The 57,901-nt window shown below is 45.7% G+C and overlaps 1 protein-coding gene across 1 annotated transcript; it reads left to right on the forward strand.

The window, feature by feature from the left end:
* Window positions 1-10,142: 10,142 nt before the first annotated feature.
* Window positions 10,143-57,405, forward strand: RIMS4 (regulating synaptic membrane exocytosis 4). The gene is made up of 6 exons (XM_062009200.1): window positions 10,143-10,239; window positions 40,989-41,130; window positions 54,190-54,302; window positions 54,951-55,052; window positions 55,309-55,448; window positions 57,187-57,405. The coding sequence occupies exons 1-6, from the start codon at window positions 10,143-10,145 to the stop codon at window positions 57,403-57,405; spliced, it is 813 nt and encodes a 270-aa protein (XP_061865184.1).
* The last annotated feature ends 496 nt before the right edge of the window (window positions 57,406-57,901 follow it).

The following is a 57,901-nucleotide window of genomic DNA, read 5'->3' on the forward strand; positions in this document are numbered from 1 at the left end:
TGACCCAGGGCTGGAGAAAGCCTGGGAAAACCAGACAAAATCAGTGAAACCTCACTGTCCTGAGGAGATGCTCCTCCTCTCTTCAAGGACTGACCTCCAGAACAAAGTTGTACACCAAAGGGGCACAAAGAGAACTCGAGATGTGACAAGAGCAGACATGTTGGAGGTGTTCAGACGTGTTGGAGGTGTTCAGATATGTTGGAGGTGTTCAAACATGTCCTGCCTCTGTCTCCTGCCCGAGGAAGAACTAGGACAGTGCTTCTATTGCACTATTCATGTGCTTTCATTCTGCCACAACAGCCATGGCAGGTACCTGGGGACAGGCACTGCTCATGCCCGGGCCCCATCCCAGCAAGGTGGGGATGGCAGGACTGAGTGAGGGGGGCAGACCACAGGGATGGGGCACAGCTCACAGGCTGCATGGGTTTCTGCTGCAACTCTCATTCCAGGAGAGTTTCCAGGGAATTCAGGGTTCTGTGCTTATGCCTGGTCTTCAGTTAAAGCCACTCTAACCCTCATTGGTGTTATGGAAAGGGGCTTTGCTGGGGAGTAGAGCACCTGGCAGAGGGAAGCCAGGCAGATGCCTGCAAAGCCATTAGCTGGGGACTGAGAGAAGTGTGTATGAGGGGAGCACCTCCTCCAGAGTCTATCCAGGGCTCCAGCATTGCCTTGTAAAGCAAAAATGAGTAACTGTTTCAATAAGTGACCTGTCCAGGGAAGCAATGCATCCCCTGGAGAAAGAGCTCTTCTGTGCTCAAGCTAAAACTGGCATAGGTGGTGGTGCAGGAGTGCTGAATGGGAACCAGAGTGCAAGCACTGCACCAGCCCTGGCAAACACGACATTTCCTGGGGTGGAGTGGCCTGGGGCACATGTCAGAGCTCACATGTGAGTTGAATTCAACTTTGTTCATGAGAAAATGAAAGTGGCTTCAGGCCACTGGATGCCCACTGAGAGCTGGTACAAACGCTGAGGAGCAAGTCACCAGCTCATAAAGACCTTGGGAAGACACTGCTGGCTAAACAAAATTCCTGCCTCCTTTAGTGAGGTGAATTTTAGACAGGCAGGAAAGAGAGAAACAAACTGTTTACAGTAGAACCCCCTAAATCTGAACCTCCAGGATGGGGGATTGTACTGTTTGCCCAGTCCAAGGGATCCAAAGAAGAGCTGGTACAATACATGCTGATGTGTACTGGGTGGTGAATTCCTCCCCATAGTTCTCTTCCCATATTTAGTTGAAATAAACAAAAAGCAATTCTCGGACCTTGTAAGACAAGGTAGTTATCTCTACAGCCAGCCAACAGCAGATTTATTGACCTCCAAGACACATTCAAACCATATTTTCTTTCATATGACATGTCCTGTTTCATTAAAGCCTTTCCCCAGCACTCCCAAATCACCGCTGCAACTGCCTTTTATCAAAAGCAAACTGAAGACGTTTTCCACTACTCAAGGAGCTTGAAGACAGTACCTTTGTGAAATGGAGAACATCCAGCCTTTAATGGTAAGGATTGACGTGAAGAAAGGGCAGGTTTTCAGACAATGCAGATAAACACTTAAATAGTTGAGAGTGAGGGAGTCTTTTTGGCAGCAAAAGTAAAAAAAACTATGATAAACTGTTTTCACAGCACTTCCACTGAGCCTTTGAATGAGTGGGCTTAATATTTTGAAGATTGGAAGCAATTTGGATGAACCTGAAGAATTCTCTGTGGCAAAAAAAAAGTGTGAAACCCAAGCTAAATTGCATTAGGAACGTTGACAATGATGCACTGGAGAAGATTGACAGAGGTGAATGACTCGATGAGTCTGCAGGTGTCAAAAAGGAGGTGAAATGAAATGTGAAGAGGGGAATCAAGCTACGACTGGTGAGGTAAGAAATGGAGTGTGTGAAACAGTCTCTGTGAAAACATGAAAACATTATCAGGGTTTTTATTGGTCCTACCAGAACCAACATCTCTCTATAGACCGATGAGAAGAAATGTAATAACTCTGAGACTACTAAAGCAATCAAGGTAAAAATACATTTCCAAGCTGTGCTTGCAGTGAATTTTATCATAATGCTGCTTTAATTTTAATCTTCCACAAGATACACATTCTTCCCAGTACATAACCCCTTCTGTTTCCTCTTTGAGTTTTCTATACTTAGAGAATTAAGAGAGGAGTTAGGACACTCGAAAGAGCAGTCTGTTGGTGGCACATACACAGAAGGCATTTGGAACAGTAGAGCACAGTATTTGAGGCTTTAGGATGGGTTATGTCAGAAGAGAGAAGAGAGTTGTGAAGCTAAATGTGAGCTTGCTGCTGAAGACTGCAGCAGGTTATTGCCATCTCTGGTTATGTTTGAGTTGCTGCAATGTTTTAGGGTATTAAGATAAAACTTGGGTTATTGCTTGGTTGGTTAGAGCTGGTGTTGCCTTCAGTTTGTACATACACACTTGGAGTTGCAGCTTCTAATCTTTTTGTCTTGTATAGGCTTCTACAAACAATCTGTTCGGGGTTTCTTATGTAACATTGTTCCTCTCAAGTTCAGCAAAAAATGCTGCATCGTGAAAAATGTGCATAATGTATCATAAATTTAGCCCCTTTGGTAACTGCAGACAAGTGAATCTTCCTTTCCTTTTGGAACATGGTTATGGCAGCCTGGAGGGAGGCAAAAGGCAAGGCAAAGCAAGGAAAAGGGCAAAAGCAACCTTTGTGGTAGTACCCTAACGATCCAAATGCATTTTACTAAAATGTTGCCAGCTTTTGAGATGATGAGAAAGCATTTTTCCCTTTCTCCATTGGTTTCTAGGGTCTTGCCTCACTCTGCAGGAAACAAAAGCACTTTCTGTCTGAGACCAGCCTCAGCACAGGCACAGGCACGAGATGGCAACACATTGAAGTATCCTCGAGTGATTTCTCTCTCCAAGATGCAATTTTGCTGGAGCTGCTACGTTGCATCATCTCTCCTATAAATCTGTCAATGTCTACCCGAGCCCGGAGCAAATCCATTTGCTACAACTTTTACAAGTACTAAAGCCCATCTGCAGGAAGCCACGCACCAGATTATTTCTGTCCTCTTCTTATTACACACTCAGCAGCCTCATTTATAAGAGATGTTCTCAAACCTGTTGCCTCCCAGGCTGGGAGGGAGTGTGCAAAGCAGATGGTAGTCTGAAACCCACCTTCCATCAGAGACCCCACTGCTGCCGGGGGAGCAGAAATGCTGACGTGAGGGACACTTTGTCCACATGATTATATGCTCTGCCAACTAAAGGACCCAAATCCTAACACGAAATAGAAATTATATGATCATTCACTGAGCTGCTGAGAGATATCTGCTCTGTGGTTTATGCCACAGACTGCAGCAAAATCCAAACAAAACGAGCCCCCAGTTAGCTGGAGCAGCATCAGCATACCAGCTGCTGCTGCACAGAGCTCACGTGCCCTTATTGCTGGGTTTCTCAGTCTCCTGACGAGGGGCTTTGCTCCCCAAGCTCTGTAAAGCTGGCTTGGTGCCTTGGGGCAGTGCAGAGCACGGGGTGGTCCCTGCCATGGGATGCTCCACACCATGGGATGGTCCCCAGAGATGGTTGGGGGGGTTTTCTGCACCAAGGCTGCTGAACACGAGCATGTGGGGCAGCTCATGAATACATCCTTTGCTGAAAAGCTCAGTTCATGTTTTTTAAACTGAGAAGCTAATATGGGAAAGAGATGTCTATTTTCTGTATTCCTCCCAGCAAACAGTCTGGTGGTTCAGGTAGCAGAACTCCCCAGGCTTGGCACTGAATTACAAAGGTATTTAAACATTTCCTCACATATGCCCCTGCACAGGGGAATCAAGTGGACACACAGTCCTTTCAGTGTCAGTGAGAAGAGGGAAGTAAGCCTGGATCTTTCCAAGCATGACCTGGAATGGATGCCATACTATTACTATGTAATTTGGCTGGATAGTTCTGAGCTGTCGTAATTCTCCAGCCATCATTACTTGGCCTGGTTACCATTTATACATGCCTATCTGCTAGTTTGCTTGAAGGAAAGAGGTTGACAATTTACAGCTAGAGTGGATGAGTGTATATTTTTGGAATTGGAGCAAAATTACCCACTGGTTGGAGCATTATTGTGTTACAGTAATTGCTGATTAAAACGGAGATGCATTCAACCCCACCTGCATTCCCCTCGCCTCCACCTGTGAGGATGCCAAGGCCAGCAGCGGCTAGGAATGAAAGGACTGAAGGAAGTGATTTGTCTGCACCAATCTGTGCTTTCCTTCTTCCACAATCTGCTAACCCCCACCCTCTGTCAAAGCCTCAGGATACTTTCCACAAAACATGGTGGTTCAGGTTTTCAAAAGCAGTCTCTTTGTCTTCACACTGGTGCAGGACAGACACTCCCCTGCCCAGGCTCTCTATCTCCTGCTCTCTATCTTTGTGGCCAGTCAACATGCTGCTTTATTCCACAGATGCTTATGACTATTGATTGAGTTTCCAGGTGGGCTTTTCTCTTCTGAAGCTTTTTAGAAGAGCTAGACGGGCTGTTCATTTATATGAGGTCCTACTCACTATCTCATTTTTCTGCTCCTGGCCATAAGATGTGCCTTGAGTCCTTTTTTTTTCAAACTCTCTTAGACTTGCCTATGGCTACAAAACTTCTTTTGACTGGTTAAACTGCCCAGTCCTTTCCTTCTCCTCTTGTGCCTCCTCCAGTTCAGCATTTCTGGGTCCTTCTTGCTTTTGCTTTTCCCTTTTTTTTTTTTTCCCCAGCTCCCTCAAGCTTTTCCTCACTGTGCCCAGCACTTCCCAGCCTGGAGAGCTGGGGAACAGCACAGTCTCTGGGGAGGTGGCATGTTTATGATAAATCAGGGAAGTGGATAAGCAATTACCTGCTCTTAACAGCATTTTCTACATGCAGGTGTTTCCTCTTCCCTTTTGCTTGTGGCTGAATATTGCAACAGACAACATGTGTCTGCAAATTACTGCTACTCTGCACTTCATCAGTCTGGGTCCACATTTCAGTCATCAGAAAAGAATCAGCCTGATTTAACATCTATTTACCTATCCTGGCTCTCTGAATTGAAAAAGAAAAGACCTCAACCAGATGTTTAGGAAGGCACAGGGAACCAGCAGATGGGTTTGCTGGATTGTACCCCATGGCAGTGCCCAGCCCATTCCCACACACCTGCTCCCAGGGGTTGGAAGTCACTGAATGGGCTGAAACGGTCCAGCTTTAGTAGAAGGCAACAGTAAAAAACACAGAGCATGTGCTTTGGAGTCTCCAGTTCTGCTAACCCTCAGGAAAAGGCTGCCTGGGCCACGGTGAGAAGAAGCAGGGCTAGCAAGAGGCTGATGGCTCAGCCTCTCATTGGTTTAGCACCTTTGTGGGCTTGTTTGTGATAGCTTAAGAGGGAGACAGAGATGTTACTGTAGGAAAACAGGATATTGGGAGAGAAGGGTGGAAGAACAGTGAGACTCAAAAGAAATCTTCTAGATGGGGTTTCAGGTTTCAGTAGTGCAGTGTATTTTGAACTTCAATGTGCACACAGTGCAGCGTTCTGGGCACAGCTCTCCAGGGCAGCATTTGCTGTGCCACAGCGGGACATGCACATGCTTGGGCTATTCACAAACCAGAGCACTCCTGGCTGGCCTGGATCCCAACCAGCAAAGGATGCTGTGTAAGCCTGTCTGGCTTATAATGTGATTTTGCTGAGGTTGGAATATTGCTTGTATTAGTGAAAAGCAGAAGGCAGTCTTGAGATTAAGGCAGGAAATCTGCATTCAATTCCTAGCTTCATCAGAGGTTTTCCTTACATGGTCTTGGGCAAGCCAAGTAAAACTCCCATGCTTCGTGCCCTGAGCTTGTGTAAGAAAAATTCTGCTGCCTTCTGTTCTTTGTGTTCAGTACTTACACAATGAACACTCGAGGAAGACAGAGACTTTCACTCTGTGTTTATACCATGCCTGGTTCTTCAGGGCATCAGAGTGCAATACTCCCTCAACACAAATAACAAGAAATAAGTTAAATGTGTATTGTTATACAAGTGTACAGCAGCTGAGCCCAGTGAAGCTCTAGTAGTTGAGCACATGAGTCAGGATCTCTCAGCATCATCCCAGATTGATGAAAAGCCACAAAGCTGGAGGGACAATCCCAGGCCATTCTGCCCCATTGATTGAGGGTATCCATGCTTAGCACCTCTCACCTCCTGCCCAGAGCTACCAAGAAGAGCTCAGATCAGGTTTGGGAATTCACGCAAGCCCTGGAGAGCAGGGATGGTCAGGTTTGCATATGCTTTTGGGAGCTGGAGAAGATCCTGTACTCCCAACTATAAACTGCCTGGCTCCAGCATCACCTTCACTCTGGGGAAGGAAGGGGGAGCAGAAGACAGGGAGGAACTCAACTCTCTTACCCTTGGGGATGCTGGATTTACTCTGAGTGGATTTATGCACGAGGTGTGTTCTCACTAGCAGGGTTTATTTCTCTGCTGCATTTGAGCTCCCAGCATGTGGACTGGTTTTTTGTTGTTTGAGCAAGCAGTGGGCAGACAGGGCAGAGAGAGCAAAAGATACAAACTGAGGGGTTTGGCTTTATTTCCAAACAGGCACACACACAACTGTATGGGAGTGCAAGAGGAAGAGGGCAGCACCTCCTCTCATTATATAAAAACTAACTTGCTAGGTTGACCCAGACACCTAAGACTCAAGGCAAAAAATATAAGCTACGTGACTAGTGGGAAGAGAAAGCCAGCAGGAAAAATCTATCAGAGCTTTCCATGGTTCAATCAGTCAGAGCCTGCTTCACTGGGAAAACAATCAATTAACCCCTTCCACCAGAGCAGCCACAGACATGCTCTTCTGGAGGTAGAAAACCTTTGAGTCTATTTCTTCTCGTTTGCACTCTCAGCTTATTTACAACATCTTCCTCTTCACTTATCCTCACCTCTCTATGTTTCTCCCAAGGATCATTCTGTTTGTGATGATCAGTGAAGAAGAACACTTATGGACTAACAGTTTCCAGCTTCACCACAAAGCCTTATTTCCCTTAATCAGGTGGCCAAAACAAACTGTTTCCTCCAGGCATCTGGAGGGCATTATGCCTTTAACTGTCCATCTGATTTCCAGCTGTCAATGCATTTTGTTTCACTTTAAGGCAGATGGTTTTGGTTTAGGATGTTTTGGCCCAATCAGTAATCAAAGAGCCCTGCAGTACATCAATTAGGCAGGTCCCTGCCCTGAGCATGCAAATGGGAGGCAGATGACATCAGATCTAAGGGATGATGCTGAGAGCACTCAGCCCCAGCACCTCTGCAGCAGAAAGGGTGGAGGAAAAGACTTGAGTATGGCTGGTCCTATAGATATGGTGAAGAGGGAGGTGTGAGACAGCTTGGAAAAAATATACAAAAAGAGTATAGAGAAGATGTGAGCAAGTGGTACTGAGAAGCTGGGCAGAGGCAAAGGGCTCAGATTGCACCTGAAGAGGGAAGGGAAGCTGGCAGAGGGATGGAGTGAGGAGAAAGGAGTGGGTGATGGCCTTTCTCATGGGTAGGTCTCAAAGCACTTGATGCAGAAGAGTCTCCAGTTCTGGTGCACCAGTGATGAAAACAAAGGACAGAGAAGAGTGTTAGGGATGCAGATCAGCTACCCAAAGCACCAGCCTGTGCTGCCCATGGGGCATTGGTACCTCTGCCCTCAGTATGCTTTCAAGATGTATTTAGATGACCACAGCATAAAGTCAAGATTGAATTTCTGTTCCCCATTTACTTTTTTGCCTTGCATGCTTTAAATGGATACAAAGCATCTCTCTGCACTTGGAGGTAGCTCCTGTGCCTGAGGACCTGGAAGCAGATTTGGATTCACAGATGTGTCTTGCTCCTCTGAGCAAATGTGCTGCCAGGGCTGGTAGCCAGGAGCTGTCTTAACAGCTTTAATGCACTTGGTTTTGTCCCTATAGCTGCTGCTAATGCCTTGATTGGTACTATTGAAATCTCTCCTTAAACATATGGTAATACATTCCTCACTGAAGTCCCTGCCTTTCAGAACTCAGACCTCGAGTCATCATTGTCTATAATAAGTTCATTCTGTTCTCTCTGCTTTACTGCCTTCCCAGACAGGCTTTGATGAAGGAATTCATGTAACTCACTAACTCCAGAGCAAATTTTGATGAGTTTTTGAATTAAAACCCGTATTTTCTATTGGGAAACCCTGCAAACTCAGCTCATACCTGATATTCAAATGACCTCTGCTATTCTGGATGCATTACCAGGAATGAAAACTCTGGATGTCAGGGCTGGGAGTACACTAATAGGCCTTAATTGCCCTTATGAGCTTTATCTGGGGCTCACCTTCACCCTTTCTAGCTCTGTTTAACCTCCAGTCCCACGGGCCTTTGGTTCTTGACTGGGCCATGTTGTAGGTTAGCCTGTCTCAGAGCTTTTCCTGAACTGGTGTTGGAGGTAGGACCCATTGCCTTCTCACCTTGCTCCACCTCCCACGGTGTGGGACTGTGCCTGGTTGGTGGGGTTGCTTCTGCCTTGTGCTGGGGCTGCTGCTGACTCCCCTTCCTTGGGAGCATCCCTGCTCATGCTGCTTCCTAACACTGACAGCCACAAATACACTGCAGCTCTGGTGGGATTTTCAGTAGATGGAAGACTCTTCATGGAATGGCTTGTCATCTGTTTGAGAGAAGAGTGCAGCTAATATTATGGGCTATAATTCTCATCTTATTTACTGTGCATGGAAATAAAACCAAAAGCAGTGTTGGTAAGTATGAAGCCTTTGTTACAGCTTTGAAACTCAAGTGGGGTTGAGCCAAGTGCCAAGAATGGCTGATCCCAGTCTTCTGGAGATCTTCTGAAGGAGGAAAACATCTATTCTGCCATACTCAGTGTATGTGACTAAAGGTCACATTCTTCCTTATGGAGATATTGGGCTCTAATCTGCATTTTTGGAGGGCACAAAGAGGCTTCTCACATTCAGAGGGATAGCATTTGGCTATCTCCAGGGATGGGCAGACCGTGTGCATCCTTCCTGGGGAGACCAAGTCACTGTCTGAAAACATGCTCTGTCTCATTCCATCCCATGTTTTGTTACACTGAATAACCAAAGATGAGCTGGGCTTCCTTCCCCAAAGCAGGAATGAGTGATACAGAATTGTCTACACCAGAGAAGGCACCTGCAGACAGCTGGCACTTTTTTAGGCAGTAATGCTCCACAAGGCATATCATAAAAGAAATCCAGGAGCTATAGCCTTTGGGAAGGATCTAAAATTCACTCTCTCCACAGACCACGTATCCAACAGTGTGCTGCAGAATGGGTTTAAATGCTGGGCCCAAACAGGCAGTGGCCTTCCCACTTCATTCAAGCCTCACCGAGGAAAACCTCTTGGTTTATATGCTTTCTGACTGAGAGCTTGTATACTTCCAAACAGGAGCTTTGGGGTTTGGGGTGAGATTGGGTTTTTGGTGCCTGAAGACTGGTACCTGAGGAACGCCAGCTCTTCTGCTGGTGGGTGGTGATGACAATGACTCCTGGGACAGGGGTGGAGCAAAGGGGAAGGCTTAGTGCACGGAATTACATGCTGCGGTGGCCTGGTTGGGCTGACACATCCCTTCAGAAGGGGGAAGGATAGATCCGCCACCACAGCCAGTGCGTGTGGCTGTCTGTGACTGGGGAGCCGAGAGCTCCTTCAGTTACACCCGTGGCGCGTATCTTCCCCCTCTTTCTGGAAGAAGCCCCCTAAACCTCTCAAGGTTATTTTTGGGGGCTCGCACATGGCCGGGACCACGTGAGGAGCGGGCGGCGGGGCACAGGCCCCAGCCGCTGCCCCTCGGGGACACGGCCGGGGGAGCAGCCCCTGCCGGCCCGGGCCCTCCCGCGCCCCGGCCCGGCCCTCGGGCGGCGATTGGCGGCGGCGGCGCTGCCGGGCGGGGCGCGGGAGGCGGGGCGGGGCGGCGCCCAGAGCGCCGGGCGGCAGCAGGTGGCTGCGCTCCGCTTCGGCTCCGTGCGCGTCCGCACCGCTCCGCTCCCGCCTCGGCCGCCGCCTCAGCGCGGCCCCCGTCGCAGCCAAGACGCCGCGGGCCGTGCTCCGAGTGAAGAATGGGGCGGCGAAGCTGGCCAAGCCGCCGGCGGCGGCGGGCGAGGCCCCCGGCGGCGCCCCCGGACCCGGGCTCTTCATGGAGCGGTCGCAGAGCCGCCTCAGCCTCTCGGCCTCCTTCGAGGCCCTGGCCATCTACTTCCCCTGCATGAACAGCTTCGACGAGGAGGACGCGGGTACGGAGCGGGCGGGGGCTGCAGCCAGGCCGGGGAGCGCGAGTGGGGCTGGGGGTGGCAGGGGTGTGCGTGGGGAGAGGACCCTGGAGCAGGGGGGAGCCCGGGCGGGGTGCGAGGCTGGCTCCCAGCCTGTGTGTGTGAACCCACGGATGCTGTTGGAGGGGGCGCGGCGCGGGCCGGGTGGATGGGTGGGTGGGTGTGTGGATATGCGGTGTGGCAGCGCTGGCCCTGACCCCGCCGCGGGTTTGGGGTGTAACGGAGTCTCAGCGTGGGGGTTGCGTTCGGCGGGGTTCCCGGCGCTGGGGTGCTGAAGGGTTTGTGACGGAGGCGTGTGCCTGCGGAGATTAACGGGGGATTTGTTCATGACGATGGAACGCGCTCCTTCTCATCGATGGCAAACCCGGGGTGTTCGCAAAGGGAGCGGCTTATGCTCCACTCCTCTTGTTCCGGGCTGTGTGCAGTGAAGGGCAGCACCGAGGGAGAAGGCATCCATTCTACTCGATGCCATGCGTTTATACACGATGAACTCTCAGGGGTCGTTAGCACTGTACACTATACTGCTGTCAGAAAGGGGAATAAAAGAGGATCCTTTCAAATGAGGGCAAAGTAGATCACAAAACACGTACAAAACCGTTTCAGAGTGGGTGCAGTGGCTGTTGCCTGCTTCGTAAAGACTATTGTGGCCTCAAAGAGCTGGCAACAGTCAAAATAAGAGCAAGCTTCAAGAAGAGGGCCACTAGTAGAGATAAGTAGGAAAGAAATGGATTGAATGGGAAAGGAAGGACACTGGGTGCTGGAGAAGGTGCTGAGAATAGAGGGCAGCACAGCAGCTGCATGCATAGGGAGGACATAAGAGGGAGTGGATGGAGAGTGTTGCACAAGCACTTTGTCCCTTCCTAGTGGCTCACTTGGAAAATGAGGGGTGTTTTTCCCAGCACACAGTGTGCCAGAGAGTGAACCTGTATGTGAATCTTCTACGTGGTAAATCAGGAAAGTTGGTAACCAAGGCATGTTTTAGCACTGGCTGTCATGGTTGCATCCCTCAAAATGCCGGCGTGCTCCTTTGTCTGGCAGCTCATCCCAAGAAGTGCAGATGCCAGCAGGAATATGTGGGCAAATCAGCCTGCTGGCTGCTGCACCTGTAATGTTGTTGTTCTGAAAGGGATTGACATCAGAATAAATCCATCATCTGTGTGATTAACTGAGGATTGTCATCAGCATGGTGCAGGGGTGTCAGGCAGAGGGCTGTCTCCTCCAACACGGCGATTCCTTTAGAAATTTGCCTCTTGAAATGTTGCTGGTTGAAGTGTTGCTTGTTGAAATTTGCTCCTCACATTTGGTTCAAATGCTGGGGAGCACACAGTACAATATCAGGAGCTTTGGGAAGTCTTGGCGCTGTTGCTTCAGAAATGATTGATAGCAAGATACGCTCAGGTACGAGAACCCGACACAATGCCTTGAGCGGTGTTTCATTCCCTGGTGACCAAGCCCTCTTGCTCTGAGCGGGGGTGATAGTTTAATTGAATGTTTCCTCTTTTCAGTGCTTAGAAAAAGGAGTTTGTACTAAATGGTATTTATTAGTGAATGCTTATGCATGAATGTTAATAAACTGCTCTCAATAACACACAAATACTTGTCTTGGCATTAAATACATCTACAATTAAGACCTCGTTCTCCAGCAGATTATCAGTGGATCTCACCTACTTGAGTTAGTCTCGTTAGTAAAGCTGCTTGGGGTAACATTCAGTGCAGTGGGAACATTGCTGTACTGCCTGTGAGTGTGTTCAGCCACGTATGAGCAAACAGCAAGAAAGGACGTGTGCTGCTTTGGATTCTTTTTGTGTTAGAACTCCAACCATATAATTTTCTCAAGAAAATAAATGTAACAAAAGAAAGATGATAAAAGAAGCGCTGAAACCGTGCCAGGCAAGATTCAGTATTATTCATACCCATGCACACTCGTGAAATTGAGAGAGAGATTCTGACCAGTTTGGGTTGCAGTGTGATTTCTGCCAAAAAAATAGATCTTGATAGCTCATTCAGGGAGATGAATACTGCACTTGGCGAGATGTGCTCCATGGGAGGTGGCAGAAAAACCCAGAAAAATTGATCCCACGAGCATTGACAAAGTAAACAATCCTATTTGAGACAGACACATCATCCATTTTGTCTGAAGCGGAGAACCACGTCTTTAGGAGAATAGTCATCCTACGGAAAGAGGAGCTGAGAAATGGCCAAGCTTACAGGCAACTTGATGTTTACCTCTGAAAAGGGAAAACAGCCTAATGAGAGCTCAAATCTGCAAACAAGGACAATCCTTGAGGTGTTTCATCTAAGTTATCAAGAGTACATCCTACTGAAGGAGTGTAAAAGGAAACGTGCGGGAGAGCCTGCACTGAGAGCAGGGCCATGGCTGGCCAGAGCTAATGATACCTCTGGGTTCCAGTGTTTCCCACTTTTAGTCTTGAAAAGTGGCCCTGCTTTTGAAAAATGCTTTTCCTTCTAGAATAGCTCCTTTTCTGCCATGGTCCTTTAGTTCTTTTTTTACATTAGGCGAGAAGACTCTTCTCGTCTTTCCAGCTCTTCTGCCTGCCACACCAGCAGTGTGCCTGGGCAGAGTACTTGGTGATGATGCAGGTGATACCCACTTACATCTTACTGTGCAGAAGCAGGAGGCCAGTGTAGGCAGGATAGCCATGGAACTTGGAGCAATATACAAATCACTTTTGAATGCTTCCAGAACAAGAGGATGATTGAGTTTCAGATGTGTCCTGGGGCAAGTAAGCCCACATTGCCTGTCTCTCCAAAGTGCTGAGTGTGGACTTACACTCCTGTGTTTTAACACCCTTTTCATTCCTTAGCTGTGTATACAAAGAGGGTATTCTGAGCAAATACTGAGCTCTCTTCACCAGTAAACTGCAGTGGGACTTTGAAATAACTGAAATTACTGTCTGCACTCAACAGTGTAAGGATTCTGGGTTAATAACTCTTTTGATCTTGGCATGGTAATGATGCTGTCCTTCCTGCTGGCTGAGTGCCATTATCTTTGCTCCAATGAGGTCTCCAGCAATGCCAGTGAAGTTAAGGATTTTAAAGCTGTCATTATTATCATCATAATTGTTGGTTTAACTTATGCAAATGTCTATCCTGAGATCTGCTAATTTTTCAGTAATGGAGTAGGAGACTAAAAGTCATTGTGGGCACATTTCTAGAAACGTGAGCCTTAAATCAGTGCCTGTTTTGAACAGTGTGAACACAAATCTTGTCTGTCCTGAGCATCTGCCATGCTGGAATCAGCCATTTCATATGCTAGTAGTCAGGTGTGTGGACAGGGACCAAACTGCCAAGTGGCAAGTGTTGGTGATCTAATGATAGGGTGTTGAGGATCCGTGATGACTGAGGACCTGCTGTGTAGGTGACTTGTTGAGTCCTGAGTGCAGTTTGCAATTAAAACTGGGGGATCATGGAGCAGGGTGTATGGAATCCACCTTTGCCAGTGGCCTTAGCACAGCCCTGCCTGGGATGGAGCATGTCTTGAAGGTTAAAGGGGATGTGTTTGCTGATGTGGAGGAGAACCGGCTTGCTCCGAGCATGGAGTTTGGAAGGCTGGCTAAAGCAGAACAGAAAGTGAGATTTTGGTAGAGGACAAGAGCAACTAACTGGGAATTGCACATGCAAAGCCCAGTGAGCTTTGGGCAGGAGGGAGGGGGGTGATTTTAACAGCAGGGACAGTCAGTGTAATGGTGGTAGAGCCACTGCAAGCTGGGAAGCCAGAAGCAGTCCTTGGCTCTGAAGAGGTAAGAGCTTCCAGACAAGGATCCTGTGTACTACAGAAGACAAGAATTGCACCTAAAGAAATGCAGCTAGGGAAATGCATAAGCCCCTGTGCCTCTCAGGCCTCTTAAGCCACTGCAGGATCCAGGAGCACTTCTCAGGCCTGGGGTTATGCTCCAGCTGTGCTGTGGCTTAAGTGGGGTGAGATGCAGAAATGCACCAGGTCTTTTCCTATGTCCTGGTTTCCTCAGGAAGGACACCCTCTTGCACTGGCAGAAGGCATCTGTGTCATGCCATGGCAGGGATAGAGATTTGGATGTTGGGAGACTCTAGGCATGGGTCATATAGCACATGCAGCTACCCTGAAGTCCAGATACAACTTGAGCATCTGTACAAAGGGGAACTTGTGTGTTCCTTACAGGGATCTTGTACCCATGAAAGTGTAGAGCAGAGAGGCTTTGACCAGGAAGCAGGGGAAGATACAGGATAGCTGAGGGATGTGTGAGTGTCCCATAGACCAGGACCCCAGCACAGAGACTGTCCAGTGTGGCGAAGCTCTGCCCAGGCTACATGACAGCAGAATCCAATCATGTCTCAGCCAGCTGGAACCAGGTGTCTAGCAGAGAGAAAATGGTTTCCAAAGTCAAAATGTCTCCTAGATACTAAGAGGAGGCCTTTCTTGTGTCAACTGCTCCTTCAGAAAAGAGTTGAGTTAGAAAATTCATCCCAGGGTGCACACAGTATCAAGTACTAGCAGATGCACTGTGTTACAATCAATTGCTTTGAAGAGAAGCTATGTGGGATATTGATTTAATGGATTGATATAAACATTGGGGTGGAAGAATGTTCTGTGGACATGTATTTAACTTCAGAATACTCCTTTGCCTGGTCTTTCTCTCTTGAACGTCTCAATTTTAAATATCAAAACATCACAAAGTAATTAATTAAGAGTGAACCCCAAGGGTGTTTTCATGTTGCCAGGGATATTTTTCAGTTGGTGCACTGTGTTTGATTGGGGTACATATGATTTTAAAAGAAAATGGTGATTCAAGTCTTTTAGCTAGTTCATTTTTATATATTGTTTTTAATGTATATATATCCAGTGTGTTAAGTCCTTTTATGATTTAGTCTGCTTTGGCTTCACCCAAAGTTACCTTTGAAGTTTTGTAAGCCTCTACTCGGTTTCATTAGTTGTTTGTTAGGTAGGTAACTGTGTTCACATGGCAAACATATAGGAGACAAGGGCAATTCTTCACAAATCTGCAATGTTAACTATTATTGATCTTTTACAAATGAAGTGATAGTTATCCCTGTAACCCTGCAAAGACACATGGTCTAGGGCTCATCTGGCAATGCATTACCCCAGGGATGGTGCAGAACAGATCTGAATCAGTCTGGGGATATACAAGTAACATAGAGAATTTGCCTGTAGCCTGTTCCCTGTGCACCTAGCCAGCTCTCCTGCCATGGCTTTTCCCTCTTCTTGCATAGTGAGGGATGTATCCTTGGCCATAGTTTATCTCAAGAAATGCCTCTCTCGCTGCTGGGTACATTGTAGCTCTAGGGCAGCAGATGTTTGTTTCATGAATGGATTAAGATATAAATAAAAGCTGGAAGAGTTCTAGAAGGGCTGCTGTCAAATCAGTCTTTCATCAGAAGAAATGATTTGAAATGGACCAGCAGCCTGGAAGAAAATGGTGTGGTTAATACCTGCAGAGGCTGATGATCTCACACCTGGTCATGAATTAATCTGGATCAAAAATGCAACGACTGACTCTTACATAGTGGATACATCTAGTTGGGGCAGAGCAGAGCAAACTGTGCTGTTCCTCACATCCCGTGTGCTAAAGACACTTTCTGCTCGTTGGGTCTGTATGTGATGGGTGGACTGCAGTTACAGAGGACAGGCTTTGTCTTCTGTGGCTGTGTGAGACCAAGTGAGAGCAGGAGCCCTGTGAATGAGTCAGCACTGGGAACAAGAGGTTTGAAACCTTGTCCTTGTTTGTGTTGCTCTGGTGTTGTGGCCACACACGAGAAGTATGGTCCTCTGCCAAATTCATGCTGTGCCTATAGTAACGCACGGCAAAAGAGTGGTGTCTGTCCCAAAGAGCTTCCAGTCTGTGGCAAACCCAGCAGATTGGCAGGACCAGGCAGATGGAGAGTGCAGGGGAAGGGTGACATGACAACAGCCAGTGCTCAGTGTGGCAAATGGCATTCCTGGGCACCAGCTGCCACCTGTCTCCCAGGGGCACCAAGGCTGTTGCCCAACATGCCCCAACCTGCAGCACCTGCTTGTGCCTCTTCCTGGTGCTGGCTGTAGGCTGAGAAATTGTTTTAAACAGTGATGTAGGATGGGGAAGAAGAGATGCAGTGGTCAGCCCTGGGATCTCAAGCACTGTGCCAAAGTGTGCTGCACAGATGATCTTAGTGATGATCTGAGTGTGGATTTACAGTAGAGAGGGGATGTGGATGAGGTCACGGGCCTGCTGCTGGCAGCCCTGTCCTGTCCCCTCAGCACTGCTTATTACACTCATGGGGGAGCACTATATAGTCTCCCTTCAGAGGTGGCTGCATGTGGCCTGATGTACCATATAGGTGTTGGGAGTATGATGTTGAGTTCCAGCCATGGGTGCAGGAGTAGTGGAGGGTCTGGTTAGACATGAGTCCTGCCAGCCACAGGGGAAGAGTATCTCTTTCTTTTCTTCTGCTGTCAATTGACTTCTAAAGGGTCTGGCCCTGGAAAGCTTTCTATCTGGGAGACTGTTTCCTTGCTGCTTCTGTTTCATGTGAAGTTAATTCTAATGCAACATTTATTAATTCAAATGCACTCTGTTCTCCAGGCTAAAAAGATTATCTTTACTCTGTCAGATTCTTACATCAGGACAAGTTGTGAAATGCTGTAACTACTTTGCTTCAACATTTCTGTTTGACAGAGTATATGAATCTGCTTTGTGTAGGGAAGAATTAAGTATGATTGGAGTAGATGTTTTGAGGAATAATTTATCTGTGCAATTATTTTCTGAAACACTATCTGCTCATATTTGAATGCTTTCAGTCATATTAGTAATGTGAACATTTTAATTGAGGAAATGATCTGCAGGTTGTTAATCTATTTTAGTGGGGCAGTGAGGCCTGGCTCACACAGGCTTCTCAGCTCTGCCATCATCTCTTCCCCACAGACATCTGTCATGAAGCACCGTTAGCACATTTGAATAAGTATTTCTGGTCTCCTGCAGAACTCCTCAATGCAATTGAATACCTGTCTATCCAAATGATGTTCCTTTGAGGTTTGGTTTTATTTTCTGGGAGAGGCTGTGAAAACCATGCTGCGCTGTATGGGAACATGTGTCATGATAGGGATCCTGCAACACAGATGATGTCTCAATAAGTGCCACAGCTGATGACATGCACAAATTAGACAGTCTCTGCTGTTGCTGTCAAACTATGCTTGCCTTGGGATCTACATTTAAACTATATCTTTGGCTTTGCTTTTGAGAAATCTTGTGCTTGGAGAGGCTGGGAAGCCCTGGTACAGCCTGACTTCATGTAGGGATACAGCAAAGCTCGGCAGCCCTGTCTTTTTACTGAATCCAGCGACAGGTAAATAAATCACTGTGGTGGGTAATGTTTCAGCTTTCTCCCATTAGAGTGTTATATCACCTTTGTTCAATAAACAGAGAACTCAAATGGCCTCGCAGGAGCCAGTTTAAAATGTTTTGAGTACTCAACAATTTGGAGAGTACAGTGTGTACAGAGGTAAACGTCACATTTTTCGCAAAACTCTTTTATGACTAAGAGCGACTTGTGCTACTGTCTCTGTGTCCTCATTCTTCTGAATGCAGAGGTAGAAAGGGTCCTGAGAAGTTACTTCTGTCTGTTCCCCAAGTAACTAAACTATTCTGAATTAGGACAGCTTACCCTAAAATTTAGCTTAAATCTCCATGTAAATTAAATGGATTACTGTTGACTTGCTCCCAGCAAATTGGGAAACGATCAATTGCTGCTGTCTTCAGAACAACTCTTCACATCAAAACCTGTTCTTCCCTGTGCCAATTATCCCAAGCTAGGAAATGACCATAATGATATCCATTGCTGCCTGGCATCCTTTTCCCTCCTTTTGCTTTTTGGACCAGAGAAGCTTGATTAATTTTTTTTTTGCATAGAGCAGTTTTCCAAGTATCATTTTGGCTTTCTTGCCAGCCTCAGGATCTTGCAGGAGGAGCAGGGTGGCCAGTGCTCTGGCTGCTGTGTGGCTCCTAGCAGGGAGGAATAACTGTGCCCTGCACTTCGTGTGCAATCTTCTGTCAATGCAGTGCTTTGCAAGAGTGTCCCCACTCCAGACTCATGTATGGGGTATGAGCTGTGCCACTCCTCAGATCATTCTCTGCAGCCATCTGGCTACTCATTCCCTTTCTGGCATTTCTGCATTTATTTTATTCACTATTCTGAAGTCCCTAATTTTTACATGTGCCTGTATTAAATCTCCTTGTATTGATTTGAAGGGATGTGAGCTCTTTTATCTTACCGGGATCAATCTGAATTCTCTGTCTGTTGTTTAGCAAGACCCATGCTGCTGGGATGTGTGTGGGATTGGGAGCTGAGGTAAATGGCTGTGACAAGGTGATGTACCCTCTGGGCTCCAGGAATACTGCACCGTTTTGTGAATGATTTTGGCAACTGGAGGAGATCCTCTGTAATTGAGGATCCATGGGAAAGGTGCAGCATCCTTGAAAACCTTTACTTTCAGCACATCTGGAGGGATGTTTTTTTCAGGCACCTTCTCATTGCCTCATTCTGCAGTGCTATTGAGATGATGTTCACAGTAGCTAAAATAATGATGGTTAATGGTACTTCACATTGGTGACAGGTCTTGATTTAAGACATTATAGCCTCACTTCCCAGGGAATGTGCAATTGTGACCTTCTCTGGACCTGACTATCCTCTTGGGTACAACAGCTCAGCTACTGCTGGGGTCAGGCCTGCAGAATGACCCACCTTGGCATGAAAACATCAGCATCACAGCCTGCCCCTCGCTTGGCTCCATGGATGAGGCTGACAGCTTCCTGGGGGATGAACAGCTTCCCAGTAGTGTGGGACCTTTGTCAGGTGCCCACCAGCACTGTGTGTATTTACAGTTGGCAGGGAATGTATCCTGCCACATGGATGGCAAACATGTTAATTCTATTGCAGCCAAGATGTCTAAGAAGATTAAGATATTATTTTTGTTGGAAATCCAGCTCCTTGTTTAGCACTTCTCAGAATCCTGGAAGGATTGTGTGGGTGGGTAGCTTTTTGTTTTATTTGTACTATTTACCTTTCCTTTCTTGTATCTGACGTGTGACATCACAGCACTAGTGAAAAGTGAGGAACATTTGATCCAAGATTTTAAGGTTGCTGCTTTGTATCCATATTCAGGGTTTAATCAGATTGTTAGGAAAATAAATGAGAAGGTTTTTCCTCTTTCTAATGCCTGTTAGACCTCCAGCTGTTGTAGCTGATTCATTTCTGGATGGTGGTACCATGACAAATCAGACCCAGTAGCTTGCTTTGTCTCTTACATTCGGTTCATGCTGCCATCTCTCTGGCTGAAGCTCTGCTACCTGCCATGAAATCTCACCAGTGGCCTGTGGGATTAGAGCACTTGCTCTGCAGCAGTTCTGCAGAGCCCCTTTCCCTTTTACAGTAGTTTAAATGAAATTTATGACAAAGGTAGTGGTCCAGACTGACTTTTGAGGCTTGTCAGTATTCTGCCTTCCCTCAGTTCCCCCAAAACCAGAGAGAATTGCAGAAACTGTTGTCAAAACCCACTGTTACATTTCAGTGGTGATTTTGGTACATTTGCAAAAAAAACCACACCCTTTTTGGAGGTTAATCCCTGTACATCTATCTTTGCGAATCACTTTTTGCTGAGAGGGTTGTCAGCCCCTGTCCCAGGCTGCCCAGGGAGATGGGAGAGTGCCCATACCTGGAGATACTTCAAACGTGTAGCTGAGGGCCACGGGTTAGTGCTGGGCTTGGCAGGGTGAGATGAGTGGTTGTACTTGATTTTCAAGGTCTTTTTCAATCAAACAATTCTTTTTTTTTTTTTTTAGTCAAGTTGAAAAATCCCCTCCAGATCTGGGATTTTTGTTTCCAGGTAAGGAAACAGGAAAAGGTTAGGTAGTGTTACCTGACATGCCTTGAGATAAAAACAAGCTTTCTGCAGTGAGCATACTTTTGACAAGAGTCTGTGCTTGTTTCAAATATTAAATATGCAAAGTTGGACATTTTAAAAAATGTCTGAGTTTTGATTTCTGTTCTTCATTGAAAGTGAATGAGGCTGGGGGGCATACCTGCCTTCAGCAGTTCAGAAAATCACCCCACAGCCCTGCCAGCGTGGGGCTGAGACTCTGCTGCTTTGGTTGTGCAAAGCCACCTTGGTCTGAGGAGCAGGCTCTGCCTCAGGTTCTGCAGTTCAGGTAAGTTGATGAAGGAGCATTGAAGACACTGGTCTGGAAAGCGGAGCAAGCAATGGTAAAAGTAGGCGTGCAGGCCGGTGCTCTGCCTGGCAGACAGTGCCTGTTAAATCAGGGTGATTTATGGAACTGTTGCTGTTAAAAGCTTCCTCGTGCATTTTAGAAAGTGGAGCTGCCAGATTGGTCAAAATCCAATCCCCAGACAGTTTGAATTGGCTGCTGGCTGCAAATAACCGTGGCAAAACTCTAACAGCCGTTTCATGCAGGCTGCCACATCATTGCCGCTGCTCAGGAAACAGACAGTGTCAAAATGTTACACGCTCTGAGGACATTGCCATGGTAACGTCAGCATCCCATCAAACCCCTTCTTGTACTGTGGTGTCAGTGCATGTTCATGTCGTACTTTCTCCCTCCATCTGGGGCCTTTAGGAATGCTGGGTTTCTTCAGTGACTGCTTGTAGTGAAGAGATACTCTCTCTGGGCTTTTTGGTGTCTTAAATAAAGTAAGCATTCCTTCATTTAGCATAGCAGTTTTCACACAATTCAGCTTAAAAGCACCTGGGTTTGTTTTCTGCTGGCCAAGAAGGCAGCTTTCCCTCTGATCAGGCATCCCACTGTGATAGCTGTTGTGTACCTGCTGCCACAGGCACCTGCACTCCCGTCACACAGCCCTTCCTCAGGCAGCTCCCAGATTGCTCCACTCCTGAAGACACTCAGTTTTGTTTCATGTTCAATCCTTTCAGTCTGTAGAAAGCTTATAGCTGATGTCCAGCAGCAGTCTGCTTCCTCCTTCCCTTCCTTTGCAGGAGCCTTCAGGACCATGGGGATGGTTTTGGACAGCAGGCTGACATCTCTGGGTAAAGTTTCATCCATGACTGGCTCCTGGGTTCATTCATGTCTTGACCAGTGCTGGGCTGGCCTACAAATATTTCAATTCTTGCTGCTACCTCTACAGTAACAGTGTCCTGCTAGGATTTTCAGTATTCCCCCATGGGAGTTTTCTCCCTTTTCTTTCTGTATTTCTACCAGGTGTCATATTCCACAATTAGCATTGTGGGGTTTTTCACTGTACAGGCAACACATGTTTATTGACTCTTTTCCCTTTACACAAAGAAAGCTGTTCACCATAGAAATAAGAAAGGTAAAGATGTTTTCTGTATGGCAAGCCATGGCCATTCCATCAATCATTTTTTAACTGCTGCCTGGTACTTTTTTAAAGAGCAGCAGAGATCTTGGTTTAATTATTGTTGGTGGGAAATTGCATGGCGAAAAAGTCATTTAACTAACGATTGGCCTGCTGAATATGCATAAGCTATGGATGTGCAGTCTAGGTGCATGGCTGCACAGCAAGACCATTTCTCACACAACAGTGCTGTAACATAAAGGGATCGTGTATGTAAAGACCCAATGCTTGTTATTTTAACATCTGGTCATCAGCATTTCACTTGAAGGGACTGAGGAATAAATGTGGGGCAGGTTGAAACTAGGAAAAGGAACAGAACTGGGCTTGTGATCATATCTATTTCTCAGGAGCCATTTGCAATAATTCTCGGCTCTCACATGTTATCCAGGGCTCTGCTTTGAGTCATGCCAGGGTCCCAAGTTACCTTTCTCTAAACTTATTCATCTGTCTGCACTGAATTTCTAACTTTTGCTTAGTAACAGGAGTGGGTCAGCTCCTGCGACCAATCTGCTTTGTCTCTGCAGAAACACTTACTACTTCTGGATAGGAGGCAGCTACTATGTCCCAAACTCATTTTTTTCCCAAGACCCAACCCAAGCCAAGTGCCTCTAAACCTGGCATCGTGTCCATCCTATTTCAGTATTTTTCTATTTCTGTCTCTGTACTGCCTGGCTTACCTACTAGAGAGCCCTATGAAATATTGCGTGATCGGCTGAGGCAAAACCTGGCTTGCTGCTCTAGGAATAATACAAGGCAAATTATCCCCAGTCCATTTTAGTTGGTGAATTTGACTCTGTTTTCACAGTCTGTTCACTGCAGCCATCTGCTGCAGAGAGACAGGGAGCTTGTAGGACAGATTGACTGGGAAATCAGGAAGTCTTATTTCAGGCCATAATTTTGTTTAATTTCCTGAAATCTAGGAAGCAGTTTTTATTTCCTAAAACACCTTTCCACTAGAGCCCTAAAACTGGGTTTCCAAAAATCACCTGTATGTGGTGTTAGCTGCATGGAAAATGTTGGGGCAGAAGGGAAGTGAATCCTGAAGCTGTGACAGCACCATGACCTGAAAATATTTCACTGATCAAAACAGGCATTAATAGTTTCCCAGGTTTCTGTCTGTTTTCTTAAGAATGAGCTTTTTTGTATGAGTTGACCAATACTGCACGTGCCAGTGGTACAGATTAAAGCAGCATTTGACATCTGATATCATAGAATTATTTGATTGGAAAAGCCCTTTAAGGTCATCAAGTCCAAGCCCCCCCCCTCACCCTGCCCAGCCCACCACTAGCCCATGGCCCTTGGCACCTCAGCTCCATGGCTTTGCAATAGCTGCAGGGATGGGGACTCCCCCACCTCCCTGGGCAGCTTATTCCAGTAAATGGTTTGAAATTGGATTTTGCCCTCTCTAACGCTAAACTACTGTGTAACGTAAGATTTTCAGCCTTTTGTTTCAGTTTGTAAGGGAAGGGATGTGGAAGTGAAGCTTGACATCTTGATATGAATACATCTTAGAAGGTTTAAAAACTTGTGAACAATTTAGTGACCTGCTCTCAAGCTCTTACAGTCATCATATTTGAGAGGAAATTGCAGTCAAAAGTGAACATTTTAAAACTTGCTGATCTGAGTGGTCTAATAATCAACGTGTTTTTCCCCTATATATTCCTGTGCTTATCACTTGGAACCTGCAGGTGTTCAGTCTGCTAAGGCTGCAGTGTAGAAAGAGGAAAAGATCTGCAAAACTAGGACAGATTTGGATTATATTTAACAATGTTCTACTTCAGCTTGACAACCAGCTATCGAACACCTACAAGTTTGCAACTGTGATTCACTTGGAAGCTGGCGTAACTGATGTCACGTCATATTAATAGCTACAGAATTGTAACTGCTTTTAGCAATGAGATTCATTAACAACCTCTACAAACACACTGACATTCGCTTGAAATCCTGAAAGTATTAGGTGTGTATAAACCCAGATGATGCCATAAAGGAACCTCCCTGTGCTGTCAAATGTGTTTACAGTGAGTTCTTGCGGGTGTTACGAATAACGATTCCTCTTCCTCACTTTCAGTGAGTCTTACTGATAGCATAAATTGTTGGAGAGTGGATCCACATTCTAAATTAATTAGCAGCTGCTGATCCAATGGGATGGTGTGACATGAGTGTATTTGGGACTTATGGTGTATACAGCATTTTTCTTGGCAAGTGGAAGCTGTTCCTGCACAGTGCTGGTGGTGTTTTGGGGAGATCTTTGGTCCTTCACTGGTTTTAGTTGCATGACCTCAATGGGAAGTGTTGGTGTGGCAAACCATGCCTAGATGATAGTCTTCAAGCTGTACTAAGTGCCTTGGGTTCAGCCTGCTTTGAGCTTTGCATACATTCTGTGGTGTGGGCTGCTAGCCACCTCTTAGGAGATCGATGCAGAGGAGGAAGCGTTCATTGCTTCCTACCATCTTCTTTGAAGATACTGAATTAGTACCTAATGATGGTGGCATATAACTAGTCATCACCAGCCTCTGTTAACTGTCCTCTGTGGTGAATAAGTCAGTTACTTGTCCAGGTTTGTACTAAGTCACCTCTGCATTCCGTACCTGTGGTTTTAATATTTGTATCATTGGTCAAGATGCTGTTGTAGAAGTGAAATAAAACCGAGATTGAAGAGAGGAGGTGTTCAAAGTGGCCTTGGCTGATGTTGGGTTGTGTAGTTGGGCTTGTTGCTGGGAGTAAATCTGTGGACGTGTATGTTTGGGCTGAATTTCTAAGGGAGTTAGGGGAGTTAGGGGACTAACATCTGGGAGTTAGTCCATTGCTACTTACAGCAGTCAGTCATCTACTTCCCTCCATTCCTTCTTTCCCTCCTTCTGTACATTATAGTGCCTCTTCTCTTCCTTTTGGCCACGAATAATTCAGTTGTTTAAGTTTTCAGGTGATACCTGCTCTGCCTCATTCATCTGTCACTCATTTTTTGGTGTTTGTCATTTGGATGTGACTTTGCTTTTGCTGACCTCTGACTCTTAGGCTGACCTCATGTGCTGACTTCTGGAGACACTCTCCCAAGACTGGCAGGACTGGTTGGCTCAGGATGCAGCAAAATTGCATGTAACAGCCCTTTGAAAAGGATACAGTTGGGCAAGGGAGCAAAAATCTTTATTTTGAGAAGATGGAAATCCTAGGCACTTTCCCCCCTTTCTCATTGTTCTTTTTCATGAAGTTAGAAAACTTGTTTTCAAGTACACCACCAAATAGTCCTTCACTCTTCCTTCCCTGGAGTTACAAGTGACTGTCCAGATAATTAAGTACAGTTGATCATCTTCCAGTAACACGGCATTTTAAATGTTGCAATAGAAAACAATTCATTGGACATACAACACAGCAAATGATCAAACCACTTCTGGCACAAGGTGTCTGTGTTGGAACAAGCTGTGACAGTGAAGGAGTGTAATTAGCAAGATATCTAGAATAGGATTGAAAAAGAATGTGGAAATAAGCAGAAGGATTTGCAAAGGATTAGGAGAGTAATGGTGCATGATTAATGACTGTAGAAGGTAAAAGGTTGACTAAATATTGTGACTCTGTAATAGCTGCCCCAAAGTAAGAGAGAGGAAATGACTCCAGAAGTGGATTTCTAACCACATGGATGCCGACTCCAGGTTTAGATATGTTTCTTAGACTTGATGTAGGTCAAGGTGAGCGTCAATTTGAGATGCTTTCCTGGTTTACTTGATGACTGAGAGCTATCTTTCCATCTATAATGATCATCATCAAAATATCATGAACCCTATGCAGTGCAGTGAGAATTTATTCTTCTCAACCCTGGTGTTTCTTTCTTTAGATTTCCACTGGACTGTCAGTCTACAGTGCATGGACTGATCCCAGAGAGATCAGGCTCCATGTTTGGTACCTCCCAGTTTACAGAGTTGTTTTATCTCTCAGCACTAAATTGCTTTGAGTTCAATAATTCATCTCTCTCCAGCTGCTTTATTATCAGTTGATTTATTAACGAGTTGGCTGAGACAGCTGTCCTAATGCTTCATCACAGCAAAATGAAACCAAGGGTTGGGCTAAGTCCAGGTTGTGAAGGCTTGCACACATTGTGTGCACAACACAGCCTTTCCTTGTAGCTGCCCCTGGAGAGACAGCGTGGTTGGTAGAGTGGGTGTACAAGAAGTAGCACTCCTGAACCTGAAGCTTGTTTTGTCCATCAGTATGCCTTCCCAACACTCATCCTCCCTCTATTTCTCTCTTGCTGTAGAAGAACTTCATATTGTGCTTGCTATTTTTTCCCCCCCCAGAAGTAGATTATGATGGTTAATCAGATAATGTTTATAGAGCAGCATAGCAAACCTGCCAAGGGTTACTGCCCTCACTGGTATTATTAGAGCTAGAGGAAGACTGCCAGAAGGTATTGATTACTTGGTAAAAATAAACCCTTCAAACTTCTTTGGTCTTTATTCATCATTGCTTATCTCTGCATCCTGCAAACATTTCAGAGGGTGGATTTGTTTGCTGAAAGATCAGAACAACATGTTGACAACTACTGGTGCCAATTTGTAGCCTCCTGTGTGGGAGACATCAGAGGAATTTGTTCAGTGCTCTGGAAAGTCTTTCTAGGCTATTAGATCCATTTGGATCTTGGAACTGTTCTTTGAGCAAAGCATCCAAATGGCTGGGTAGAGATGGCACATGGACTATCAAAAGTAAGGTGAGAATCTCTTCAGGACTTATGAAGCTCTATTGTGTATAGAAGCTTGTGTATACTTCCTAAAGTTGACATTTTGATTTGTTTAGTAAAGTTTGTTGATTAGTTGAGTATAAGCTGAGTCTTGCAAAGTACAGTGGGTGCTGTGGCAAGAACTGTGGCTGAATGGTGGGAAGGGCTTGCTGCCTTCTGTGTTTTCTAGTTCATCTCACAGTGATGGCTTACAGCTTCTCTCCTACCTCACTGTGAAAAACAAAATGTCACACTTCGAATTCATTAAGCAGCTGTGCAAAGGAAAGGGGACTGTTGAAAGGCAAAGCTGTTTTATACAACAATAACATACAGGGGGAAAAGTCATGTATCTGTAGCTGAAAATACATGAAAGACTAATATTGTGTAGCAATTGGAAAGGCCAAGTCATGCTTGGTAAAGTGAAATTTCTGAAGAGAAGGAGGACACTTTGAGAGAGTACTGCTTACAGGATGCTGGAGAGATGTCCTAGGTGTTCATGGATTCTTAGGACTAATATTTAGTAGTGACTTCAAAATCAAGTGTGGATTTACAAGCAGAAGCAAAACATAATGCCTTTCTCCAAATTAGACCAAGGACAAAGCACAGACCTCCAAACATCTGCATATGTTATAACCTAGAGACTGTGTTAGCAGGGAGACTGAAGTCAGGCTTTGGTGGAGACCACGAAGTGCCTTCTGTGCATGTGTCACAGCAAATGGATATGCTTTGAGTATCACAAGTGTTCGTCAGTGCCAACCATTAAGCTTCTCTGAATATTTGGGTAAATGGAAAGTTTTAAAGCAAATACTGTTGACTGCACACAGTGAGAGTTATGTGGTAGTGTAAGAACCGACCTGTCGTGGCCTGAAGGGCACATCTTGTGAAAGCGAGGCGTGAAGGGCCTGTGCTGGCCTGGCATGCCAACCTAGCAGGAACAGGGCATCTCTGGGCATGCAGACCAATGTTACTGTTTGGTAATCTTGAACAAGTACCACTTTGTTTTCTTTTTAAACTTGGGACAGTTCATGATCAAAGGGAGGGCAAAAACCATCAGCAAATAAGAGGAACTCATCTCCTAGAGCCAATTGCTTGGATTTCTTGTAGAAGTAATTAAGACATGAGCAAGTCTGTGTTTGCTTGCTGCATAAAGTATGGGTGGAACAGGTCAAAAAAAACAAAGGCACTGGCAAATGCCAGAATGAATGTGCAGCAGCACAGGTGCATTAGTGGTGAAAGGGAGGAATGGTACCAGTGCTGAGAAGTGCCAGAGAGGTTTGTTTTATTATTGGAATGTGTCATAACTCAGCAGTAATTTAGATACAGAAGAGCTGTGAGACATGAGAAGGCGATGACTTGAGAGCGTAACCGCAATGTTCATCCAGTTGTCCTGTTGGTAAGTAGTTGCTTGTTTGAGGAAACCACTGAATATAGGTTTTAATGCTGGTGCTGATAGTTCTCATGTGGGCATTGCAGCATCATCCCTGATGGTCTAGGCACATGTGGAGTTAGAAGTGAGCATGCTGAGTGAGAAGAGTGGAGTAGATACTCGACAGGTGGGAGAAGGCCTGTCCCTATCCTGACCTGTGCATAGATGGGGCAGGGGAACCATGGGAGACAGCCATTAAACCTATTGCACAGGCTACAGAGGAGGGGAACTTGGAAACAGCTGAGGAGGTGAGTGAGAGGCTACTGCAGCCTGAGGACTGTAGTCTCTCTTCTCTGTGATGTGGCAAAATGGAAGGAGATAGAGGTTTTTGTGTCTGAAAAGATGTTTGAAGGAGGTCATGGAGATAAGAGAGTCTGATATCATGGAAGAAACCTGAGAAGGAAATGACTGTTTGCTTAAGGCATCAGCCTGACACTACCACCAGTATGGGTTTGCCATTATCTCTGTATAATGCACTGCTAAAGGGTGGATGGTGAAACCTGAAAGCAGAAGCACTTCTTCCCAGAAACCATCACTTGTTCCAGACATGAGTTTGCCCTCATCTGTTAGTGCCCACCTCATGACCCAGCAAGCAGAAGCTGCCCAGGTTGATTGGGATACTTCTCCAGGATGCTGGCCCAGCCTACATTGACTCATGGCTTAGGGACTTCCTCTGCTTCTGACTTTTGTCCTCATTAAATTGTCCAGTTGTTTTTTGAGCCCTTGTTAATGTCCAACAGCACCAGAAAGCTCTGTAGCAGGGAGATACCTACTCCATGGCAGACAGCAGTGTCTGCTGCCCCTCTCTCCTCATTAGGATCTCTTCTAAAATGTTGGCTGTGGGTTGCACAGAGCTGTAGTGGGGCAGACGCTAATTTTAGCACATTTTGCTGGTTTAATGATGGTAATAGAACATCAATTTATAGGTAAGAACAAATTGCCTTTTTATATGGGGAGGAGGATAATTTCTCCTGTGTTACATTATTAAATTTGTAATCTTCATTTTTAATGCTTTGCAAAAGTGAATATTAACAGAATCTCAAATACAGATCTTAAATTTATGAGCTGCCTTTTTTTTTCCCAAAGCCCTCAAGTTCTGTAATCTGTCTTTAAAGGTGAACTTCAGCAAGGAAGGAAGTTTTTTTTTTTAAACTTCATAAATTCAAATCCCTTACTCACTACCAATCTCTGGACAAGCTTAAAAGCTCCAAAGATACTTACTTTTTAAATAGCAGTAATGGATATCTATTTCCATCTTTGCTGAGTGGTGAGTTCTGAGTTCAGACTTACTCCCTAGTGATAAAGGACACTAGAGAGAAATGACACATTTTCTTATGCTGTTTGCTAGTGAGGAGGCTGTTGTGATGCTCTTTTTTGTCACCAAGGAAACAGAGGCCTTAATTCTGCAGGCAGGAGGAGGAAGGGATATTATTTCACTCCTGAGCTTGCTTTGTGGTTTTTTTTTTGACTCCTGATTAGTGACTGTGAATGGGTCACAGTCTGAGGATCCTTCTCTGAAGTTCACTTTCAAAATCACGTATCCCATCTCCTTGTGTTTGTTTCCATGTTGAAATAACTGAATGCTGGAGCCTGATGGCACAGCTCCTTCTCTTACTGGTAGCGTGGAGTAGGTGGCTGTATGCGTGTGGGGCAATAGTGCAGTCACTGTACATAGAGATGTGAAACGGAGGGCTCAGGGTGCAGTGGGTGATAGAAGGGGACTGTACTTCTCTGACCTTGCCAGTAACATCCTGAGAAGTCCCAAGGCCTCCTTTTGTCAGCCCAGTTTTTTGGTGTGTGAGAACAGAAATGTAAAAGCTAACTGTGGGTATAAGGAAGAAGCAAGTTATACAAACACAGGTGCTTCATGAGCAAGGTCATTGCACAGTGTCCGCTCCTGACTTGTTTCAGTACTGTTGGTCAGCTGTTGCCTGCACATCTTACAAAGAGGTTCCCATCAAGTTTTTTTTGTTAGTTAAATAAACTGTTTTTTCAGTCCTAGATAAAGATGCCTACTGCTCTGTAATGCATGTTTGATCTTCCTGAACTGGCGATGTTGTCTGCAAGACTGATACTGGCTGTATCACAAGTCTGTACTTTTATTTCTTCTACATCACTTATCTGCTCTTAGGGAGAGAGAGAGAACTCAGCAAGGTGCTTTAATGCATTTTGCTCATCCTTGCTCCTCCTACAGAATGTATTTAGAAACATTTGGCAGAAATCATTGAATTTTGGTGAGCTTCCTGTCATGTACGTGTCATGGGGTAGCCATGCTGCAAACAGCCATCTGCTTCTCATGAAACTGTGCTGGTGTGTGGCTGTTTTACACTAAGAGTGATTGACACAAATTCCATTCAATACAATATTGTACACTCTAGTGTGTCCCCTCTTGACAAAGGACCAATTCTTCTTGCATCTAATGGCTGATGAGAAAAACACATCTTCATATTGTTCCTAGAACATATTGATCTGCTGCATTGATAGCTTTTTTCCCCTCAGCTCCAGTAATCATCAGATGTGTTATAGTTTGGTTGCTTTCCTGTGTTCCCCAGTATCTTATCAGCAGAGATGAAGATACCATGTCTCTTTTCCAGCTCTGGTCAAAGGGCTTTTTTCTTCTGTTGGAAACTCAATACTCTCCTTAGACAAAGAGTGAACTGAATTTCACAACGGACTTCAAATAATTTAGGATGGTTTATATCTGAGCACCACTTATGTGCCTGCAGAAGAGAGACGTAGGAGGCAGTTATGTGTCTGCCATGCTCGTCTGTGGGAGAGTTTATCACTTGGATGAGAGTCTGCATACATCTCTTGAGGGTTTGGGCTCTGAAAATTTTGTTTGAATGTTTGTGGAGTTTTTTCCTTAGGAAGTTGCTAGTTGAATTTCAGTGCCTCTGTTTTTTGGTATTGGATGGTGTTTTCCATGTTTAGCAGCTCAACTTGTCACCAGTTGAAGGTATTTATGATGTATGATTGGCAGAACTTCTTGCTGTGAGGTGAAACCCAGTGTTTTGACCACTTTGATTTCTTAGTCACCGTGAGGCACTTCACATCGTAAGGCACTACTGTTCCTGTTCTGCTGCTGGGTCCTGAAGCTTGACCCTCTCTTCCAACTGTCCAGACATTGGCCAGCAGCCAAATTATCACAGTCACAAAGGGGCAAGATGTTCTCCTTTCACTCCACACAAGCAGAACTTGGCACTTGGGCTGTATTAAAGTGATCCTGGAAAGGCATCCATGTGAGAGAACTGGTATGGCTGCAGTGGATCCATTTGCAAGAGCAGAGCTCTCGTTGGCAGACTAGAAGAGCCAGTGAGCAAGTGGAGCTGCTGCTATGCCAAAGCCTCTGTCTGCTTGCCAGAATGAGCTGGGCTCTTCCCCAGGCTTTCAGGATACACAGCTACCCTCTGTGCTCACCTCTTCAGCACCACAAACTTGCTGCAAGCAGAGGTCTTTGTACTGTTCTTGATACCACTTTTGGGGGAAAAAAATGATTCCCTGTAGTGCAGTGGTGGTGGGATGTGGTATTTGCCTGACACAATGGGCACTGCACAGCCAAGGATCTGTCACAGGATGTCTCTGAGTCAAGGCAATGTGTGTAGAATTAGAAGGGGAAAACGTGCTGGCTGGCTTGCGTCCTTTAGCTTTTGCTACAGGTATTACATGAAAGCACCTTTGGTGAAGCCAGACACAGGTAGTTGTGTCATCTGGTGAAATTGCCTGGAATTAGAAGCTGAATGCCTGAAATTGTTTGACTTCTCTGGAAACAAGACCATCATCTCCCCCTCTCTGCCTCCATGGTGGATCAAATAACTGCTTCCAAATGGACCCAAGTTATTAATCAGTGTGTATAATTAAAGTCAACTCCCTGTGAATTTGATCATTCATTTCCTTAAGGAAAATATGATGAAGTAATTACAACCCAAGCAAAACACAAATCAAATGCTATTCTAAGTGCCATTCTGCACCATTATTCTAGTTTATGAATGACTCCAGAGTTCTGTGGCTTCTTGCCTGTTAGAGAAATGTGACTGGTTTTAATTGGGTTTATAACGAATGAACAAAAGGTTGTGTGACTCATTCACTACGCTGAGCCCGTGACTCGCTCTTTGTGTTCACATACACATGGTCTTGACAAAGCTGCTCATTCCTAAATGAACCTCAGCAGGACAGAAGAAAAGGGAAAATCTTTGCTAATAAATCTGACCTTGTCAGATCTTTCCCTTTGAATTTGATCTGTGTCAAAACTAAACTTTATCTACCTTGACTGTGAATTTGAGGGAGGCAATTATTTCTTCAGTATGTAAGCCAGAGCCCTGTCCTCGTCTTGTCCCCATCATTCCTATCTAGCAGTACTTTCCAGTTTCAGGCAAATTTGGTAGAGAAGAAGATACATAGACTCTACAAATGCTGTGAAAAGATAGCTCTGGGTATAGAGAAAGACCCAAATTCTTCTCTTACAGTGATGCTTTCTAGCTGCCATAGTTCTGTGAAGTCACCTCATTTTCGTGATCCTCTTCTAAATTGAGAGGTTTTCAGCAGCTTGGGCTTGTTCGTATTTCAGGTCCTGGACTTAAGCAACATCCTCAGAGTTATTAATAGTGCAAGATGGAACAGAACTAGGACAGAGTGCTCTGGTTCAACTCACTTGTAATTAAGTAGATACCCTGACCTGGCCTTCATAACTGATGTTGATCAGCTTGTTTTTTTGGTGGGTTTTTAAGTTATCTTGCTCAAGCAAAAAAAAGATGCAGAAGATGAAGAAAGGCCTGGGATATTGTCTGTCCCAGACAGGCAGCTCATCCAGAGATGCCTGGTGCTGCATCTGCAGTCCGCTGCTCATCTGTCCCTCAGGACCTGGGCCTGCTCACCTTTGGGTTTCACTGGAGGCTGCTGGAGGAATGCAGTGCATTTTCTGTATGCATGTGGGCATTGCATTTAATCAGACTGTCCTGCAAAGCATGGCAGATAGAGGGAAGAGAAGGGGGCAGCACGCTCCATTTTCTTATAAAAATAACAAAGCAGAAGCAGCCCTCAGTGAAGCCATTTGGATCCTGCTGCTGCAAACAAAATAGGGACATGGAAAGAATGCTAAAGAGTCAGATCTAGCTGCAAAGAAGTTCCCATGAAATGCTCTGAAAGAAACAAATGTTTTCGTAGTGTTATGGTACTGTGACTTATGGTGAAAAGCTAAACAATTTTTTCTATGGCAGTCAAAAACCTGTTTAAAAATGATTGGCTGTGGAATAGACATTAATCTTTTGGTTTCTTAGCTTTCTCTGCTGTGAGTGAAGGAAAAAAATGTCAAAACTACTTTATTTTCCTGGTTACATATTGGCTGCAGAACTTTTCATTTAGACATTTTCCAATCAGAATTTTGGCCATTTAAATGTTTTTATATAAATGAATTATCAGAAAGGTCAAAAGTAAAAATAGTGTTGTGGGAACTGTTTGTTTTTAACCTCAAAAGGAGGAAAAACTATATCCCTTTTTCCTAGTTGAAGACATGAAAATGGGTGTCTTAAAGGTAGGAAGTGAAATGGATGATTTAGCAGTGCTCACCCAACTGACAAGAGGTGATAACATTGGACTGGGGGTGGAGAGCTGCTAAAATGCAGAGCTGCATTTAAACCACACTGCAGCTCAGACCAGCTTGGAGAAGACACTTGCTGTAGTGGTGGCTGAGGAGCTGGATATCTGGTCTGGATTGCAGGGCTGTTAGGAGCTTAAAAACTGCTGGATGGGGTTTGGCGCTTCCCCTGCCCACAGTGGGGGCATGGGAGAGGTGTGGAGGAGAAATGCTCTTCTAGGGTTATCTCCCTGGGGTGGGAGGGAAGGGTAGGCTGTGCAGGGGAGCATCAGAACTGTTTTTAGCATTTATAGGAAGGAAGAGGAAGAAAGTTAGCTTTGTCCTGCTTAAATTAAGCTACTGTTAGCCTTGAAAAATAGGCTACAGCTTTAGGAAGACTTGCAGGACTCCTGTGCCTTGCACAGCTATGTAACGACTTGCTCTTCGGCCAGAGGAAGTTTTCTGTTGTGCATCTCAATCAGTAGGCAAAGAAGGGAAGACACATTCTGAGACTGCTGCCAGGTGCCTACTTAATAAAAATAACCCTGGGAATTATTTTTGTTTCTCTTTTAATGGTGAGGAAGAAGAAAAAATGGTGGCTTTGGGGGGAGTTAGTTTGATGTGCACCCATCTGGGCACAGGTGTGCCCAGTGCCTGTCAGTGTGGGTGTTATGATGAGAGGAAGCTTTTGTGTGCTAAAATACCACAGTGGCCCCAGAGTAGTAGGATGAGCCAGTGCTATGCTATGGGTGGGAGCTTGGAGGAGATGTCTCACTGGCATCTCCATAGGCTGCCCATGCAGGTAGAGTCTCCTGGCCCTGCTCTGCATTCAGCTGGGGTCGGCAGCTCTCACAGCAGTACAAGTAGTTGTTAATTTTGCCATTTCCTGGCACTCACAATAAGAGTTGACTGACCTTTCCCAGCCCTGTGGATGTACTTAATCTGCACAGATTAAGAATTAAAATGTTGAGTTTTATTTCCAGCCCGCAGAAGATTTTCTGCTTAATTTGGAAGGAAAGGGTGTGATGTCTGAAACTAGGACAAGGGGAATGAAGCAAAGAGCCTGATTAGTGCCCCTGCTTATCCCCAGCCATCTTCTGTCATTTCTGGTGGATTATTCAGGCTGTGATGATAGTGTAGCATGTTCTGGAGCACAGTACAAACTGCCTCTCTTTAGGTGCTCATAATTCACACTCCATTAGGATGTCGATGTAGGGAATACTTGGCAGGATGTCAGAGCTTGCCAGGCATGACAAGATTGAGTTCATCTGGCTAAACTGCATTCTGAAGTGACAATCCAGTATTTATATTTTACTTTTTTTCCCTCAGCAGTAGCATCCTCTTAGGAGAGCAGCATGGCTTGCTCCAAACACAGACAGTGGTGTAAAAGGGTGTGTGATGCCCACCCCGGCAGCTGCTCCACTCAGCGTGTGCCAGGCTAGTGCAGGTGTTGGATATTCATGCAAGGCTGTGGGAAGACTTCTCTCTTTTTCCTTTTGAGGCTGAACAATGGGATTCTCTTACTCATCTCAGAATCGATTCATGGCACATGAATCTTAGCATGTATCTGTAGGGATTCAGTATCTGACTAAACGGAAACCAATCTTTTTAAACCCACTAGGAACAGTAATGCAGTGACAAAGTTTGAGGCAGAGAAGCTAAAGCATTAGCTCTTTTCTCAGAATATTTGAAGATTAGTAGGTAAAATGACCATCACTTCAGCAGTCTCACAGGGTGCTGAGCTGAGACTCCCACTACTGCTTTTTGCCCACAGACATGCTAAAGATCAGTTGTTGGACTTGGAACCCTTCTAATCTCAGCAGGTGAAAATACCCAGATGGGTGCTTGGTGTTTTTCCTTCTTCATTTTCAGCCCCAAAGTGACATACATCATCTTTTCTCTGGGACAGGTCTTCATGGAGAAGAAAGCAAGAACCAACTCTGTTTTTGACCTTAAGGGTGAAGTGTGTGGCCATGGGAAATGAAAGGGATTTTGAAATGGTGTTTGAGCTGAGGATAGAGCAGGCAGATTTGGAATAAACTGCTGCATAGCTTGGGGTATATCCCCTTTGCTGCAGTCAGCTGTTGTCCCACCCAGCCAGACACCCCTGGTACCCCTGGGTGCTGACTGCAGATGCACTCTGCTGTCACAGATGTTTATCCCCCTCATCTTTGCTCATCTCTGCCCCTACATGACCTACAACATGCTCTGAAGGGTACATTGACTCAGTCAGATGGGTTTTTCTGTTTCCCTGCTGGGGTTGTCGATTCTTCATGCTTTATAAGTGCTGCTTTGTACCTGGGCCTCATTTTAGAGCAAGGCAGATAATTCACTTGCAGAGGAACCCAGGTGTGAAGCCAGAGAGCAGGATCTGCCCAGGTCAATACCCTGCAGCATGTGTGGATGCAAATCGATGTGTGCTGCTTGGCTTGGCTAAGAAAAGCAATAGAAATACAGTCTTTTTGCTCAGCCTTGGACTAGTCTTTCCTGAAAAATACAAAATGGTGAACTGTCCAGAGCTTTGCAATAGGAATAAATGAAAGTAAGCATCCAACTGGTTTCCCTTTCTGATTTTCCCCTTGGACCCCAAGGTGAGATTTAGGAAGGAAAAAAAGCCAAACAGGCTGTTTTGCCAGACCTTTGGTGTGCATTGAGTGGCCTGTGTTGGTGCTGTCTGGGCATGTGCTTTGGGTATCAATGTGTTCTGTGCTTGGAAGCAGTTGGTTAATTTAGAAGCAAAGCTGATTGAGTTGAAATTCAATCAGTTCCTGATCTTAGGGTTAAATCAGTGGTCTGTAGCATGTGCATCATACAGTGTTTTCCTTTGTGTTGGTAGCATCCAGCAAATTGAGTGAACACAGGGAGGAAAATGGGAAACAAAAAGGAAAAAGAGAAATAAAGTAGAAGGTAGCTGGATGAGGGCAAAGTAGGCAACAAGAGAGGAGGATGTGAAAGGGTAAAGGTGAAAGGGACACACACTGTGACTCTCAAACATCAATTCAAACATCTAGTGTAGAGTAATTCTGAGTAATAATCATATAAATCATGACCTTGGGGTGAGCTATTGCAGAACTCACATTTTTTTCAAGATCTGATGTCCTCAGAGTGCGGAGAGACCTATCAGTAACAGAAAGGAGGGGCTTCAAGGAGTTGTGTGTTAGACTGATACAGAAAAGGATATGAGGAATGGTGACTCTTTCCTTGGGATAGAGAGAAGGGGACAATGCCACTCTTAGATATTTACTTCCCACCTTAAAGATTAAGGCAAATAGAATTCCTGGTGGCAGTTGGTTCTGTCCCAGGAGTGGCATTGTCCTTGAAGAGCTGCCTCTTGATTTGGTTGATGGCTGAAAATATATTTAAGGAAGGGAATTGTCCAAAGGATGCTCTTCTCTGGGCAGGACACCCTCACAGTCACCCTGCTCCATCCATTACTGAGTTGTCTGGAGGAAACTTTTCATTAGTTGGTCTGATGTAACTCACAGACAGAGTTAAGGGAAACATGATAATGAGATCTAATTAATAAAGAATAAAATTATGGGAATATAATTAATACCAGCCAAGAAAGATTTAGGGAAAATGGGTCTTGTTAGATGTTGTGGATTTTTTTTTCTTCTCTGAGTTTTAGTAGAAGCAGATATCTGGGTAAATGTGATAAGTATGTAAAGGTTCTGTCCTAGAACAACATGACCCTAAAAAATGTGACAGTGGTAAATAGATTAAAAACTTACTTCACATCTCAAAAAGCAGTTGTCAAGGAAAAGCTTCAAAGGCAGGAGACTCTTTTGAAGGCTGGGTGCTAGTCAGTGTTTTCATTTTATTTGGAGCAAGCTGGAGTTTAAACCTCACTTAATTCACAGGCAAGAGGCACATTAGCAGGATAATAATAAGTATTGAGGGTGTGAGAGTTGGTCTTTCCACTGTCTCCTTTCAAATAAAATGGGTTTTCTTAACGTATTTCTTCATGGAACATTCTACAAGGTCATAACAGCAGGACAGGCAGAGAATGCTCAACATCCAGATGAGGTGTGATGCTGCACCAAGGGCTTACTGTGGTCTTGGGAGATGCAAGCAGAAGCAGTGAAGATGAGAGTCCGAACTGATTTTTACCACTATACATGTTTTTGCACTAAAATACAGTCTCCAGTTCTGCTTTGCATGTTCTCAAAGGGACATTTAAAATCTGGAGAGGTTGTTAAAAAGATTCAAGGGCAAGAGGGGGAGGAAAAAAAGCCGGAGCATGAGAAACATAAAGAGCTCAGACTGTTTAACTTGTCAAAAAAGATTGAGAGATGACTGGATTATGCTGCAGAAGAGACTTTATAGCAAGAACACAAAGCAGCCCTCATGGGGAAGGGCTTTAAAAAACCTGATGACTGAAAGCTGAAACTAGACAAACTTAAGTTGTATCTTTAAATGTCAGATAGTAAAATAAACTCACATGCAAATGGCAGATTCTTCATCTCTTGATATCTTCGTATCCAGAGTGCATAGCTTTCTAGAAGATGTTCTTATGCCAAACATAAATTCTTTGGCTGAACAGAGCAACATTTAAGTGCCTGTCAAAGCAGAAAACTTGGCAAAGTGTCTGCTGATCCCTTCTGGTTCCTGGTGTCTGAGATGCTAGATATCTTCAGTCTGGGTGTTTGGGCAAAAAATGTCTTCTTCCCGAGGTCATGCTGAAGCTGAATCTCCCCTTCAGGTGTGTGTTGCCCTGCAGGCTTGACTGGCTGCTTGTCACTTGCTCAACTGGAAAAAGTTCAGGGAGTAAATCTGGAGCACAAGATGTCAGGTAAGGGAGGAGGCACAGCCCCTGTACGATGCTTCATGCTGGCCACAAAGGGTTGCCAGTAGGTGACTATGGCTTGTGAAATTTTGGGTCCACAAGCCAAAAAACAGTTCAGCTTTGTACATATTTCATTTCCTTTCTAGATGTGCTATTTCTTGTCTGCCCATCTCATCTGAGGGGGTTAAAACACTGGTTTTGTAACATGTGAACTATGGGTAAAGTTGGACTAAAGGATTTAAGTGTGAATGATTTAGGAACCTCTGTCCTGTTCCTGATGGCATCTCTGGTGCTTGTACCAATCTTTTCTCCTCTTTCAGTCTTGACTCTAGCTGCAGTGCTTTGGATGGTTGCCTTTTTCGCAAAGCAGGTGCCTTCTCTTCTGCTTAAGGTAAACTTCTGGCAAAAAGAGACTGGAGGGAGGAAAGATTTGTGAGAGATTTCTTGAGAGTAACAGGAGATGGTTTGTGAGATAACAGCAGTCACTGTGCATCCCTACCTGGAAGAGGAGAATTCTTCTCATCTACTCCTATCTTCTTGTTTTCTACAGCGTTTTTTTTTTTCTTTATTTAATAATAATATCCATGTGTTCTGGCTGTGAAAGCAATCAGGAATACTGGAAAACAACTCATACACAGAACCAGCAGTGCAAAGTGTGCTTGTGGTGCTCCAGCTGAAGTTGGCCCGTGTCAGCCGAATCACCTCTCGTGCAGTGCTCTGGTACTGCCCATCTGCACAGTGCTGCCTTTCCTGTCTGTGGGCACTTGAGCTTTATGACACTAGCTTTGAATCGGGAGGTGGCTGATGGCTTTAGAACAACCCAAAGTTGTTGCCTCTTTCATCTGACCCAAGACTCTTGTTTGTTGCCAGCTGTGGATGCTGAGTCTTCTGAGTATCTCTTTAGACTGGGGAAATGAGAGTTTTCTAACCAGATGTTGCATAGTTGGGCAGCTGGGTGGTTTTGTTTCTTACATTTATGTTGTTTGCTGCTTTGACTGTGGCTGCCTGCCAAGGCTCTTGTAAGGCTCAACCTAGAAGGCACAGAAGGATGAGTGTTCTGAGTGCACACATGAAGGAGGGGTGGACATTGATGGGTGTAGATGACTAAGACATTGTTTATGGAGATAAATGTGAGACAAATTAAATGGACCATCAAGTCTGCTCACAAGGCCCTGGGATGCTCTCTTGAGAGGAACCTAGAAACCCCATCAGAGGATGCAGCAAGCTGTGAAAGGCTTGTAGGCAGTGCCTCGAAGGGAACTGTTCTGCAGTGGAGGGGGAAGTAGGCATGGCTGTTTCATGAAGCTTTACTTTTATTGATGCCTATGTTATTATTCTTGCCTGAAGGTTTGGATTTTGAAAGCAGTTAAAAATATGTTTTGTGTTTGTGTAACTTCCTGATTTATACCATGTGCTTCATACACTGCTCTAGGCACACAAACAATACAAACTGTAGTTAATGTTAACCCACACCATGCGTATTCCATCCTGTCAGCCCGCGGGGATGTGCAGACACGTGCTGCACCATATGTGGGGGCAGCAGCTGGTGCAGAGCCCTGGGGCCAAGGCATTTACCCAGTTGGAAACCTCATTACAGCAGAGGAAAAGAAACTTTATAGAAGATTTTTTGCCTTTACATTTCAGTGTAGGTATCATTTGAGAGGTAGGATAGGAAGCATTTACAGTATCTTACTGATGTATATGGGTTTTTATAAAGTGCGTGTTCACACCAAGATCCAAAGAAAAGTGGTTTTGGACAAGCAGCTTGCTATACAGATAACAATGTTCTAGGTATTTTAGACAGGTGGTTCTTCTCATATTTCCACAGTATTTGTGAAAGATTTATTTTCTCTAATACTTCAGGATCCTGAGTTTTCTAGACTCAATAGCTGGATCATTTCTTTTCCAGAGTGATGCTCAAAAAGCTAGTGGGTTTCTGAGAGCATTGTGGGTCAGAGACTTGAATTCAGGTTAATGTGTAGGCACCTTTAAAGGTTTTAGATAATTCTGTTCAGAGTTTTTGTTCAGAAAACCTGAACAGGTGTGCTTCAGGATGAGTGCTTTGTGTGGGGTGAAATCTGGAGCTTCCTAACACCAGCTAAAGCAATTAATAGTAATGGTATTCATTACATATTCATTACATAACGTGGTTTGTTCCGAGAAACAGACTGCTAGAGATGGAGGATGAAAATAGCAGCTGTTAATTTCAGAGGGCTGAGCCTCTGAAGGCTGCACCCAGGAGGAACCAGAACCTACTTAATTCCCGTTGCAATGTGGCCGAGGGTGTGTATGAAGGGGAATAGTCCTCTCCAGGGTTTTCCACTGCTGGTGCCTTTCCAGCTGCCACGAAGAAATGTTTTGGTTGTGCCCAGCTATTTTCCTATGACCCACCCTGAGAAGGCTCTTGCTTTAAGGCAGCACCAGAGCTGCTGTGGCTTTTTCCTCTCATCTTCTCCCTTGATGCTCACCAGGAGCTGCGGCTCTTTGCTGCTCCACATGGTGTGAGGCAGCAGCGTGGGATGTAGGAAATGTTTAGAGGCATGGGCAGGCTGTACACCTCAGCTGTGTTCCCACACTCCATGTACAGCCAGCTTGTCTGTCTGCATGCACCTGTGCTCAATGCATAATGAACTGGTATGAATGGCTGGAGTAGGTAGGGTGGTATGTATGTTTTGAGCTTCTGCTGGGGCACTGCCTTTGTTTCAGAGGTGACTGGGAGCTGCTGAGGAACAAAACACCATGTGAGTGCAAAGTGGTGCCTGGCTGCCAGATGCCAGGCTGATCTTCTGAAATGTTGCAGAGGCTCTGGGAACAGTCTCTGACTGCCTTTTCTCCCCTTTTTTCCTAGATGGGGATGGTCGGAGACTCAAAGGAGCCATCCAGAGGAGCACAGAAACTGGGCTGGCTGTCGAAATGCCCAGCCGGACCGTCCGTCAAGCCAGCCATGAGTCCATCGAGGACAGCATGAACAGCTATGGCTCAGAGGGAAAGTAAGTCATTGAAAGGCAGCTGGGTAATCACTGGTGGGATGCACTGTTCTTACCCCTATTCATTTTCCTCCGCTGTGATAGATGATGCATTTGTCTGACTTGCTATGCTGCAGGTGTGCTGCCCATTCACTTAGAGTGGATCTCTCAGCCTGCATAGCTGGCACATACTGTAACTGTTTATATACTTTTTTTTTAGTGTCCTCATCATTCTGAGCTGAAGCAGATACCCATTACTTTCAACTGCTTTGCCTTTAGAAGAATAATGCAGGGGGAATAGCTGAGGCTCATTACTGGTAGTAAATTGTAAGCCAGTAGGTTTTAATGTTGCACAATAGTTGCCTGTCTTCCTTGTTTCAAAATAGTCTTTTGATTTGGAGCTGAGGAAGAAAAGTGACAAGGTGCTGGAAAGGATGAAAACAGTAAAATAATCATTCTGATAGCAAAGCACATGTTTGGAAGCCTGTGTATACTTTTGGTAGCACAGTTTGTTTTACTTCATCCGAGTCAGCATCCTAAAAGAATGCATTTTAGAAACAGTTTTTGACCCCAACATGCTTTAAGCCACAATGCAAAGCAGAGGGATCCTTAGGTCAGAACTGTGAGGAGTGACTTGTCTCCCATTCAGGTTCCTGTACTTCAATTATTTGAAGCCACATATAGAGATCATAATAATTTTATTAAGATGACTGTTCATGGGAATCTTTCCAGGTGAAAAAGCCCCAGTATTTAAAAAAGGAGGTAATATATACTATTAGATTCCGTGCTTCTAGGTATGAGGCCAAAATGTTTGTGTACCTAAAATGTGCTCTGTTTAAGCCAAGCACCAGACTTGGCGTCGCTTTGTGCACTCTCTCTAGTCGTATGTGATATTCCAAGTACACCACCCTGCTCAGATGCCAGGGTAGTCCAAAGGCACTCTCAATTAATGGGATTCTGGTGTTAAATAAGTTACAGGCTGTAAATTAAGAGAGACTTTCTTTAGCTTTAGAAGTAGGCTAATCCTGGAAAGGCATCACAGATCTGTGCTGAAGGTTGGAAATAGTAATGAGGCACAGGCTGCGATAGCAATCTCGTCACTCGAAAGCTGTGATGTACCTTATCTCTTCCGTGAGCTGCTGTCTCCAGGGGAATATTCCTGCTACACCAGCACAGGTCTGTGGCTTGGAGTTCTGCCTCCACTACAAGATGCAGAGAATTAATGATTACGTTCAGTCCCTTGGCAATGTGGGGCAAGAATCTGCTTTCATACAGAGTAGAAATATTTCCTTTTTATATTTACATAGCTTACCCTCCTGGGAAGGGGTGTAATTCTCCACAAAGGTCTGTATTCTCTATTTGCATACGCTGGCTGCTTTGACTGGGCTTTTCTAGAGAGAGAATATTTCTCCCAACACAATGTTGCACCCATATAAGTGCTGGTTTACCCTGAAGGCAAGCATCATGTAGCTATCATAGCTCAGCAAAGGAGGAAACAATCCTGTCTTGCAGTCATATGTCTTTATTAGAACAAGCCTAACATTTGGTAATCCAACCTCCAGCCCTGGCAGAATGTCTTCACCAGCCTCTCTGCCAGGAATGGGACAATTTCTCCTGTTCTCTGAAAAGTGGGATTAAGTGGTTCCTGGAAGCTTTGTTCTTAGGTGGGATAAGTGATCTCCTGTGGAAAGCCGTTTGGAATTGCAGCTATCTGGGTTGAGCCACAAGTGATAAGCAAACAGGACCCAGAGAACAAAAAGCTAAAAGGGCTCTATTCTCTTGAAACATAGTGGGAGGGTAGTTCCTCTGCTTTCTTTTTCATCAGCAAAGAAAGGGATTGTTTGGGGAATAGTTTTGAGGGACAGAAATGTATTCTGCTAAATCAGTTTTCTCTTGACCTCTGTGTTTTGCTGTAGCTGTATTCCCAGGGAGGCAAAAATGAAGATTGATGTGAATGTGTTAGCAAGTTTGTTTTCTGTTTAATGCTGTATTTGTGACTGGTGCAGATACTCCTAGCCAGAGACAGTTTTCACTAGTGACTGTCAAAAACCTGCTTTTCAGCAAGACAAGGTTGCTCTTGTTCTTCCTCCCCATAAATCTCTTCAGTATGGTTACACAGGGCAGAAAATAGATTCAAAACCTGATATTCCAAGAAGGCTTGTTTCTCAACTTCATGTGTTTTTATAATGCTTTTCAATTTAAGGACTAAAGGGATAACTTCCGAAGGTGACACTCTGAAATGATGAAAGATACGGTGAAACTTTGCTGCAGAAGGCCCAAACACCTGCTCTCTGTCCCAGAAATGTGACCTTCAGAAGTGATGCTCCTTGCCTGCTTTGATGTTTGTTGTGGTGAGCCAGTGGCAGGCAGCTACAGCTGCTCTGTGCCACTGCAAACTGTTGCAGTTGAAGAATTGTCTGTAGTACATGATTTTTAAGCAGTGCTGCCTTTCATCAGGGCCTGACATGCAGTTGGGTTATTTTTTTACAGAGAGGCTTATTATGTAGGGATGTACTTCTCAGATATGCTGGGCCCTCCTTCAACAATATATTCCCTTTAGGGTTTTATCAGAATATGAATACTGAGGATTAGCTGCTGTAAAAGATGCATCTCCAGGACTTTAAGCTCCTCCAGCATGCCAGTAAGTGCTGGCAGTGTCAACACACTGCTTCGTTTAATTTTTTGCCATACAAAAAGTCCCCCAGCTGTATTATCCAGCTTTTATACTGCACAGTGGTTGTGCAATACTGGAGGAAATGGATATAATAAAGCTCCATGTGAGGCTTCATAGAAGGGAAAGGTGATACTTATTCTAAACAAAACTGTTCTCAGTCATTCAGCCTTCTAGGTTTCACTCACTCTCACCATGCCATGCAGGCACCAAGCCTCCTGCTTCCAGGTGCTCTAGCCAAGCTTTGTTTCATGCTGTAGGGAGGACAGGAACACCATCTGTCAGACCCTCACTATGTCTTCTGAGTTGTTCTTCACAACAGATTGGTCCTTGGACTATTTTTTTCCCCACTTTCTAGGATTTAACTGTTGCTATGATCTTTCGCTTTGGGATCTGCTCTTTTTGGTTCCTTGTTTTGGAGGATCTTTCTGACCTCAGTCTCCTTTCAGAGAGGCTGTGGAAGTGATATGCTGTCTAACCTTGCTGTCATCCTCCTGTTGTTGGAGGACAGCTCTGCTGCTGACAGGTTGGTTGTGCTTTCACACACACAGATGTTTCCATTCATAATTCATCCAGACCAATCTTAGTACTGGTTACAAATCTCTACAGCAGTGAGTAGTTTCTTCTATGTATGTGCTTAAAAATCGGCATGAGAAGACAGTTACTGTAGCAAATGCCTACTAGGTAGTCTCAGGACACTAAGATTACTGCAAGGGTGAAATTCCAAATGCAGAAATAACTCCCAAACAGACCCCTGAGATTCCACAGAGCTGCAGCTCCATCCTGACTCTTGCACAACCTACATCTTGTGTTGGTTGGGTTTAGCAGCAGCTGCAAGAGACCATGTACAATGTTCAGAAAGCAATAGATTCTGGTCTTTTGTGTAACTTGTTTCATCCAACCAGTTTTCTTTCTGATAGTGGAGCAGAAAACCAAAAATGGACCCGGAGCAAAAGACTGGTAGCTGCCATAATTCCTGATAAGTGGTATTTGTCACTCTGTTCTTGTTGGCTACAACAAGATGATTAATTTATGGAGAGCTAAGGTTCAGAAAAGCACAGCAGGTAATGACTAGCAAAGACTGCGGAACACTCTTGCAGTATCTGAACTGAGCAGGAAAGCAACCTGTTGGTAGCCAGATCATCTCTCCCTTCCTGTCATGAGGGCAGCAGCAGCCAAGTCCCACCTGAAGCTGCTGCCATGATGAGGGCTGGAGGCAGGATGCAGCCTGGCATGTGTGTAAGGACATCCTATGCTTCTCTGCTTCCTTCTGTCTCCTGCTGTTCCTGCAACGCTACACAGCAATAACTAAGAGGAAACTGGAGAAAATACTGGCCTGGCTTGTGACCATATGGCTATGGGTAGATTCACTTTCCTTCACCAAAAATTATCTGTTGTCATTTGAGAATTAGCAAAAGAATTGGTTCCTCAAGGCAGCATTCAGGAGACTGACATCGTATCTATTCACTGAGGGCCTCTCTCCTGGGGGTAGGCAGGGATGACAGTGACAAAGACACTTCCAGACTTTTCTGGCTAATTATCTGTAGGGCTGTCCTTTTAAATAAGCCCTTTTTAGAATTGTAACAAAATGTGGAGTTAATGTTCAGGCTGTAAGAAATCAAAGCATTTCAAGATGGAAGCCAGGAAAGGCATGGAGATTGTTTCTGTAATATGCCAAGCAATTAGTCATTTCAGCAACAGCACATCCTTTTGTGCTGTTAAGCTTGACCAGCACAGCTCAGAGAGGAAGTGACCTTGAGAGCTGTAGTTACAGCATTAAGTACAGTGAATCCCACCTTCAGGAACCTCTTGGGAAGAGACAGAATGGCTCTGAAGGCAGGTAGCTGTCTTCAATTCAATGCATCTGAGATGACTAGTGATTGCTAAAAATGAAGCTAGCCTGGTAAGGTGGGGAAGGGAAAGGAGGAGGTCTTTGTACATCACTCACTGCATAGTTTTTATAGCACTGTTGAGGTGGCAGAATTCATACAGCAGAAGGAATCGGATACAGCAGCAGAGTACAGTGTGTTACAGCACATACGACAGCACGTCACAGGGCTAAAAATGATACAGAAAGTGGAATGGCCAGGAAAGAAGCAGAACTTAGTGAGAGGCAAAGACTGGGGATATTGCCTGATAAGGAGGAGGTGTGTGGCTGGTGGGGTTAGGTTGGGGTTGGGTCCTGCAGGGATAGATGCTCAGGGTAAGTCTTTCCAGCTAAGGTGAAGGTTCCTGCAGCATTCACGTCGACAGGGTGTGGGGCTGTGTGCCCAGTCTCTTGATGAGGTTGTCAGATGTGTATTGCATTAATAATTCCTCATGTGCACCATAAATGCTTTAAAGATGGGGCAGTGGACATTAAATTAGCCAGTTCTGCCTTCCTCCTTAACTGATAGGTATCTACTTGGCTGCTGCGTGTAAGATGCAATTTAAAAGACCTTAACATGCAATATGGATGAGTGTGATTGTTACACAGTACATTACTGCTCCCTGAGATTGCAGTTCTGATGGGGTTTTTTAATGCTCAAATAAAATAACTGTCAAATATGTTATCAGTCTCAGAGGACATCCCCCCTCCTTTCTGAACGAGGGAAGTGTGTGTTGCTGTGCCTGGTTTTTAAAGGCAGAGCTGCAGAACTCAGCTTTGCATTAGACATCTAGCAAGTTTGGTAGTTCACCTCTGCAAGTCAAACCATTCAGCTGCAGGGCTGTGTTTAGGCAACTTGGTTATTAATTTCAACTTCATGCCCTAAGAGTACAAAAGTCTTTTACAAAATACTGGCAAGAACAGAGCAACGTTTTCAGAAGCCAGAACCCAAACACATCCCATTATGTACTAGACACAGTGGAGCAGCTCTTTAAGAGGGTATCACTTCTGAAGGCAAATAGGTGGTTCTGTGAATAGTGTGAGTAAATCCATGAAAAGCAGAAAAAGAAATCTTACCTTCTGAAAACAGCTGTTCTCTAAATGGCTCTGTTGAAGCTATCTGGCTTCGCCATTACCCCACCTGGCTGAACCCACAGCAGAGGAGCAGTGGGATCTGCACAAGTCACGCTGTGCAGGTGTCAGAGAGAGGCAGTAATGGGGATGTGGTCCAAGGGGATACACACAGCAAGTCTTTCGGGTGTTGTTCCTAGTCTGTGAAGGAAGCAGGAGATGAATACCTCCCTCTGCATTTCTTCTGCACACACAGCAGCCAGTGCTGTGGCCGTTACGAGCTGGTACAATTGAGATCAGTCTCAAAATCTTGTAAGATAGAATTAAACAGTGCCATTTTAAGGGTGAAAGAAAGGAAACGGGCTGGTCTGTGCACTGAACTGGTAACTCTTAACTCAAGCTCAGTCATGCTGAAGGTGTGTAAAGAGAAAGGGCTTGGAAAAAGATGAGGCAGGCTTGGAAGAAGATTTGGAAAGAAAAAGTAAAGCCCAAGAGTAAATTCTTCTAGGGAGAGTTTTTAAGACCAGATTAGACAAGCAGCTGTCCCAAATGATGTAAATAAGGCTGTTCTGGCCTTGGGATGTGGATGTGGACTGGGTGACCTCTGGAGATACCTTTTTACTGTAGCTCCTGCCAGTTTCACAAGGATTTGACAAGCTGATTGTGCAGACACTTGCAGCAGCATAATGATATACCTGGCATCCAGAGTCCCAGAAGCAATTTAAAAATAGATTTAGAAAAGAGGTCGGACAAACTCCACATGGACAGGGAGAGAAATTAATGACACGTTTCCCTTCAATGTGTCTGTGCTATTACACACTCTGCATGCTGATGTGCAGCCAGTGACAGAGCCTGAGCAGAGCCATGGATGTGGTAGGAGAGGGAGCAGCACAGGTACTCTGACTGGTCTTTGTGCCACTTTTGTATTGACATCAAGCATTATGCAGCTAGGCATTCAAACCTTGATCAGTTTACAAGCCAGCTGTGGTAAAGTTAGTTCTCCATCTGAACATCTGTGTAGAGTAGCCATGAAGGAACCCGCTGCATGATGCTCTGTGGAGAGGAAGGACACGGAGCTTTGCAAGGGGATAGGTCGGGAAATGCTGCTACCTTGAAAGAGCAAAGAATCAAGCAGCTGGCAAAGAGCCTTTAAGCCACTCTTAAATGACACTCCAGAGGACAGATTTCATCTGCTGTGAGCCGTGACATGCAGTGCAGGAGCAGTCTTCAGAGACTGCTGCACACATTTCCTAAATCATCAGGATTATGAAGGCTGTGCATAAAAAAAGAACATCTAGGCAATCTCAGCCCCAGTTTGAGCACACGGTTCTGAAGACTGAGTGAACACACTGGTTTATTCTGCATATAAATATGTCACAAAAGAACTACATGGTTTATGCAGCCACGTTTTTCACGAGGTAGGTCACGGTCCTGAGGTACATGTTCTGCATGGGGATGGCTCCCCGGTTGGGCTCAGGGCTCTGCCTGCCCACTGCTGCCTTGCAGGACTGTGTCTGCGGGGTCTTGTCTCCCTCTCGTGGGTGTCCAGACGACTGCAATAAGAGCAGATGTCCCCTGCTTGTCCCCGGGTGTCCGTGCTGCCCCGTGGATGCTTCTGCATGGTGTGGAAGCATCTCTGCTAGCTGGCTGCTGTGCCTGGGACAGGCTGGGCTTCGAAATAGTTCTTTTATCCATGTGTCTGAAATGGGCTTTGCAGCCTGTGCTGAGCCTTGGGGTGGAGCTGGTAACTGTGCAAACAACATTGATGTCCATGTGGGTTTCTGCTGATGCTTCTCTGCAGTGGTGGGCTCGGGATCAATAGTATCCAGAAACCCATCCTGCTGCTGCCCCTGCTCTGCCTCCTTACCTCCAGGACCATGTTCTGTGGGTCCTCCAGCAAAATGCCCTTCATTTGTCCTTGAGAACCTGGAGGTGTCACTGACCTCCCTGTGCTCCCCCTGGGCCTTCAGGTCAATAAGAGTCACATTCAAATTACAATCAATTCCACAGCAAACCTCTGTAACCTTTAACTTCATTAAAGTCATTCTCATTCAGCTGTGGCAAAGCAGAGGAACAGAGAAGAGAGAACTGATTTATTTTTCCTGCTCAAAAGGCTGTACTGGCCTCACTCAGAGGAAGATTTGTGCCCTTTGGACAAAAGGCTGACAAGTGTCACTTGTTAATCCTTTCTGCCTGTGGCTGCTTGTCAGCAGATGGTCCTGCTGCAGCCCCTGCTCCTGGGGCATTGCTGGTTATGACAGTTGCTGTTTGCAAGTCAGCTGCAAAATGCTCCCTCTTTGTTTCTCCAGCTATTTTTAGCAGTTCTTTTTAGATGGCAATAAAACAGAAGACATCTTGTAGTGGTGATAACCAGGTTGTAGTCATGTCTCACCTTAAGAGGGAGGTCTGGTTGATGATGGGAAGGGAAGGGCTTTCCAGAGGCACTCCAGGGCATGTGAAACCACTCATCTGGCTGTCACCCAAGATGGAGCTGCCAGTGTCACCTGCCCTGGGTCCCTTTGTGGGCACATCTTCCTGCCAGCACATCCAGCCTGTGGTGCTTCAGCTGGATGGATGGCTGCTGAATCAAGGGCAGATGAGGAATGACTTGGTTTCTTTAGAGCTCGGTCAGGAAAAGTCTTCTGAGCCTGCAGCATGCAGCAGAGTGACAGGGGAGGGCTCTTGGGAGCACTAGGGCTGTGTTTAAAGACCTGAAAGAAGTCCTAGTCATCCCTGGAGCTTTGTTCCTCCCTTCAGCTTCAAGCAAAGCAAGTCTGTCCCACCAATCTCAGAATCACACTGTATGCAGCCCCCTCACCTCGACATCCCAGCCTCTGTCTGAGCATTTGACAGTCAGAGCTTACTGAGCTGGGTTTGAACATCCTAAATTTAGCTGATGCAGCTAAATGGTTCCTGCTGTTTCTAATTCACATTCATACTAGATTTCTGCAGTTTTATTTTCCCCTTCCCTCTCCTCTCAAGGGAGAAGCAATGGCTTTCTTGGAGGTAGCTTATTATTTTTCCAGACAGAAATTGTTTCCATTCCAGGGTTATTGGCAATACCCAAATATATGTCTAGGAATTGGTCAAAGCCAAGGAGCTTGATTTAGAGCTGCTGCTTCTAATATCTAATAAAGCAGGACTGCAAAAGGTCAGCTTCTGTGCAGTTTAGCAGCCAGTCCCACCAGCTGATGGCATAATCCAGTAAAGGATTAATTCCCTACATTTTCCCATCCCCATCAAATATAACAGCAGTGGAGAACATTAACTGTCTAACCTAATACTGAGTTTTGTATAGTCCTAGTAAACCTATTAACTGAGGCTGTTGTTCAAACTGCTGGAGCCTTGACCTTGGCCTGTGTGTTTAAGTGGGCTTTTGCTGTTCCTCTCAAGAGATCAGCTTCGATGCTACAAAGCAGCAGCAGCTTCCTTCCAGCAGCAGCTCAGACTGCTCTCAGGGGGAGCCCATGCTTGTGGCACAGCCCTGGTCCCTGCAGCACCGTCCTGCTCTCTCCCTGGAATTTGCACTGAGGAACATCCAGCCCTCTGCCTGGAACAGCAACGTTTGCTGTGCTATAAACACTTCAGTTGCTGTTGGTTCCCCTGTAGACCAACAGTACCCGTTCTTGAGCTCTTTAACATTGCTCTTTGTGCTTTCCTGCTCTTTTGCCTCGTGTTTGAATATTGTGACTGTAGCTGCAGCACCCACTGCTGCCTTAGCAGGTGCCATTGTTTGCTCCTGAGCTGCCCCAGCTGCTGAGCACAGCTTTGGCAGCAGCCTGAAGGAGAGAGGGGTGAGCTGGGGCACAGGAGGTTTCTCTCCACACACACATCAAGCACAGATAAATATCTGGTATCATGCCTTCAGCATAGTTCTCTCTGCAGCAGGTAGGGGGAAATGGCCTTCTGTGGCAAGTTTTGGAGTCATTTGGAGTACTCAGGGCCCAGAAAGGTCTCTGCCACTCTGCTGCAAACAGAGTTCACCTTGGAGAGGGAATGACTCTGAGACCTGGTTCTGGGTGTGCTGTGGGCCCTCACAGCACTGGGCTTTGCTCAGTCCCAGGCTTCCCCCTGCTCCTCAGCATCTTGTTAATGAGCTCAAGTATCTGTTTTGAGCACAGCAGTGAACATTTCCCTGGAGGGTTGTGAGTTGTCTTGCCAGGTTGTTATTTACAGGCTCCTTCAGGTCACATGTTCCCCAGGGTGGGAGTGAGGCTCCAGCCTGGCCCATTTATCTTCCATGAGTTGAGGAAAAGAAAGGAAACATTTACCTTCTGGCTGATGGTCTGTTCATCTCCTGCTGAAGCTGCTGTCTTTGTCAGATCTCCTTTTTCTTGAACTATGTTGGGTTCTCTAAGCACTAGTTTTCATCCTTTTTTGACTCTCTCAGGGCAATTCAAAATGTCTGAGCTAGCAAAGTCAACGAGTCTCTCTGGTCCTTGTGTGCACCAGGACTCACTTCTTCCCTCCTTGTATGGGCAAATCATGAGCCTGATAAGCCTGTCTGGCTCCAGTCTCCCCCTTCCCCTTCACTGCCCATCACATGTTCCAGTCCCTGCAGGTTTGCCGGTCGTGGGACGGTCTGTGTACAGTGTGTCCTCAGGAGCCTGGCTACAAACCCAGCACCTCTGCCCTGGTCCTGTGCTCAGGGTGCTGCTGTCTGGAGAGAGATGGATGCCCCTTGGGGCCAGCAGACACCAGCTGGATGCTAGGGCAGGAGTTGGGTACCCACAGGGAGCAGGGTCCCTGTGGGAGGAATGTACCTTGTTTTCAGTGTCAGGAACTCCTCTGAGGCACAAAAACCCCTTAAGACTTCTCTGCAATTAATGTCAATTACAAACCACTGTTGTATCTCAAAATATCACCTGGGGTGTTTGTGCAACCAGTTAGATGCAGGCTGAAAAAAGCCCACCAAAGCAGGGAGAATCCCCCCTGTGCAGAGCCCCTGGCTGCCAGGATGCCAAGACACCCTCCTCCCTATTCCCAGGGGTGACATTTGTAAGGAGCTCAAGGGCAGGTTTTTCCATGCTGATGGCTCAGCTGTGTAGCAGTGATCCCCAGGTTCATCAAAGAGCCAGGTCAGTGGCGAAGGGAGGTGCAGTGCTCCTGAGGTAAAGGCTGGCTCTTTGATTCAGTGCCCCTGTCACAGTGAGCTGAGCCAACCTGTCACGAGGACACGTGCTAGTGATGGGTCTGTGGCGAGATGCTGAGGTGTGTGTGCTGCAGAAATAAGTATTCCCTGGGGGCTGAGACTAGGTCTGCAAATAGCTAATGAGAGCTGAAATCCTAACCTGAAATTAACATTTTTCTGGCTGAACAGGGTTGAAAGTCTTTTCTAAATGTACCTGGCTTGCAGGGGGGAATCAATGAATCTTTGTGACTGACTCAGCGTCAGAGCCTGCAGGGTTCCTCTCCAGCTTCACTGCCATGCAGCCTCCTCATGGCACCCCTTCTAAGAAGCCAGTTTAGGGGAGCTGCATTGTTAAGTGGGTACTTATTCCCTGATAGGGAGGTTTTGAAAAGTGGAGGAGGTTTATAATCACAGAATCTCAAGGGCTGGAAGGGGCCTTGAAAGCTCATCCAGTGCAACCCCCTGCCAGAGCAGCACCACCTAGAGTAGGGCACACAGGAACATGTCCAGGTGGGTTTGGAATGTCTCCAGAGAAGGAGACTCAACAGCCCTTCTGGGCAGCCCCATCCAGTGCTCCTTCACCTCAACAGGGAAGAAGTTTTTCCTTGTGTTTCTTTGGAACCTCTTGTGTTCCAACTTGTACCCATTGCCCCTTGTCCTGTCATTGGCTATTGTTGAGAATTCTCCTGGTACAGACTAATGAGTTTTGAAAAAATCTTTCTGTGGAAGGCAGCTACCAATGAGCATTTCAGGGTATGATCCACCAAACTCCTGATGCTTTCCAGCCCTGTCACCCCTGCTAGGCATGAACTCTGCCCGCACAGGTGAGCTTTTCCATCTAGCCCATATGTTAGTCTTTATTGCCCAAATCAAACACTTAGTGGACATGAGGGAATGTCTGATGCATCTCCTCCATCAAGTAGGAAAATCATAGAATCACACCATGGTAGGGGTTGGAAGGGACCTTTATTGCTCATCCAGTCCAACCCTCTGCTAAAGCAGGTCCCACCTACATCAGGTCACACAGGAACGTGTCCAGGTGGGTTTCAAAACCTCCAGAAGCGGAGCCTCCATCCCCTCCCTGGGCAGCCTAGGCCAGACTCCTTCACATGAGCAGCAAAAAAATCTTTCCCTTGTATTTAAGTGGAACTTCTTGTGTTCCAGCTTATGTCTATCAGCCCTTGTCCTGTCACTGGAGACAACAGGAAAAAATGCCACCTCATCTTCTTGACATACACTTTTTAAGTACTTGTGTTAATGAGATTCCCCCTCAGCCTCTCAGAAGCTAAACAAGCTAAACAGCCCCAGGCCCCACAGCCTTTCCTCATGGGAAACACATTCCAGTCCTGTGCTGGAGTGGTGTGTGGCAGCTTCCCCAGAAGCAGAGCACAAAGTCTGGGGCAGTGGCCTGGGTACCTCAGCACAAAGCTCCTGACCTGTGTTTCAGCAGCTATGTCATGGCTTGGCAGATGCCTACAGGACAAATGTAGGTGTCAAATGGTGGTCTTAAGCCTCCTCCTTACCATTCAGAACAAATTTTCCCACAAGCTGTGATATAGCTGTGTAAATCAGGGTACAGCTGGGGAAACCTTGGTTTGTATCAGTGTACAACTGGATTTGACCTTTCTGCATTCCTTCACCCATGTCCAGAGCAGTAACAAGCACCTGTAGGCATGCCATAGACCAGCCTCAGGTGCCTGGTGAATGGATTCAGAAGCTGTATCCCTCTGACACCTTTTGTTTTGCTGCAGTGACTGTGGCAGAGGCATTGAGGGTGTTTGAGGGTGTCATGCATCAGTATTATGATCCATGATCACTTCAGACACAGTTGTGGAAGCAGATGTGAAAAACACATGTGATGAGATGCTTCTGAGGTTGAGCAGTAAGAAATGAGCCTCTCTGGTCAAGAAGGGATTGCTCTGAGTGATAAATGAATAGGGAACTGAGTACCAATAGGGCTGATCCCAGCATCCTCATCTCCCTGGGAAGGAACCAGTTACCAAGAGAGTTCCTATAAGCTATACCAGGAAACTGCTCAGATTATAATGCTACCTGGAAGAGGTGACAGCCTGCATATGAGCCAGAGAAGGCAGAGATTTTCCTTACAGACAATTAGTTACAGTTAAACAAGTGCTAACCAACTGGTGACTGCAACCATTCCTAAGGGTTTTTTGTACAAGGGACTTTCGGTGGATTCCATGTAACCAACTGCCTGGAAATTGATGAGTTTTGCAGTAGAAAGGCTTCTGGAGGTGTGACTCATTTCAAAGATGTATTAAATCTAGTTCTTTGGTTGCCTTAGAATGCAAGTTAACCACTTGCCAAAATCAATTCCTTTTGCAGCCTGAATTTCAGTGGAGTCCATCTGGCGTCTGCTGGGCAGTTCAGCGACTTCCTGGGCAGCATGGGCCCTGCACAGTTTGTTGGGCGTCAGACCTTGGCCACCACCTCGATGGGTAAGGAACACAGAGATTAAGTTGCTTTTAATTTAATCTTGAAGAGACAGACCACTCCTACAAGCCACCTAATAATGTGTCCAGCATCTGCTGATTTAACACTCCCCCGCTCCAGTTCTCGGTTAAATCAAGTAAGCTTGGCTGAAGGGTTTTGCTGATTGCTGCAAGTGCAGCACTGGGAGGAGAGCACCAGCTTTGTGCTTTCCTCTGTCAGATCTGAAAGGCATAGACTAGGTAAAAGGCAACTAAAATCCTGACAACACATCCAGGCCATCTTCCTGTTTTACTTGCTCTCTAAGGCCCACTGAGCTCTGTAAAGATTTTCTTATGGTCCGTCATAATTGCATTTTCTAAAGCAGCTTGTAATTCTAGGTGCTTCAGTTTGGGAGGGATGAGAGGCTAGCTGCCCCTGAAGGGTATGGGACTGAGTCATCAAAGGCACGTTAGAGGGCTGGCAGTAGAGATTGCTCTCGAAAATGTGGGTTTGAGTCACTGCAGAGGAAGGCAGGAGGAGGTCAGGCACTTGGGGCCTACAGTTTGTTACAGCTCATAGCAGGCATGACACAAAAATTGGCTTTTTAAACACTTTAGTAGCTCACAGGTGTATTGTTTTGAACGTTTTCTATCTGTTTTGACATTTTGGTTTAGGGGATGTGGAAATTGGCTTGCAAGAGCGAAATGGGCAGCTCGAAGTGGATATTATTCAAGCTCGAGGACTGACACCAAAACCCGGCTCCAAAACACTGCCAGGTAATATGCTTTGGCCCCCTAAAGTAACTCCCTGAGCCCCAGCCTCCTGCAATGCTTATCAACAGGAGAACATTTAGTTTTGCTTGGCTTCTGCAGGAGTAAGCAGTCTGTATGCTGTCCTGAAATAAGGCTGCTTGAGCAAGCCTTTGCCCTGCTGTACATACCGTCTTTAGAAACACCCAAGACATGGTGTGCTGTCTTTTCTAAAGTGAGCATGAAGGTTTCATTCATGTTTCTTCATCTTTGTGTTTTCCAGCTGCATACATCAAAGCTTACCTGCTAGAGAATGGCGTGTGCATTGCCAAAAAGAAGACGAAAGTGGCTCGCAAATCGTTAGACCCTTTGTACAATCAGGTGTTACTGTTTGCTGAAAGCCCCCAGGGCAAAGTATTACAGGTAAGACAAGCAAGTCTCAGGTGTGCCCACCTCTCTCTTCCACCTCTGCTGGAAGATGCTGAGTCTGACAAGGGATTTGGATGATTAGTGTAGCTGAGAAAAAGGCAATTGAACCAAATATATGAATGTAAAATGGTGGTTATTTGCTGCCCTGCCAAGGTAACGTGAGTGCCTACCATTTCGCCACCCAATCAGGAGATAGGCAGCATCTATAGCAGCTAAACAGCCTTGCAGCATAGATGTCTCCTGTGTTCATACATCCTCAGAGCACTCTGCCTTGCCCATCACCTGATCACGTCTCTGCCTTTTTCTACTTTCCTTTCTCTGCCATACTCATATTTTTAATTCTGCACCTGTGTTTCCAGAGCAAAGAGTGATTTGCATTGTTAATTCATGCCTAAATCATTTCCCTCCAGTAAAGCCTGGCTAAAATCCACTGGTAACACTGATGTGGTTAATCCATGAGCTTCTGTTGCTTACCTCCACTGGTGTACGAGTCGCCAGCTGACCTTCTCATCAGTGAACTCATTTACCTTGATTAGAAGAATTTTCCCCTGTTGCAACTGTACATTTTTTACTAAAATGGGGTGGGACCTGGCTTGATCTGCTCTTGCCTTGTGTGGGTTTCCTTACCTGCTGCCTTGCTGCCAGGAAAGGCACTTATTCCGAGAGCCAATGTTCTGCAGCAGCCTGCTCCATCTCCTGCTGACCTAGTGTGTTAACTTTTGTCTTTTAATTGACCTCTGTTGTCTCTCCTACTTCATTTTACAGAAAACTCTCATGTTCTGGTTATTTGGAGTCTAGGGAAAGAAGCTGTCAGCATTAGCAGAGGTCACTAGTCACCATCATAACCCATCGTGCTCATCCTCCCCCCTTCAGAACACGGACTCGCTCTGGAGTCAGTCGTCACCTTTGTCTTGCGCCACACAGGGCCCCTCGTTCCTGTGCAGACCTCCAGCATGCCTAAGCCCATGACCCTCACTACATCTGTCGTTCTACCCACTGGTCTCCATCGTGTCGTAAGTGTGATTCAGCTTCCCCTGCTCGTCTGCCAGCTCATCCATCAGACCTTCCTCTGCATCTGCAAGCCTTTCTGGCAGCCTGTGCTGCTCCCCCTGCATGCCGCTCCATGTGTGCCCCTTGCCAGTGGGCTCCTGCCCTCTCTGCAGATGAGTAGCTGTGCCTCCTCTGCATCTGCACTGTCACCTGCTCTGAGCACAGAAGTTAAGACATGCTTTTTTGCTCAAGCTGTTGGCTTTTGACCCAAGCTCCTGCCCACCTTCATTTTGTTGCTTCATTTCTCAGATCATGAGCCCTTTCTGTCCTTTTCCCTCGGGCCAACTTTTGTGGTGGCCAAGGCCTGTTGCTGTGCCAGGACCAGGTTTTACGTGCAGATGTCGGAGCTACAGCTCCAGGGATACTTTGTGCACATGCTGTCCTTGCCCAGCAGATAAAACAGTAGAATGATGTCTTGTCCACATGCACATTCACCTCTTTTCCATGGGGGAAAAGAGAAAGTCTTATAACATTAGGGTTTGTAAAACCGTGCTTGAACGAAACCCCAGTAAAATGACCAGCCAGAGCTTCACATCACCTCTTGGTGGTGTCAACACCTCTGCCCTTCACAGACTGTAGTAAAGCCTCAGGAAGCTGGATGAGCAGAAGGGATCAGAGTTGTGCTTCCCAAGCAAGTGTGCAGCTGGGAGTGTTAACTGTACTCCCCCCTCTTGTTCCTAAGGTGATAGTCTGGGGCAACTACGGACGCATGGAGCGCAAACACTTCATGGGGGTCGCCAGGGTCCTCCTGGAAGAACTGGATTTGTCAACTTTAGCCATCGGCTGGTACAAGCTCTTCCCAACCTCCTCCATGGTGGATCCCACCACAGGCCCGCTCCTGCGCCAGTCCTCACAGCTTTCCCTGGAGAGCACAGTGGGACCCTGCTGTGACAGGTCTTAGTGAGTAAGGAAGGGGGAACTGCTTTTGTTTTTTAAACATGCTGTCAAGGTTTTGTTTGCTGGAACTCTGACCTCAAGCGCAATGCATGTTCAATCAGTTCTTGTGGAGCTGGAAGAGGAGGATAAACCAGTGACCTTAGACAGAAGACGAGGGGGAGGGCACTGTGCCCTCTCCATCCAAGGAGGAGGTGCCGTGGGGCATGAGTCCTAGTTGTCAAATTAGACATACACCTCTTGTTTCACTTCTCTCGCTGTCATTCTTGGACCCTTGTTTCAGATCAGTATTAACCTTGGAAAGTTGCAGCATTTGGATGAATTTGGGGGGAGTAAGGAAGGAATTTTTCTTAACTGCGTGTTTTAGAAATGTCTAACACAGCTTCTCTCCCAAGAAAGTACCTAAAAAACTCAAAGGCCAGTGTCTGACCTAAAAGAGAGCAGGAGCAGAAAGTTTGAGAGGAAGCAGAAGGTTTTTCATAAGGTCTTTCTTCTTGAAAAAA

This window comes from Colius striatus, chromosome 16 (genome assembly GCF_028858725.1).
Source record: "Colius striatus isolate bColStr4 chromosome 16, bColStr4.1.hap1, whole genome shotgun sequence".
Classification (NCBI taxonomy): domain Eukaryota; kingdom Metazoa; phylum Chordata; class Aves; order Coliiformes; family Coliidae; genus Colius; species Colius striatus.

Coding starts and splice junctions, on each gene's coding strand:
- RIMS4 (XM_062009200.1), top strand. CDS start 10,143: ATGGAGCGGTCGCAGAGCCGCCTCAGCCTCTCGGCCTCCTTCGAGGCC. Junction 10,240..40,988: donor CTTCGACGAGGAGGACGCGG/GTACGGAGCGGG, acceptor CTTTTTTCCTAG/ATGGGGATGGTCGGAGACTC. Junction 55,053..55,308: donor CGGCTCCAAAACACTGCCAG/GTAATATGCTTT, acceptor TGTGTTTTCCAG/CTGCATACATCAAAGCTTAC.